Genomic DNA, 72,089 nt, shown 5'->3' with positions numbered 1-72,089 from the left:
TTTGGCATTTTTCACACTTCTTGACTTAGGCTTCTGCGTCCTTTTGCATGTAGGGCCACCAATACCCCTGGGTAATGGCCCTATGGGCTAGTGATCTGCCCCCGGTGTGGCTTCCACAGATTCCTTCATGTATTTCATATAAAAAATCTTCAACTTGTGATGGGTGTACACACCTTAAAAGGGATCCAGTGAAAGATCTTCTATAGAGATGTCCTTCTGCTGTTAGACTGAATCTTGCCGACTTTAATCTGATCTTGTGTGCATCCTTGTGGTCGTCTGACAGCTTTCCTTCTTTCAGGAATGCAATAATTGCATCCATCCAGCTTGATCCCATGTCCACACACATTGCTTCATACTCTATGGTCAGTGGTTCGATGCTCGGGCCCGACAAGTATTCGATCATTATCGTCCTTGCTTTTCTAGGTTGTATTGCACTGGCTAGATTGGCTAATGCATCGGCGTGACTGTTGTCATCTCGGCTAACCTGATATAGTCGACAATTCTGAAACAAAGCTACTAACCTGTTGACTTCCTTTGCGTAGGCTGACATCCTTTCATCTTGGGCTGCAAATTCACCCGTTGTCTGGTTGACTATGAGCTGAGAGTCACAGAAGACTATCACTTCATCTGCTTCTGCTGCTACCGCCAGCTTTAGTCCTGCAATTAATACTTCATACTCTGCTTCATTGTTTGTGATAAGTCACAACAATCTGCAAAACCTGCAACAGATACAGAGCAAGCTACAACAGTTCCATCTATAGCATAAGTCACACATGTGTAATATCCAGCTGTATAGGTTGCTATTTTGTTATAGGTTGTTAGTTTGTTATAGATTAACTGTCTAGTGTTAACTATGGTTTAGTAGTTAGATTCAAGGTTAGGTAGTTATGGTTAAGAGTCATTGAAGTGTATAAATATAACTTCTTCCTGTAACAATTGTATCGATTCAATACAAAGTATATTCATTCTCTTTATGGTATCAAAGCACTAGGCTCTTACGAGCAAGAAAGCTTCAAAGCTTCAGCTATGGCTTCTTCAAACATCACACCTGCACCACCTGCAACAACATCTGCAATTACTTCATCAGCCTTACCTTCGAATCTCACATTATTGATTTCTAATCTGAGCTCTTTTGTTTCTACCAAGCTTGATTCATCCAATTACATAATTTAGAAGAATCAGTTGCAGAACATCTTGAAAGCCACAAAACTTTTTGGCTATGTAGATGGATCAGAGGTATGTCCTCCTGCAATGATTCTAGATTCTAATAATCTTGCAATTCCTAATCCGAATCATGAACTATGAACCATTATTGATGCTCATCTGTTAAGTTGCATTACTGCAACTTTGTCTTCATCCATTTTCACTACTGTTATTCAATGTCAAACCAGTCATGAAGTTTGGACTATTCTTGCCAAACGATTTACTTCACTGTCCAGATCTCACATACATTAGTTGAAGATCAAGTTGAGTAAGATTTTTAAGAAAGGGACAACAATGGAAGAATACCTGAATCAATTCAAGGTATTATCTGATCAGCTTGCTCTTGCATCATCTCCTATTGATGATGAAGATTTAGTTCTGTTGATTTTAAATGGATTGCCTGAGGAATATAATGCTACAAAAACTGCTATCCGCACAAGATCAGATCATATTTCTCTAGATCCGTTGTGTTCTTTACTCTGTTCAGAGTCTATTCATGTGGAGTCCTCGCTTAAGCATGCACATGCCTCAGATCTTCCAAGCTCCATTGCTTATACGACACACAGAGGAAATTATTCTAATCAAGGCAGTACTAAAGGCTATTATAGAGGCAGAGGTTGTTCTTACAGAGGCAGAGATGGAGGTAGGTCTAGAGGACAGATGAAAGGCTCACAGTCTTCAAGAGGCATATTCAACTATGCTTACAGTCCTCAAGCTGGCAGATCCAGTTATAGCTACCCTTACACTCATCAAGCTGCTGCTGCCAATACTAATTCTTTAAATACAATCTGTCAAATCTGTGGAAAGACTAATCACACTGCTCTAGACTGCTGGTACAGGTTAAACACAGCTTTTCAGTAGTCTGCTTCTACAGAGCCTCAGTCCAAAGCCTATGTTGCATCATCCTCAAATCAGTCACAGCCTGAGCACTGGTTTCTTGACTCCGGAGCCACTAGTCACATGACACCTGATCTAAGTCAGCTCTCTTTCCCTCAGCCATATTATGGTCAAGATCAAGTTGCAGTTGGTGATGGTTCTACATATATCATTGCTCACACTGGAACAGGTCTTCTTCCTACTCCTTCTTTTCCTTTTCATCTTACCAAGCTACTTCATGTGCCTACACTTTCATCCAATTTGCTCTCTGTTCATCAGTTAGCCAGAGATAATCACTGCACTATCACTTTTGATGAACGCTCTTTTGTTAATCAGGACAAGATTACTCAAAAAATCTTGTATAAAGGAAGCTACACAAATGGCCTTTATTCATTCAGTGCCTCTCCTTCTGGTGCATCCTCTCCTGCTGCATTTACATCTGCTGCATCTATCTCTTCTCAAGCTTGTTTTTCTTGCTCTTCATCACTTGCAGTAACACCTAATTGGCATTTCAGACTTGGTCATCCTTCCTCTAAGAAGCTTCATCATGTTCTTTCTCATAATAATCTAGGTTCTAAGGTTTTGTCTAATAAAGGCTCTAGTTTGTGTGAGCATTGTTGTGTTTCAAAGAGCCATAGGATGCCTTTTCATTTGTCTAATTCCACTGTAAATAAACCTTTAGCTCTTATCCATACAGATGTTTGGGGCCCTTTTGCTTCCTCTGTTTCAGGTTTTAAGTACTATGTGCTTTTCATTGATGACTTTAGCAAATTTACTTGGCTTTTTCCTTTGCATTATAAGAGTGAAGTTTTCACTAAATTTCTTGAATTTAAATCATTTGTTGAGACTCAATTTCAAACTAAACTTCAGATTCTTCGCAGTGATAATGGAGGGGAATATCTTAGTACACCATTTCAAAATTTTCTTAAAAGTAAAGGCATTGATCACCAACAAACTTGTCCACATACACCTTCACAAAATGGTGTAGCTGAAAGGAAACATAGGCACCTCATTGAAACTACTATTACCCTCATGCATCATTCTTCTCTACCTTTGATTTACTGGTTTGATGCTCTTGCAACAGCTGTCTATTTGATTAATAGACATCCTACTCTCAAGCTTAAAAATCTTACTCCCTATGAGGTCTTATTCAAACATAAACCTGATTATATGCTCTTGAGATCCTTTGGCTGTAGATGCTATCCTTGGCTCAAACCATACACCACTAATAAACTTCAACCTAGATCTCTTCCTTGTGCCTTTCTTGGTTATCAACCTTCCATCAAAGGTTATAGGTGTCTTGATCCTATCACAGGAAAAGTCTATATCTCCAAACATGTGGTGTTTGATGAGTCTTTCTTTCCTTTTCAGACTTCTTCCAAACTGTCTTCCTCTGCCACTGCTGCCTTTCTCCAGCAGTTTTTCTGGTCTTCATCTTTCTCTTCATCTCACACTGCACATACTCACACAATTCCAGCAGTTCCAGCAGCTGCAACTACTCCAACAGCTTAACCAATTCCTGCAGTTCCAGCAGCTGCAACTACTCCAGCAGCTCACCCAATTCCAGCAGCTCACACTATTTCCTCTTCTCCTACTGTTACTCACTCAGGAGCTCAACTAGTACCAGTATCTTCCAATTCTGTTCCTCTTCTATCTACTGTCCCTTCTGATCAGATTGCTATTTCCAAAATCTCTATTGATCTTTCCTCTATTTCTTCTAATACTCACCCCATGATTACCAGATCCAAATCAACCTCTTCTCATACGGCTTGTCTTTCTTCTTTCTCTCCTCAGTCTGAACCACAAACTTTTCAGCAAGCATCTTATTCTTCTGTTTGGCAAACTACTATGCTTGAAGAATTTCAAGCATTACAAAAACAAGGTACTTGGTCTTTAGTTGATCTTCCACCTGGCAAACAAGCAATAGGCTGCAAATGGGTTTATAGAATCAAGAAAAATTCAGATGGTTCTATAGCCAGATATAAGGCAAGGTTAGTTGCCAAGGGCTTTCTTCAAACTGAAGGGGTGGACTATCATGAGACTTTTAGTCCTGTGGCTAAACAACCTACTATTAGAATTCTATTATGCCTGGCTTTACATTTTGATTGGCCCATCAAGCAGCTCGACATATCTAATGCATTTCTCCATGGTGTTCTTGAAGAAGAAGTTTATATGGTTCAGCCTCAAGGCTTTGTTCAACCAAATCAATCTCAGCTTGTTTGCAAGTTACACAAGGCTCTCTATGGTTTAAAGCAAGCTCCTAGAGCTTGGTTCTCTACCTTCTCAAATTTTATTCTCACTCATCAGTTTGTTCAAAGCCATTGTGACTCTTCTCTTTTTATTAAGAAAACTTCTACTGCTATTACCATTCTTCTCATCTATGTAGATGACATTCTTCTCACAGGAAGTGATCCTCTCTATATTACCTCTCTCATTACACATATGCATACAACCTTTTCCATGAAGGAGCTTGGCTTTGTTAATTACTTCTTGGGTATATCTGTCATAAAAAATGCTTTTGGTTATGTGCTTTCTCAGCAAAAATATGCCTCAGATTTATTGGCCAAGGCTGGTATGAGTGACTGCAAATCTTACTCTTCTCCTATGGCTACTAAGTCTTCTTCTAGTGCTCTTACTGCAGCAGAAGATTTTCTCTTTTCTTAGCCAGCTTTGTACCGCAGTTTGGTTGGAGTCCTGCAATATCTTACTCTTACTAGACCAGATTTAGCCTTTGTTGTTAATCATCTTTGTCAATTCATGCACTCTCCTCTGACTAGCCATTTTACCTTAGTCAAAAGATTACTAAGGTATCTTAAAGGCACCTTATCTTATGGCCTTCATTCTACTTCTGGCCCTCTTCTTCTCAATGCATATTCAGATTCAGATTGGGCAGGTAATGTCCTTGATCACAGGTCCACCACTGGTTACTGTGTCTATCTTGGCCCTAATCTTATCTCTTGGTCTGCAAAGAAGCAACCAACTGTGTCTAGATCATCTTCGGAGGCTGAATATAGAGCTTTAGCACAAACCTCAACTGAACTTAGTTGGATTGGAATGTTGCGTGCTGACCTTCATATTTCTGTTCTTGTGCCTACCCTATGGTGTGACAACTTAACTGCCATAGCTATGAGTAACAATCCTGTGTTTCATGCTCGTACTAAACACATTGAGGTGGATTATCAATTTGTTCGCGAAAGGATTGCATCCAAAAAGCTTCATATCTGTCATGTTCCCACTTTAGATCAAGTTGCTGATGTTTTTACTAAACCTCTATCCGTTGCTCGGTTTTAATATCTTCAACTCAAACTCAATGTCCTTCCCAGTCCCTTGAGCTTGCAGGGGTATGATAAGTCACAACAATCTGCAAAACCTGCAATAGATACAGAGCAAGCTACAACAGTTCCATCTATAGCATAAGTCACACATGCGTAATATCCAGCTGTATAGGTTGTTATTTTGTTATAGGTTGTTAGTTTGTTATAGATTAACTGTCCAGTGTTAACTATGGTTTAGTAGTTAGATTCAAGGTTAGGTAGTTATGGTTAAGAGTCATTGAAGTGTATAAATATAACTTCTTCCTGTAACAATTGTATCGATTCAATACAAAGTATATTCATTCTCTTTAGTTTGAGGCCTTGAACCCCAATCGAATGAACTGTTCCAATACTTCTCCATCTAGAGATACCAGTACTACTCCTGCCCCCGCTCCTTGCCGGTTTGAGCTCCCATCGACAAACAGTCGAAAGGAGTCGCCGATGTAAATGCTGCAAGGTCTGAGTTTGTCCTTTTTCCTTTGTTCTGTTGTATTTGGCTGGGTCTCTCCTTGCTTGTTTGGACATTGTTCACCTCGGCTCAACAGAGCCCGATGTACGATGGATTCTGGTGTGAACTCGGCCACAAAGTCGGCCAAAACTTGGCCTTTGATTGCTGTTTTGGGGTTTGTACTCCAAGTCATACTGTCCCAAGGTCACTGCCTATCTGGCTATTCTTCCTGTCAGGTCTCCTTATTACAGCAAGGACTTCAAGGGGTGTTCAGCTAACACCACAATTTTATGGGCCTGGAAGTAATGGTCCAGCTTCTTTGAAGCCATTACTAAAGCCAGTGCCAATTTCTCTAAGGGTAGATACCTTGTTTCTGCATCGGCCGGGGTTTTGCTTACATAGTAAATAGCCCTTTGCTCCCCTTTTTCGTCTCGGATTACTACTGCGCTTACTGCGTGTTCTGAAATTGCTAAGTATAGGAACAGCTCCTCCTCAAGTTCTGGATTTGAAAGAACTGGAGCTGTGGTCAAATACTTTTTCAGGTCGGCCAGGGCGACCTCGCATTCTTCTGTCCATAAAAAATCTGTGGCTTTCTTCACTAGGTTGAAGAAAGGTTTGCACTTGTTTGAACTTCTGCTGATAAACCTATTTAGGGCTGCGGCCCTTCCGGTCAACATTTGTACCTGTTTTGCCGACGTTGGCTCTTCAATTCCAGGATGGCCTTGATCTGATCTGGGTTGGCCTCAATGCCCCTTCTAGTTACCAGGTATCCTGAAAACTTACCAGATCCTACTCCAAATGCACACTTCGCTGCATTGAGTTAGAGCCGATATGTTTTAAGGATGTCAAGACTGCTTTCAGGTCGGCTAGATGACCTTTAGGTTCCTTGGTCTTCACGACCATGTCATCGATGTAAACTTCCACCGTTCTGCCAATCAGGTGTTTGAACATCTTGGTTACCAGTCTTTGGTAAGTTGTTCCTGCGTTTTTCAACCCAAAAGGCATCACTCTGTAGCAGTACAGACCTTTTGGGGTGATAAATGCAGTCTTCTCCTCATCTGGGGGATACATGACTATCTGAGGGTATCCCCTGTAGGCATCCAGGAAGCTCATCCTTCCATGCCCCGAAGTGGCGTCTACCAGCTGGTCAATCTTAGGTAGAGGAAAACTGTCTTTGGGACATGCCTTGTTCAAGCTGGTAAAGTCCACGCAGACCCTCAATTTACCATTTTTCTTCTTTACCACCACTGTGTTTGATAGCCATGTCGGATAATTTACCTCTCGAATGGCCCTGGCCTTCAGAAGTCTGTCTACTTCTTCTTTCACTGCTTCAACGTGTATCAACGTCGGTCTTCTTGCTCGTTGGATCACTGGTTTTGCCGACCTATCAACATTCTGTTTATGGCAAGTGACCTCGGGGTCAATGCCAGGCATCTCATAAGGCATCCAAGAAAACACATCAATATTTGCTCTCAAGAAAGCTTCCATTTCTCTTTCTTCTTCTTCGGCTAAACCTGAGCCGAGAAGAAAGAAGCGTTCTTCATCTCCCTCTTGCACGAGGATTTTTTTCAGTGTTTCTTCACTCTTTTTGGCTGGCTCCTTACCGACATCCTCTAGGACCTTCACGTCCTCGTCTTCGATCTCTGCCTTCTCTGGTTCTCTTATGCTACAGGTGGATTTCTGTAATAACCCTCACCACTGATTACCGTTAATCATTGATTACTGATAATTGAACTGATTATAAGTACTGAACTGACTGACTGAAATTGGAAACCGAATTGACTGAGGATATGTTAGTTAATTGCATTCTATCTGTTTGACAGTATGATTATCTGTTCATGCTTGTGTGTTTAAACTGCTAATTGAAGGCCTTATCGGCGGCCGAATCAGAAACCGATTAGTGTTCTATGATCCTTGGAATTAATGTGAATTTATGGTATAATTATCTGAAAATTGATTAGGTATGATTAAATTAGATTAAATATTGATCAATTGCATAGTTTGATTTATCTACCATCTTGCCATTGCTAGTGGGCCTTTATTATAATATGTTAGAGCCTTTGTATGCTTGAAACAAACATCTTGCTCAGCTCATTTCTTGCTTTTGCCGACTAGAGAGAGAGAGTTAAGGGAGAGAGTTAGATTTCACCTCATTTGGCTTGGTTTTGCTTGGAAATTGAAGAAATTGAAGTATAGATTGCTACTTTGAGCTCCTAGACCTTGAACACAAGACTAAGGTAGGACATCCATCTTCTTGTTGTTGTCTTGGAATCCTTTCTTGCACAATTCATGCTTTAATTGTAGAGCTAAGCCATATTTTGGTGCATACATGTTGTTATAGAGTGTATTTCATGCATGCATGTTGGAATTAATGAGTTTGAAGTTGAATTCATGATAAATTGGTGCATGCATGTTCATGTTTATGTTAAGTCCATGATTTCACCATGTTTTGAAAAGAATTGGCTCTTTAGAGCATCAAATTGGAGCTTTGAAATGATTTGAATTCATGCATGTTTGCATGTTCTTCATGTTCTTGAAAATGGTTTGAAATTGGGTTTGAATTAAACACCCTTGGGCTTTGATTTCTCAAATTGAGTTTTAAAACATGTTATTCTAGGTGTTTATAAATGTTTTCCAGAAAATGAGCCTAAGAGGATCGGTTTTGTTGCATTTTAGCTTGAGTTTGAGCTTGGAGGTGCAATCTGGAATTCCCAGATTTCGCACTTCCGCTCGAGCGGGGAACTTGGCGCTCGAGCGGAGAATCCGAGCATCCAGCATCTCTCTGCACTGTTTCACTATCAGCTCGAGCGGAGGATTGGGCGCTCGAGCGGAATCATGTCTCACGCTCGAGCGGGAGTCGAGCGGAGATTTCACCCATCCAGTACTTTTACAGTACGCTCGAGCGGGAAAGTTTACGCTCGAGCGTGTACCTTTGTTGCATGACCGCTCGAGCGGGGAAACCTGCGCTCGAGCGGGACTCTGTTTTCCTGAAAATGTTTTCTAAGTGTATTTTTGCATCCTCATCCCATTCTAGGCATTCTTAGGCCTAGTTTAAGACGTCTTGTTGAGGATATAGATGTAGAACACACCGAGGCATTAGGGATTAAGTTTTTATCTTTCCCAACTGTATAGCTTAGTGTGTTCAATCTGTTAACTGTGTAGGGTTGGCGACTGGAGAGACACGCTCTAGCATACTGTAGCCCAAACTCTGTGAGTAACGATTGTGTAAAGATATGTTCACAAATGATTATCTTCTGAATACTGAACTGAACTGAACTGTTTATTGAACTGATATTACTGAATGAATGTATGTCCTTTATTTCTGAACTGTACTGTGGCATCCTTAGTACCTACGGTTTACTGTTACTGTTACTGTTACAGAGATCTCTGTCGGTTCCGTCGTGGAGCCACTACTGTTTACTGACTGATGGCCATCATTACTGTTCGGTCTTTAAGACCTACTGTTACTGTTATGCTAATGGATGTACCACATATGACTGTTCACTGTACTGAACAACTGAAATACTGATTGAATTGAACTGTTTTCATTACTGTAAGGACATTCGTTCTAAACCCCTTTACGCTTTATGTTATTCACTGGGCTTTAGCTCACTGCTCATATATATATGTAGGTGTTCAGGCACCAGACCGCAGCTAGGAGCGTCAGGCTTACCCCAGTTTTGTCAAGCCAGCCTTTGTGCCTCATCGCGAGGTTCCGAGCCTATCTGCTAAGGCTTAGGGGTGTTTTAAGAATTCCCCCTTCTGTACTGTTTCACTGTTTTGTATAGACTGACTGTTCACTGTACTGCTATCTAGGGTTGAGTCCCTAATCTGAATGAATGTAAATATTGTACATACTGTTCTGTACTGTTTATGTATGAATGTATGAAAAATCTTTTTGGCATGCAGACTGTCACAGCTCATTGGACATTGTTTAATTACTGTATTGGCTTCCGCCAGGCCCTGTACTCTGTTTTACTATATTACTGTTCTGCAGGCCTTCGGTAATCTCAGATTACTGGCCGGTTACGGTGCTAAACCCATAGGGCCGGGTTTGGGTCGTGACAATTTCATTGCTGCCATGGAACAATTCTTTGCCTGAAGCTGATCTCCTCTGACCTCCTCAATCCCATGCTCTGTTGGGAACCGCAATAGTTGATGCAATGTTGAGGAAACAACTCTCATTGCATGTAACCATGGCCTTCCCAAAATGATGTTGTAAGGGGAGGGTGTGTCAATTACGGTGAACTCTGTTGTTATCTTCCTAGTGCCTGCCTGTACTTCCAGGCTGGTTGTTCTCAGTGGCCATGTCAGCGTTCCATTGAACCCGACCATTGGGCTATTGGATTGCTCCATATCGTCTGGGTGAAGGCCAAGCTCCTTATAACATCGGATGTACATGATGTCACAAGAGCTGCCTTGGTCAATCAGGATGCGCTTTACTTGGCATTCCCCAACCTGGAGGGTTACTACCAAGGCATCATTATGCGGATGCTGCACCATCTCAAGGTCGGCTTCAAAAAAGGACACTACTGGTCCTTGGCACTCCTCTGCCCGATGTCTCTTCTCCCCGACTTGGTAGACATGCTGCAGGTGCTTTACCTTCTAGGTCTCCCCTCTAATTTCGTTTTCGCTGACCTTCGAGTGAATTACATTAATTACCCGAGGTCCTCCTGCTTGTGGTTGCTGTGCTGGGGGAGGTGGAGCTGCTGTCGCTTGAGGCAATTTTGCCTGCTCTTCCCTTGTCTTGGCCTCATCGACAAGGTCTCTCAGATGGCCTTGCCTCACCAGGTCTTCAAAGTATGTTTTCAGGGCTCTACAACCCTGAGTCATATGCCCATTTTCATTGTGGTAAGCACAATGCCTCCCAAGGTTTCTTTTTATGAATTCTCCTGGTGCCTTTGCGGGTGTTCTGAAGTAGGATTGATTCCGAATTTGATCCAGGACTTTGTGAATTGGGATTCGAAACACAGTTGTCACTACCTGTGTAGTCCTCAGTCCTATTTCTTGCTTACTGGATCCGTTGTTACCTCGGTTTCGCTTCGGCGAGCCGTTTCCCTTTTCTTGCTTTGCCTCCTTGGTATCCGATGTATCTTCTTCGGCTCTGGCATACTTCTTGATTCTCGCCATAAGCTCTTCCATGCTTTTTGGCAATGTCTTTGCCAAAGATTTTCGTAGTGGACAGTCGTCTTTTAGGCCGTTCTTGAAAGATACGACCGCTACCTCTTGATTACACTCTAGTATTCGGTCGAACACCTTATAGTACCTTTTTGCATAGGCCCTAAGGCCTTCATCCTTACTAATCTTCAAAGCCATCAATGCATCCACCCTCAATGGCTACAGCTTGTTTGTCACGAACCTGGCCACGAACATCTCGGCCAGGCCTTCTCAGGTTTTTACACTTCCCTTTGGTAGTTTGTGGAATCAATCTAATGCAATCTCCCCAAAAGATGAGGGGAACACTTTGCAGAGCAACGGCTCGTTCCCACTATACAACGCCATTGAGTTCAGGTATAACCCAACATGAAAGTTGGGGTCTGACTTACCATCATATATTTGGAACCTTGGCATACTGAATCTCTTTGGCGCCTCAAATTTGTCTAACTCCACTGAGAATGGTGTTCTCAGTTTATCAGGGAAAGTTACCTCGGCATCGGCATTCTGCTACTTCATCTTGAGGTAATCTCTCAAGTCTTCTTTGCTCCGCCCAGGAGCTCGGCTATCTCCTAACTTCAGTCTTTTCGGCATATTACTCTCAGTTTCATGGTGGGTCCTTTTCGATCTTTCTCCGTGAGTTGTGTCGAAGCAGAGTGCCTGTCCCTGAACATGCCGATGTTCTTTGGGGTTTGCCTCTTTGGCGCGATGCGTCCTCCGCGACTCTTCTCTCCTCAATTCTCCTCGCCCGACCTCCCTGGAAGGCCGGTGAGAGTGTTTTTCGCTTTTGGTGTGCTGAGGGGCTATTGGGATTGTCTTTTGCCCTCCTTTCTAGGCATTGGCCGCTGGAATCGGCATGTCCTGCAGTGGATAGGGTGGCTGCATGACATTGTTTTGCATCATGAAATTGACGACCGATTGTAGGTCTGCCAATTTGTTTGCCATCTCTTTTACCTCTTCGTCCCTCCGCAGCCATCTGTCCTTCCATACCTGCAGGTCATCCTCATTGTAGTACCCACTTCGATCTGGCTTCTTTGGTACGTCGCCATCCTGGCCGACATCTTTCTTGCTGTGATTCTGGTCACGAGTTTCTGTGTTGCGGTTGTCTCCTTCGACATCAAGATCGATAGGTCTGCCACTCCCAGCAGGAGTGTCGTCCCCAATCTTTTCCTTCTGTCCCTCACTGGCCATCTACTCTCCTTTCCTTTCCACAGACGGCACCAAATTGTGTGAGTGATTTTCCGATCACACTACCAACTTAGTTATTCAATTGGAGAGTACTGGCAGAATAGATGACACCTGGCTGACCTGTAACAGAAAGAAAAGATTCTAGCAGTGGTTCGTCCACCCGGGGTACTCCGACGATCAAGTCAGTATATCTCTCAAAGATAATCAATAGTACTAAACTCATTGTTCAGAATATAAATTGTGTACCTTAGACCCATCGGGGGTGTCTCTCTTTTATAGTTACCTCAATCCTAGTCCCCATAGAAGCCTAGCTTCAATGGACTCTTGCTCAGTGCTTATCCTAGACTCTCCAACAGATAAAGATAAACTCCTTAAGAGTGTTATCCTTATCCATGCTAAAAGTCTTTTCTCATTCTAGGACTCTTGTGCCTTATCCGCTTATCTCGGATTCTGATATCTTCGGAGATAACCTCGGCCTTGCTGAGATAATCTCGGCGTCATGACCAGGACACATGGCACTTCAGCTGATATGTCGGCGTCACCTTGGCCATGTGTTGGTACTCAGAAAATATATTCCCAGAGAAGATGTAGCACAATTTTTGAGATTTAGAGTATTTGTAATTTGTATAACGGGTAGAATCAATAATAATGTCATAACATGTAGTGATACACTAATTGATATACTAAATAATACATGTAATACCACTGTAATATAAGATCTCATAAACGTTCGGGATTCTAACCAAAACTGACTCTTCATAGTTTGTTGAGAATGGCCATGATGAGATAAGACAATCTGTTGAATTGAAGAATCCTTTAGAATGGGTTGTTTCTTACGTATATAAATCAAGCTATTTCTTCAACAGAGAATATGTTTGAACAATTTCGATTGTATGAAAACATTTTTTTATTTTCTATTCAACTTTGAAAAATTAAAATTAGTAGAGATTAGAATTTGAACGGAAGTTATATTAATCTTGAAATTTTTTTAAAACATAATAGTTATGGTAAATTCAACGATACACACCCCTTCAAATAGTGTGTACTATAAACACCTATATTTTTGTGGTGTGTGTTACGTATTTTTATAGTATATGTCACATAATTTTTTTGTAGAGTTATAATAATTTGTGGTTCAGAAATGAAATTATACATTTTATAATATTATAATTTTTTTATTCAAACATTTTGGAACAAAAAAATGTGTAATATTAACACAAAAAATGGGTAACACTACTACAAAATGTGTAACTTCAAATCTAAACTACAAATTATCATAACTCCAGTAAAAAAAAATATTTTCTATAAAAATATATAATATATGTCACAAAAATATATAACGAAGGTGCATATGATACACACATTTTTTAAGGGTGTGTACCATATTATTAAAGAATATTGATGACTTAAACCTAAAATATGAACAATTTAAATTATTGAAACAGAACTCAAAAACCAATCCACTGAGCCGGATTAGACTATCCAGACTGACGAGTATATTTATGTTAGGTATGTTTAAAAATAAAAAAAAATTGCTCAAAATATTAAAAAAATTCAATAAAAACAAAAAAAACACGAAAAATAAAAAAGTAAAATTTTCTAAAAAGTGTTTTTGAAAAGTCGTAACCAAGCATAATGAATAGTCTCTCTTCAAATGAAGTTGCAAACAATACTAATTAAATCTTTTCAAATTGTTTACCACATTGTTGGAGGGAAAAAATTGGAGGATAGAACATTGCCCGTAAGATACATAGTCTAATTGATGTATAAATCGTCTACTTGGGAAGTTAAGGTTGGGGTTTTTTTTTGGGTTAAAATAGTCACAAAAAAAATAAAATAGACTTTTTAGCTCAATAAAACAAATTATCACATTCAATACATAATCATTACATTCTTTCTATCACAAAAAGTCAAAAAAGTCAAAAAGTCCTTCCCAAACGAGACTTTTAGTCCCAGACTAAAAAGTTAAAAAGTCAATCTACTTCCCAAATGAACCCTAAATTTTAAATATATATATATATATATATATATAACACTATATTCTTTTCTGAATGCGCATTGTCTGTTAAAAAAAATAAATTATTGACAATACTTGTAAGTAGCTTCTATAAAATAAAAATTAAATCAAAACTAAAATTGATAAATTAATTGAATATAAGATTTTTTTGGGTGTATAGAATATAAAATTGATTATATCATACGAAAAATTAAGTAGATTAATCATATTATTAATTAATTTTTTTTTTGAAAACTTAATTAATAAATTTTCATCTTTAAAAGTGGTAAAAAGTAAATTTAAATAAAAACATATACAATACGAAGAATTAAGAAATAATTAATTAACATTACTTTAAAATTATAAAAAAAAAAATGAATGATTCAAATCTCTGCTAAAGCAGTCAAAATGAACTTGTGAACAAAGTGTAGAAAATGAGTTACAGTTAATTTTTATGAGTAACTATTTTATCCTGAAAAATTAACAGAATTTAAAAAAAAAAAAAAAAAAATCAGTTGGCAAGAGAGAGAACATTTATCACGTTTTATTTATGTCTTGCTACTGCACGTTACAGTTAATGCTCATGCATCATTACGTTTTATGTCTTGTACCCAGAAAACGAAATGCTCATGCCATCATCCTCCTGGTGGGAATAAATTTGGGGTATACTGTACCGATCCATGGTAAAGTAAGTGGTGGGAAAAAATTAGGATATGCCGTACCGACCTAGATTCCCTTCAATCCATGGTACGTCACAGTAAGGCTTCAGTAATTTTAGACATATTTGATTGGATGGATTAAAATATAAGATTAAAATTATTAATTTGTGGATTTAATTATTCTATATTTATTTTAATATTTTGATTTAGGATTATTAATTCAATGGATAATTAATCTAACAAATTTGTGCAATGGATAATTTATCCTATTAATTCAATTGGATAGTGAATATCACACTAATTTAATAGGATTAATAATACCTCACTATTAGTCTTGTGAATCAAACATGACCTTAGAGTTTTGTAATTAATTGAGATGTGTATAAATTGATCTAAATATCTAATTATATATATATATATATATATATATTATGATTTCATTGAATTCAATAAATAATATGATAGGGATAATACATGTCATGTTTTAAAAACCTATTTGTTTGTAATAATGGAATGGAGACTCCAATTTATGGTTGTAAAAGATTCACATTAATTAATTTTAATTTTAAATAAAAAACAGTTAAAGGAAATCTTTTTAGTAATTTTACATTTTTGAAAATTTTAATTTTTCATTAAATGCTAGAAGTTATTAAATGAAATGGAAATTTTGATTCTATTGCATCTGTGAAACAATCAAGGGCAGTCATACACAATGGAAATCAACAGATACAGTAATAAAGAGATGTGATACAGTGATGGCAGATGGAAATGTTAGAGGAATGGACATAGCTAGCTTGATGTGGATTAGTATAGTAAATACAAATATAAATCTCCTGAGTTTGACTCATCAAATGGCTGTTTAAAAAGTCAAGTGGAAAAGAAATATTCATTTAGCCGATCTCATTTGATGGGATTTATGGTTTGGCTTGGTTTGGTTTGATTTGGTTGGTTTGCATTTGTAAAACAATCAAAAGCAGTCAACCCCAAGGGGTTGGCCTGGTGGATGCAATATGGGGCTTAGGAATGTGCTCCCTCTAAATCTCTAGTTCAACTCTCATTAGGAGCAATTTGCTCCTCAAAGTCACGCCCGTGAGTTTTGCCTAAGATTTGTCTGATCCCATAAATGAGACGCTTTGCGTGAATCTCAAAATTAGTTGAGATGTGCGTAAATTCACCTGAACACCCGGTTATTAAAAAAAAAAAGAAAAGCAATCAAACTAAACAAACCAAAAATCTACTACAGTAACTTATTTTCATGAAGCATGATGGTATCACCAATTAATGTGAAATTTTATATTGCCGTAATAATTGAAATAGTCGGAGACAAACTGTCCACTTGATTTTGACTAGTTGTTAATAGGAGTGTAAAAATGAGCCACGCCTTGAAGCCCGTTTGCGGCCCGGGATGGGCCTGACCCGTTTAGGCCCATTTAGACCTGGGCCTGAGCCTATGAGCCATTATTTTGCAGTCCGACCCGGCCTGTTTAAGGCTTGCTCGAGGCCCAGCGTCTTTTTTAAAGAAAAATAATAAAATTTTGATAGAAAAAATTAAAAAAAATAAAAAAAAAGGTCAACCCCAGCTCACCGGCCCACCTAAGGCCCGAATATCCTTGGGTTTAGTGTTGAGACTGGCCTATTTTTTTGGCCTATGGGGCAACCCGACCCGACCCGAATTTTGACTGGAGCCTGCGATGCTCGACATGGGTCGGACCAGGCCAGGTTGAGCCAAATTTGCACCCCTAGTTGTTAATACCATTACCATGGGATGTTGTCACCGTTTCTACTAGTTGTTTCTGATAAAAGAGCTAAGAATGCTCTATTCCAAAATATCATTTGACTATTTGCAATAATTTACTTATAATTATTTAGCCATGTCTTAAGTTTTTATATAATTCAAAATTTTCACATAATTTAATAATTTTAAATAAATTAAGACAAGATGACAGAAAATTTTAGAATAACAATTCTTTATCCCATGAAATAGACGCCGAAAATGTGACTCTTCTGTATACTATACATAAAAAACTAAAGTTGACAATTATGTTAACAGTGCAAACATCAAACATATATAGATTACATATATTTTGTATTCAGTTGTGTAACCAATTTATGATTTCCTAAACATATTCTAAATTTTAATGTTATGGGTTTTTGATTTCCTAAACATATTCTAAAGTTTAATATTCTAAGAAGCACTCATGTAACCGATTTTTGATGTTATGGATTAGTGGATGTTAAAGCTGTGGTTAATATAAAATAATCAAGAGTTCTATGTCTGAAGTGTGGTTGGAATTTGGGGTTCTTGCGTGTTGTTTTTTAGTTAAGTGCTTCTAAATTATTTGTTTTTGTTTTGTATTGTTTTGGTTAAAAAAAATAAAAAAATAAAATAAAATAAAATTGTGAGACTGAGGAATTGGTTGTATGAGTGCGAGTAATAGTAGCAAGAGTATTTTGAACTATTTAAACCTCTCTCGATGCATTATATTTTCTTATACCTTTAATTTTATGTTTTTAATAAAAAAAATATATATATATATATATATATTCTAAAGTTTAAGAAGAAAAACAAAGAAAAATCCAAGTCAATAAGGGTCAACTTAAGCTACATTTGGATTTCATTTGTTATGCATGTGTTCCTCATTTGGTTGCAGTGGCGGAGCTACGATTTTGGCTCAGAAGGGGTACTTTTGAATTAAAATATTAACAAAAATCATAATTTAACTTAATTTTTATTTGATGATAGGACTAAAAATTAGTGCGACGCAAAAGTTATATTTAAATATAAGGTCAAGTTAACTAATCATTATCTTTATTGTTATTAATTTATTTTATATATGACGATTATTACGGTTTAAAAAATAATTACATATACTCTCATAAAATACGAAAACAAAATTCTATTAAGATGCACACACTAGATATAGTGAGGATAGATAAAGAAATGAGAAAAAGATGAATAAATAATATACATAAGCTATTATATATTACTTATTTTTTTCACCGTTTTAAATAATTGAATTACATGGCAATATATTATTAGTTGTCATTAATTGTGTAATAATTATGTGTTCTATAAGAGGTGATATAAAATGGTCACAAAATATCAGTGATAAATTAAACATTTTTTTAAAGTGATATTACTTGGATTAATTTAAATTTTTTAATAAAACATTTACTTTAAATGATTTAAAGTAAATTTTATAATTTAATTTTTTTTAATAAAACATTTATAATATAGCATAATTAAACATTTAAAGTGATAGATTAAACATTTTTTTTAATAAAAAAAAGTAAAGAAATTTGTGATATAAAAATTTCAAGATATTACTTGGATTAAATTGAAATATATTTTTTTATTAGATTCAAAAAAGTAATTTTTCAAAAGTTGAGGGGGCACGTGACCCCTCTGGGCCTCACGTGCCTCCGCCCCTGTTTGGTTGTCTATTTAAGGAACAAGCTAGTGCCCATGCTAGCAAGTATGTTGGCATTTCCGAACACACTTTAATCAAAACACACAAACCCACAAGCCTCTTAATTTACATAGTAAAATCTTTGTCACAATATGGCCCTAAAATCACCCTTAGGTTACTCAAAAAGGGCATACGTGACATTTTTAGCAGGGAATGGTGATTTTGTGAAAGGTGTGATTACATTGGCTAAGTGTTTGAGGAAGGTGACGAGTGCTTACCCTCTTGTGGTGGTAATCTTGCCGGACGTGCCGGAGGACCACCGTAAGATCTTGAGGTGTCAAGGTTGCGTGGTGAGAGAGATGGAGGCAGTGCATGAGCGAGATTGAGTTTGAAAGCCCATACTATGAGCTCTGGTACTCCAAGCTTTCTATATGGAAGGCAAGATAAACCCATGAACGGCCGTACTATGGTACGGCTACTATTATTGACCTGTTGATTAATAGAAATTCTTGACACTTGTCTCTTTTAAAAATTATTTTTAATGATATATTTGATAAATGTTAAATTTTGATTTGTTAAATATTTTATCATACAGGGTGTAACTTTAATGTCATATTATTAGGGGTCATTTAAAGATGATAAATTAAGGGATGTAGCATTATTGTGTTTGTTAAATAAAGAACTTTTTTTTAAAAAAAAATTTCTTAGATATGAAGTAAAGAACTAAGGAGAATTCTACAATACACACTCTTTACTATATGTATCATTAGTTATGTCATTTTCATTTTTAGTTATGACTAATTTTTTTCTGTAGTAATGACATTATTTTGAAATCTTTAGTTATATCTCATGTGATGTTTGGTTATGACCTTTTTTTTTTTTTTTTTTTCCTCTTTTTTTCTCTTTTTTATTTTAAGTTATGATTTAAAAAGTATAAAATTATACTATTTTCTTCTTTAATTGTAAGGTGCATATAGTACACACGTCTTTCCCAAGAACTAATTTCGGTGTCATATATTTGTCATACTCATGTTTCGATTAGGAAAATGATATGCAAGGCTACTTTCGAGACTCACTCTTTAGACCCAATGATATGTAAGAAAGATGATTGGCTAATAACTAGTAGGGGTGTGCAAAAATCTGAATTACCCACGAACCTGTCTGGACCCGCCCAACCCACTAGTGCTATGGACAGTTTCGACCACTTTAACGGTCGACTAAGATTCTGTTTTGAAAATTTCATCTATTTTCGATCGGTGATCGGGTTTAAATAAATAAATAATTTATTATACCGACCCACCGAATTATATACAAATATATAATATACTTTCATTATTATTATGTTAGAGCATTGATAAAGGTATTACCTTTATCTTAACTCAGCCCCACTACTCAAAATAGGAAAATGTTTGGGACCCCCATAAAAAAGGACCCCTATGATCCCCACTGATGTATTAGTCATTGATGTGTTTGAATTTTTTTTTGAAATTTGTGTCTGACAGTGACATGAATGGTTCAGATCATTTTAGGGGTTATGGGGGTTGTGTTTTGTGGGGTCTCTATCATTACTGTTCAAAATATAAACTTCTCCCAAGTGCTAAGACATTGATGTCTCACCAATCTCTTTGTCTCCCTCTTTCCTCAATTCTCTCACCCGCTCTCTCCACTTCTCCATTACCCTTCCTCTCAAAAGACTGTAAAACGTTAATGTAACAACCCACATTCATGTCCTAGTCATGTTTGCATGCATTTATATGTTTTGCCATGTTAAGTTACTGTAACAACCTGTATTCATGTCTTAGTCATGTTCATGAGCATTTGTATGATTATGACTCGTTAAGCTTGCATTTGTATGTTTATGACTTGTTTTGCCTAAGAAAGGTCCATGCCTTGTTTTGTGTTTATGTGATTTGCCTAAGTGCTGTGTACATGCTTTGTCCCTTCCCTGTTATGCCAAGCCTAGGTCATGTTAAGCCTAGATCATTCTAAGCCGAGGTCATCTTCAGTCAAGAATTATCTTGGAACCCCTTTGTTTGACCTCCACCTTCGCCCTGACATATTGGCCGAGATGTCACTATCTAGGCCGAGGTGTTCATCGCCAAGGCCGAGATGTGTACTATCTAGGCCGAGATGTTACCTTTGCACCTAAGTGATCTTGTTCTGGAGTAGTATGACCTAGACCGAGGTGTGGCACATCTAGGCTAAGGTGTGGCACAGCTTAGTCAAGTGTTGTCCTTTCTAGCCGAGGTCATTGTCACCTTAGTTGCCGAAACTTTGTCCTTAGCCGATGTCATCACTTGCCAGAGTGCCTTACCGGGTAGCTTGTTAGATACACTTTGTCATAATCTTGTCTTGTCAATCTATCACCTTTTTGAGGAGAACCAACCAGCCGTTGCCATGTGTCCGAGCTGAGGGTTAAGTCAGCCGGCAGAGGGAGAAAGCTATCATTTGCTATATCTTTGTTTTGAAGAGGAGAGAGAAACTCTAGGTGAGGAAGAGAAGTTCTTGAGGGAGAGTAGATTTCCAAGCTTGATCCCTAGAGATCGAACCGTTAGATTCGCGTTCTAAGGTTAGATTCTTGATCTGCCCTTGTTGTTCTTTATGTTTATGTTATTGCATTGCATGATTGAATATGATTTGTAAGCCTTGCATTGCTTTGAAGTTCGGTTTTAGAAAGAGAAAATAGCATTCATGTGTTCTTCAAGAAAAGTCATGTTTTGATTCGAAAGCTCATGCCTAGATTCATGTTTTTGTGTTTGTTTTCATATGATTTTCAAGTATGGGTACCCAGGTCCATGTTTTCGAACTCATAGCATGAAATCCCAGATTTTTGTAATAAAGAAGTTATGATTTTAGCATTCATGTTCTTCATGATCTTCATGTTCATGTTCTTCATGTTCTTCACGGGTGAAAACCCAGATCTCCAGACCTCACTTCCCGAGGTGTAGTCGCCGAGATCACTCTTACCTAGACCTCACACTTAGGCCAAGCATCGTATCTCACCTTGGCTTAACTTGCATGATCACTTACACCTTTAGTTTGTCTTGTGCGCACCTCGGTATGCAGCCGCACGCCGAAGCCTAGGTAACCACACCTCGGCCAGGAGGTGTGGGACCTCGGCAAAGACCTGGTTGGTACCCAGCATGTCTTCCTAACATGTAAAACAGTGTTTTGACTTCCAGCACGTTTTCCCGAGATCATTTGCATGCATGTAAGACTTGTTTTGAGAAGTGCATTCAGTAGACTTTGCTATGTGTTTGTAGGACTTGGACCTTTGCCTTGACCCCGACGTCCCAAGAACTATGTGAGTGGTATTTTTAATAAAGCTATGTTATAAGGTTTTGATAAAGCTTTGCCTTGCTTTGATAAAAATATTTGTTAAGCATGAATGATATCCCTATTTTATGTATCAAGTATAAGCTTTATTTTGGATGACATTCTTGGAACCGTCCTTTCGTGTTAGGGGACGTTAAGCCTAAGTAACGCCATCCTTTCGTGTTAGGGGACGTTAAGTCTAAGTAGCACCGTCCTTTCATGTTAGGGGACGTTAAGCCTAGGTAACATAGTCCGTACGTGCCAGGGGACTTTAAGCATTTATGGCACAAGTCCTTTCGTGCTAGGGGACTTTAAGCCTATGTAGCATAGTCCTTCCGTGCTAAGGGACTTTAAGCCTAGGTAGCACCGTCCTTTCGTGCTAGGGGACGTTAAGCCTAAGTAGCACCCTTGTTAAGATATCGGCCACCGACGGACTATGAACGGGTGTGCTTGATGCCGAGGTTATGCTTTTGTTTTGTCCGGAATGTCATCACCCTATGTTTTAAGATTGACGTATGTTAAGTAAGTAAGTTTTGAAAGACCAAAGTTCGATTGATGTTTTATTTCAAGCCAAGCTAAGCTATGTTATGTATGATTTTGACAAAGATATACTATGTAGTGTTTGAAAAGACCTCGGGTATCATTCATTTAACTCCTTTATTACTTATATCATTCACTGAGTATCCAAGCTCACCCACCCTATGTATATATGTAGGTAACAAGCAAGAAGTCGGCTACGCCGAGATGTGTGTTTTGTATGCATGTTATGTCGGCAGTGAGGATGTCGGCAATCTTGAAGATTATGTTTCTTGACTTGTATTTCATGTATTTTGTTCACGTCGGCTTGAGAAGCCTTTTATCAAGATGTAATATGTATTTTTGTACTTCATTTTATTTGTATTCAAGTTTTAAAACTGTGTAAAGATGTATGCCATTCCATTTGACTTATGCACTGCTCTTATGGACCACTTATATTGTAAATTATTGCTTTCGCACATGTTAGCCCCATATAGTTATACTCTGATTGTGTGTGAATTTTGGAAGTTGGCCTTCGGTAATCTCGGATTACTGGCCATCACGGCACCAAACTACTAGGGGCGGTTTGGGGTCGTGACAGTTGAAATCTTCTCTACCTATATCTCTCTCTCTCTTTTTCTCTCTCACACCGATTGATCCTATCCCTCACTTCTCTAACGAAAACTCTCTCTCTCTCTCTCTCTCTCTCTCTCTCTCGATTTACCTTATTGAACACTAAAATCCTAATCTTCAGCTTATAAATCTACCGAATCTAAAACTTTTCTAGCAAAAGAGCGTCGATTGAAGAGATGCACAGTGAGTAAGGACGATAGTGACATTGTGCCCTGGTAGAAAGGTAAGTTTCTCCTTTATATTTTCAATTTTGTCCACTGTTTTCTATCATATCTAGTGTGTATATAAGAAAGGTAGATTTGTATTGTATATGTGTGATTTTGTTTGTATATTGGTTTGGTATTAATTTTGTAGGCAAGATGAATAGAAGCCATAAAACTGAAATGGTGAATGAAAGTCACTGACCGAAAACCGCCCGCCAAACCGGACACCCGATGTGCACGGTTTTGATCATTACCTCGGGCAAAATCGGATGAACATTTCTCTACCCAAAGCAAGCCGGTTCGAGTGATGGTTCTATGATAAAACCGAGACGACTCAACCCTTGCACACCCCTAATAACTAGAGAAAATATGAGAGAGAAAATTGACTTAGATATTCTAATTGATTGTCACGTTATTGAGTTTAAAAATTAGGCCTAACTTTCGCACTTGAATAACAATGCTCATTGGATTAATGTGGCACAAATAGCAGTGATACATCTATATAATTTTTTTCTTGAATGAGCTAATAAAATAGAATGCATGTAAGTAGAGTTTTGAGAAAGTATTGAAGTGTAAGTCAACTTTTTAAATTTTACTTGCCATGTCATTCAGGGGTTTGGAGGAGAAATTGTGTTAATGAATCGTTTTTTGTGGCATAAAATATACCAGACCTCTATTTGTTATATTTTTTAATTGAAAATAATTTCTATAAAAAGAAAAAAACATTTACAGGTAAGTCCCATTTTGTGATTGTTTATAAAGGAGTATGATAATGTGACACTTATTTTGATTTTCAAATTTAAGACATCAATTTTAAAATTGAAAAAATTCTTTGCAAAATTGAAAAAACTAAAAAATTTATGTTCAAAATTGAAAATTTTCTATCTATGAAGGAGTATGATGATGGAACATTTTTGTGCAAAACTAATTTTTTTTTTTTTTCAGTTTTAACTGAAAAATTGATAATTTTTTTTTTGGTTTTAATATTGAAAAAAAAATGATAATGCTCTCAGTTTCAAAAGTGAAAAAAATTGAGAAATTTCTCAATTTTATTGGATAATTTCACAAACTGAGAAATTGTCAAATTTTGAACAATTAAAAATAATATTTTAATTTTTTCAAATTTTATATTCAATATTAATCTTGTTTGATAGATCTCATTGAGTAGATTCTTGAAATATAAATTTTATTTTAATAAAATAGGTATAATGAAAGTTATGAAATTTTTAAGTTAGGAAACAACAAAATAAAATAATGAGTTGGGAAAAGTTATCTAGCCCTCTTGGGGTATAGTCACGTGTTGCCCAAAAGAACTGTGATTGGTGGACAGGATGAGACCCATAATTTTGTATTGGAATATAGGGCATAATGTTTAGTAATTGGTGGATGAATTATCATGTGGTACACTTGAAATACTTAATAAATTTTTTTTTTAACACTTGATGAATTGACACTTTTCAATTCTTTCTATGTTTTTATAAGGGCAAAACAGTCATATAAATAAAAATCTTTTGCAAATGGGACCTTAAATAATGAAGTTGGATTTCACGGAATACCAACCTTACAAATTATGACTTTTGAATAATTAATCTCAAAAAGAATAATTAAAAGTTATATAAAACTTTTTCCTTGGACTGGTTTGACAAATGCTTTTTGGAAATATTTTTGTTGATATTTTTTTTAATGGCATTTTGTTTTTTTTTTTTTAAATTTTGTCGAACTTTTTTCTAAGTTTTAGGTCTGAGACGGTGAGTAGACCTTAGAAATTTAAATTTTTCTTAAATCAATAAAGACCAAAAAAATTGGTTTTTCTTACCTTTTTTTTTTTTTTTTTGTATTTAGTTACATTTTTTTTTTATTATTTAAGTTTTTTTTTTTTTTTCAATAATGGTGGTGATGAAAGTGGTTGTGGACGGGTGGTGATGACGGAGTGATAACGGAAGGATATTTGTCGTGGTGTACTGATGGTCACTACAACTTATAAAGATTTTTAAGAATTAAATTATTTTTTTCCTATTGTCTATTCATTTAAAGAGAGAATGGAAGCAGTCCATTTTCTCATAAGAAAAATAAAAGAAGAGTATGTGGACGTTACTGTACAAAAATTTGAAAAATACAATGTAACATTAAATGATTATCTGAATTTTACTCTAAAAATGAAATAGATAGTGTTGATTTAAAGTTTGTGAAATATGACTCATATTTACAATAATGGTAATTCATAAATATATTTTTCTGAATAACTTTTGAAGTATTTTTTTTAAATTCCTAATATTGTTATAAATTTTTTGTATAGAATCATGTGATATTATTATATGTCATTTCATTTTAATTCAAAACAAGTGACTAAACATTTTTCTATTACCGTTTGTGTAGAACCGGCAGCAACGGCTAGTTAACTGATAAAACACAAACATATTTGCTTTATTTATTTATTATTATTTATTGTTTATTTAAAGATAGCAATATTTGCGCATTTTTTTAACATAACTCCCTCACACGGGCCATTAAAGGGAGAATAGCAAAAAAAAGAGAGTATAAGATCATTGCAAAGTAATAAATGTATAAATGATTTATGCATTGAATTGTGCAAATAAAATTTGTACCGCTATCATTTTACAGTTATATCTCTTACTCATCACTTTTTTTTGAAAAATTTTCCCATTAAATATGTCAGTTTAAGAGAATTGTGTTTGATTGATCAGATTACATAAAAATTGACCTTTCTTGATTCAAAACATAGTAATTGAACAAAAGTAATAATTAAAAAAAAATTACTACACAAAATTTGACACAATCATCTCATATAAGTGAGTTATGTAACGGAGTTATATCTGATTCTATGATCAAATTCAATTCACATAAAAATAAATAAATAAATTGAATTAAAAAAGGTTCAATTATAGATTTTGGTGGTTTAATGTGCAGTTAGAAGAGTACAACAAGATGATCTATCTGTTAGATAATGTCTCAATGGGACCACATAATTAAATGTGGTGTTACCATTTATAAGAAGCCTACAATTTAAGTGATTCAATTTAGTTAATAGACTTAAGGGTATATGTGTTATGGACCTAATGTGTAGATACTAGTTGTATAATTTCTATTTCTATGAGGGGCAGAAATAGAAATTAAAACATGTTGGTTAAAGTTGGTTTTCATTCCTTTTGAACTTCCACAACCTTTCAGTTTTGAAAACCAATAAATAGAAATTAAAACCAATAATGGTTAAAGTTGGTTTTTATTCCTTTTGAACTTCCACAACCTTTCAGTTTTGAAAACCAATTACAACCTTTAAAAGGTTATGGTCCCTATTCCTTCCCAGGTGGAAATAAGAACACTGCCATTTTCTTCCTAAATCCTCTCAAGGAGAAACATAAGGCACCAAAGGGGAAAGGATTAGAAGGCAATAACATAATCAATAACAAAAAGGTCATTGATAATCACGCTTCCGTTTAACCGTTCATCAATGGATTCAGGTATGTCATTTTGTTTTGATTTCTTGATAATACACATGGTAAATGATCCAAAGTGTAAGGTTTATGTTCTGAAATTTATGTTTACAATTGGTATCAGAGCTAGCATATCATGTGTCTTATCAGAATTGATATGCTTTATTCATTCTATTTAGTTTCCTGAAATCAGATTCTGAATTTTCTTATGGATGTAAATTCTGTTTTTTTCCTGTTTTGTTCTGTGAAAATGGCAATCTGTTTTCTGGAATTGTAAAATGATTCGGTGGGCAGTTTTTTTTCTCTCAAATGGATGAACATCATGTATTTATATATATATAGATATATCTTGCGATTTGATCGGTTTAATTTTGAACATCATAAAAAAAAAAAAAAAAACTATTTGTTTTTGGACTCGTCAATTCTATTTATATATGTATATATGTAATTGGAATTGCTGCAGATTATATAACATATACGGGGTCACAAATTTAGAAATCTTTAAATTTAATGTAATTTCATACAACGTCCACAGAAATTTAATTTTCTAACATTCTCAATATATGTCAATTCAAACAAGATGTCACAAAAGTGATCTCTCTTGTCTAGATTGTTTTATATGGAATGTTTTGAAGTTCATGTCTGTGTATCTCATGCGGGTATTTATCGGTCCAAAGACATGATTAAGACTTGGCAGAATTACACACACATTTTGTGGTGATAAACATGTGTCAATTGTCAAGAAAACCTAATGTGAATAATAAATCCATCAAAAGATAGATTTGTTATTTGACATAACTTATTGTCAATGTTTGATCATTACAACAAGAATACCACTTACAGTTAATATCACTACCCAAAGGCTTGGTATTAATGTTGTGCTAGGTATCTTGAGATGTTGTCATTAAATTAATTTATTTAGAGATTATCTGTTTGGTAACTTATTCAAGATGAGGTAATTGTTCCTGAGGAACAAACTCTACAACCTCAACCTCAAGAATCTGTGCCATTAAGGCGATCCACCAGAGAAAGGAGATTTGCATTTTCAGATGATTATATTGTATATCTCCAGGAACATGAGGTAGAAAATGGAATGTCGAAAGATGATCCAATCAACTTTCGTCAAGCCATGGAAAGTTCTAACTCTCATAAGTGGATAGAAGCCATGAATGAAGAATATAAGCACTGCAAGACCACTTAAGTTATATTGTGACAATAAGTCTGCAGTTTTATATTCCAATAACAACAGGAGCTCGACAAAATCAAAGCATATTGATATCAAGTTCCTAGTTGTAAAAGAAAGAATGCAGAGTGGACAAATTTCTATAGAGCACATTGGGACAAACTCCATGATTGCGGATCCACTTACGAAGGGACTACCACCCAAGGTCTTTCATGAACATACTACTCAGATGGGTGTTGTTCTATTTGAGAACATTCTGGTTTAGTGGGAGTTTGTATTTATATTACTGCTTTATGTCAGCCTTGAGTTTTATCTATGTAATTAGATTAATTTCTGCAGAAATGAAATATTCAGTTTATTACGCTCTGTTACGTATTGTGAAGTATTGATCTCAATAAAGTTAAGTAGGACTAGTTGGAAATAGGCATGTATGGATCACATCACATGTAATTTCCATGCTACACATCCATGATTGATCTATGTCATTTAGCTATATTAGTATACGTGACCATTGGTGGGTCGAGTTACGATTGATGTAACGAAGACCGCTTTGATCCTATATTAATATAGTTAATGGACAAGATTGTTTGGATACCCTCAAGTTATGATAACAAATTTCTGAGCTCACTAAAGTTAAGCACATTTTTCAGGATACATATGTGGTCCAGTGGGAGATTGTTAGATAATGTCTCAATGGGACCACATAATTAAATGTGGTGTTGTCATTTATAAGAAGCCTACAATTTAAGTGATTCAATTTAGTTAATAGGCTTAAGGGTATATGTGTTATGGACCTAATGTGTAGATACTAGTTGTATAATTTCTATTTCTATGAGGGGCAGAAATAGAAATTAAAACATATTGGTTAAAGTTGGTTTTCATTCCTTTTGAACTTCCACAACCTTTCAGTTTTGAAAACCAATAAATAGAAATTAAAACCAATAATGGTTAAAGTTGGTTTTCATTCCTTTTGAACTTCCATAACCTTTCAGTTTTGAAAACCAATTACAACCTTTAAAAGGTTATGGTCCCTATTCCTTCCCAGGTGGAAATAAGAACACTGCCATTTTCTTCCTAAATCCTCTCAAGCATAAACATAAGGCACCAAAGGGGAAAGGATTAGAAGGCAATAACATAATCAATAACAAAAAGTTTATTGATAATCACGCTTCCGTTTAACCGTTCATCAATGGATTCAGGTATGCCATTTTGTTTTGATTTCTTGATAATACACATGGTAAATGATCCAAAGTGTAAGGTTTATGTTCTGAAATTTATGTTTACACTATCTGGATGCAGACGTCCTAGTCATAGACAACATCGACCATCTCTTTGACTTGCCCGATGGTTACTTCTATGCTGTCTCGGACTGCTTCTGTGAGCGGAGCCATTCATCCCAGTACTTGATTGGGTACTGCCAACAATGCCTAGATAAGGTGACATGGCCACCTGAGATGGGTTCACCTCCACCTTTGAACTTCAATGCCGGAATGTTTATGTTCGAGCCTTGTCATGTAACTTATCAGAACGAACTTAGGGCTCTACACATACTCCTCCTGGACCCGTCGCAGACCAGGTGAGTTATCCACATGTATATCACTATTATTTTAATCGGGAAATACTCCGGTGTGTAATGCACTGAATGCAATTTTAATATAAAATTATGTAAATTTTTATGAATTTATATAAGTAATCTTATAAAAATATATAAGTTGACCACAAATTCGCGAAAGTTCATAAGAACTTAAATGATTTTGTGAATTTACGTAAATTTATATTCGACTTATACATTTTTGTGAGATTATTCATATAAGTTTGTAAAAATTTACGTAATTTTATATCTAAGGTATATACTACATGTATTACACATGAGAAAATTTTCCACTTCAATAAGATGGTTTCTTGTTGTCTTTTTTAATAGTTTTTTTGAATAATTTTTTTTATAAAATTACAATACTTTTCACTTCTGTAAGAGTAGAAGACCATAAGAATATTTATAAAAAACTAAAAATAAAATAGAAAAGTTCACTAAAAAGAAGTGGAAAAAAAAGAATTCTTTGCTTTTCTTTTTGTCTTTAGTTTTTTTTTTTTTTTTTGAAAAATATACTTTCTAAATATTTATTAGATCGAAATGTAAAATCTCGTATTTTTTAAATATTAATATTTTAATGAAGGATATTGGTGATTTATTATAATAATTTAATAGTGAGATTTTTAGAGAAAAATATAATTTAATTTATTTCTTGTATTTTATTTTTCCTCTTTTATATCTACTTCATTATTATTCATTTCTTTTTGAAAATAAATTTGATCTCATTATTCATCTTTTTCCAACCTTTCACTTCCTCTTCCGGTGGGATTGACAAACTGAAAAATTAAAATATAAAAAAATTAATAAATAAATAATACTAGAAGCTTCAAAAAATTTATTTAAATTCTTATCAATTATCTCACATAAATATAGCATTCATATCATATAAGTCTTACACTCATATATAAGACATTTAATAAAAATTTTAAAATCTCTAAATTTTTTATGAAAAAAATTGTAGCCGACAGCACGTGGCCGTTAAAACTCAGCATATGGCCGGTGAAACCAGCCAACCCAATTCACTTTTGGCCCCATTTATTTTCAGAAGTAGAATAGAGGGGATTCATAGTGAGGGAATTGATAGTGAGGGGATTAAGTAAAATTGTGCTTGTTTTGATGATAGTTGTTGGTGTAGGAATTGTTAAATTATTTTTATATAAAATAATAAAACAAATAAAAAAATATAAAAAATTAAACATTAATATTTAAGAAAAAATTCCCAATATATAAAAAATAAAAAAATAAAAAATTTCTAATCCCCTCACTATTTTTCTAATACCATCTCTATCTGCTCCATCTCAATCCCCCTTCCAACCTCTATCTATATCACCTCCTTCATCCTAATCCTCTCCCAAACTTTATAAACAAACACAACACTAAATAATCTCATATCTATCCTAATCCCCTTCCATCTAGTTAATCGGCCTTTTGGTTTTTCAAAACACCATCATTTCATCATTTCCTTATTATCATTGTGACTGCTTTCCATTCTATCTAGGGATGTGTTAGAATGATGGTTAAAATTTGATTTTTAATTTTTAATTAATTTTTTTTGATTTTTTAAAAAAGTAATTAAAAAAATTAGTAAAAAGTTACATTTAGTTTTTTTTTTATTATTGATATTTATTTATGATGTTATATTATAATAAAACAACTAAATTATCCGCACTCAATTTAGAAAATTTACATTTTCACACATGAATAACCCTAAATAATATGAAAGGTATAATTATAATTTCATAGATAATTTTTTTAGGCCTTTCCAAATGACTTTTATAATAAAAAAACCAATCTAACTTTTTTTTGAACAAGATGCAATACACAACTTTTAACTAAAGTTCCCAATAGGCAAGTTGTTTAATTTATCCTTTCCTATTTCCTATAATTGAGCCTACTCCTCACTTTCTTCCATCAATTGTTTCTGCCTCTTCTCATCCCCCTCTCTGGGTTTCCTCTCTCCGTTTTATCTTTGTGTTTCTCTCGCAAATTGCTCCCTCTTCTTTTGTTAATATATTATTTGATGTTCCGAATTATTTGGGGCGTTACAAGAAAAACCTTAAGAATAAATACTTTTGACACAAATTAAAATAATAAAATTTAGTAAAGACATATGTTCAACCAAAAAATAATAATTTACAATTCAACTTATTTAACTAAAATTATTTACAAAACCATGGGGTACGCAAGAGATGCAACCCAAATGATTCTCACATTTTAGTAATTCTTTTCCCACCTCCCACTAAATAGTAATTTCCCACTAAAAGAAAGAGGTAATTTTTTTCGCCTATACCAAATAGAGATACGTCGTCACAATAAAAATAAATTTAAACCATATATACATTCATTTGTTTGTAAACTTTTTATTATTATATTATTATTGTTATTGTTGTTATATCAATTTAATTGTTATTGATTTAGACAGTGGGTTTCATTATTTTTTTGTTTATTTTTTGGAGAGAAATGAACAAAGTGTCCACCAATAAATGAGATAACTAGGTTGCAAATTATTTGTTCAACCACATTATTCTATGTATAATTCATATTCTACTTGTATAGATAGTGTGTGGGTGATTTTCTAACCACACTGCCCGCCTAGTAATCAGCCGGAGAGCACCGGCAGAATAGATGGCTTCAGCAAACCTGTAACAGAAAGAAAAGACTCCGGCGGTGGCTCTTCCACCCGGGGGCACTCCGACGATCAAGTCAGTATATCTCTCAAAGATAATCAAGTGCTAAACTCACAAGCTTGAGTATAAAACTGCGTACCTTAGACCTACGGGGGTGCCTCTCTTTTATAGTTTACTCAATCCAAGTCCCACTAGAAGTCTGACTTCTATGGACTCCAATTCAATGTCAACTTTGGACTCTTCAAGAGATAAAGATAAACTCTCTAAGAGCTTTATCCTTATCTTAGCAAAGTCTTCTCTTTTATCTAGGTCTCTTGCCCCTTATCCATTTATCCGCCTATCTTGGATTTCTATATCTTTGGAGATCACCTCGGCCTCGCCAAAGATAACCTCGGCATAACTACAAGACACGTGGCACCTCGGCTGACACGTCGGCGTCACCATGCCACGTGTTGGTATTCAGAAAATACATCCCCACAACTACCCCCTAGGTTCTATTACCTCGGCATTCTGAGGTGATGGAACCTATATCTGTATTTTCTTCCAGTACCTCGGCGTGAGAACTCTTCAGCCGAGATCATTCATTTTAGGCCGACATGCCTTCATCAGAGAACAAGAACTCAAACAAATTCCCTCATGCGCATGAGCTGTCATGCATTTCTTCTCAACCGTTCCCCCTACGTGTTCTATCGTCATTGGCCCGTGTCTGTGACGCGCTTGTAAAGCCGTCTTTCACCTGTCTGCGCCGTCTGACGCATACGTTCCTCCAGGCGCAATAAATGCCCTGTTTTGCCGCCGTTTCAAGTTTTTTACAAAACTTTACTTTCTGTCTTCGTTTCTTTACTTTTGCTCTTGATTCTCTGGCTTTCTCTCTCTCTCCCAAATCCGCCATTGCTCTAGCTTCAAGCTCTGCAACCATCTTCATTCTTCCATTTCAGCGAGGGTTTCGCCGTTCCATCGTGTCTACAGCCGTTGCCTTACTTCGGCGACTTTTATCCCGGCTTCATTTGTTCTGGTAAGCCCCTGTTCCTCTCATTCCCAATTTCTTCTATATACTTTCGTTTACTTACTGCCATTATTGCTCTGTTCAAACCTTTGATTTGCTGAACTATTTGTCTGGATGCGTCTATTCCATGATTTCACTCATACTTTGAACATTTGCATTGTTTCAATACTTTTCTTGCCACTGTTCTTGACCTTTTACTTCTGTATTTGTCATGTTCTTGATAGCCCATCCTTGTTCTTGTTTCTGAAATTTCGCCTTTGTGTTTTTTTTTGTTTTGTGTCTTTGCCAGATCTCTGCTTTCTTTCCATCTTTGCCTTCATAGATTTAGGTTTGGGCTTTGTCTATAGAACCTTCAATTTTTAGGAAAAACTGAAACAATCCTTGCCAGCATATACCTAGGGTTTCGCCGAGGTCCCGATAACCTCTTAAGAACACCTTTCTTTCTGAAACCAAGCCCTCTGTCTTTAGGCCGACGTTATGGGTATGTGGAGACATAGGGTAGATACCCCGATCAAACTCGAGTACTTTAGGCGGGAGTTCTCTATTCCTGCCGATGTCCATCTAAGGCTAGCTGAAGATAATGACTCTATCATGCCCACAGATGATTCAATGCCCTTTCCTATAGTAGCTTTTACCGAGTGCGGACTCCGGCTCCCACTTAACATTCTCTTTCGCGAAATTCTTCACTTTTACAAGTTGAACCCTATGCAACTTGCCATAAACTGTTATCGAGTGATCAATGGCATCATAGCTTTAGCTAGGCAAGAGAACGCTAGGATTACCCTGGCCGACATTCAGTACTGTTATACCATGTGCCCCCTTAGCCTGAAGGAAAAAGGCTTCGTTTATTATCTTAAGCCGAGGTCGACAGAATACAAAATTGTAGCTGACCTCCCAGACTCCAACAAGGGGGCTGGAGATGACTACGTTATTGCATCGGGAAATTGAGAGTGTGGCCCAGACGAGGACGCCCATCTCTACCCTCTTCCCCAAACTATTAAAGAGGGCAAGGGTAAGAGCCCAATGTCAATACTTTAGTTGTTTCTATTCAAGTCTTCAATATTTTATCTATTTCTAATGTTTATCTCTTCTTGCAGACGTTCGTAAGTTACCAAAAGACTTTCGCCAATCCTACGTTCCCAGCAGAGACTTAAAGAAGCTCCTAGATCTGCCAATCCAAAAGCGCAAGGCCCCATTGGTATTGAATTTTATTCCGACGTATAAGTCGACTTTGCCCGACGTTCCTAAACGAAAGAAGAAAAGCCTTTCTCCTCCTACTGCCACAACTCAAATCGCCTCTTCATCACGAGCAGACCAAGGATCCATTTCTGACCCAGCTGATCTGCCATCTACTTCAACCCCATACTTAATCCCAATACTAGAAAGAAAACGTCGGCGACGTCTTGTCAAGACTGTTGAGATGGGTCGCCCGAAGCCTGTCGTTGTTGATCTCTTAGCAGACCTACCTGCCGATGTTGATGCTGTTCCAGCTCAATCCATGCCCCCACCAAAAGCCAAAAAGAATAAAAAAAGGCTCAGCCCAAGGCCAAAGCTACTGAGGTTGAGGCTGAGGATGCTCTGCCCATCTCATAATTGGCTGAGAGTAAAAAGAGTGCTTCTGCTTCTGCCAAGAGGTCTGCTGAGGCCCAGCCGTCAGAGTCCACTCAATCGAAGAAACCGAGGTCATCGTCTGCGACGACCTCGGGTTCCAAAGTACCAAGAGTCCCCTGGGTGCTTGAAATCACCCTGGAGGATAAGCCTGTTCTAGCTTCTGACAGTGCCGAAGACATAAACGTCGGCGTGGCACTCAGTACTGCTGTTCTCCTTCCTGGTGATCTTGAGCGAAATGCCAAGATGAGCGAGTATGAGAACTACGCCCTCATGCTCCAACGCTCTGTACAAGTAAGTTCCCCCATTTGGTAATTTGTCTTTTTGTCCCTTTTTTCTATACTTGCAAGGTTTGTGTAATAACTTTTCCCTTGGGTTCTTTCAGGCCATTCAACATGCCCATTCTCTCTCCATGTAAGCTTTTGAAACAAGGGAGAAGTTGGCCGATATGAGGCGGGAGGTTTCTGCCTTGAAAAAGGAAAACAAAACTGTTCTGACAAAGATGAAGAAGCTGGAAGATCAGGCCGAGGCTGCCACTAAGGCCCAACAGATGGCCGAAAAAAAAGCGGAGTCTGCTGAGGCTATCAGAAAAGTTACCGAGGCCGAGAAAAAAAAGGCCGAGGTAAAAAAGGCCCAAGCCGAAAAAGAGCTTCAGAAGGCTCTGGCCACCAAAAAAGCCGAGATCAAGGAAGCTGATGAGAAGGCTTACGCCCAGGGCATGGCCGACGTCACTGAGGAATATAAACTTCAAGTCAGGCAGGCATATAACAGGGGCTTCTCTCTTGGTTGGATGGCCCTTGCCAAGAAGCTTAACATTCCTGACGATTCGCCACTGCGCAAAGCCGACGCTATTCCTCTTCCATTTCCTCCACCTCCAAACCAAGCTGAAGATGAATCTGAGTCTGAATCTGAGGATGAGGATAAGGATGATGATGAAGCTTTGGTAAGGAAGCCCAAGGATAAGTCTCCTCCTCAGGATGATCAAGTCCTAGACTTGACTCATGAGGAGGAGGAGGAGGTTATCAAGGAGACCATTCCTGAGCAAGCGTCATCTGATGTTCCTCCAGTCGGCAAGAGCGTTGATGAGACCCTTGCTGAGATCGACGCCGAGATTGCTGCAGATAAAGAAGCCGAGGTATCTCTTCAGGAGACTTCTCAGGTTCAGATCCAGCCAGTTGTTGATGCTGAAAAGTCTTAGCTTTCATGTCTTTTCTTTTGCACCTTTGTACTTTGTTTTATTTTCTGGACAATGTAAGCTTCCTTTCATGGCCGATGTGCCTTTCTGTTGTACACAACTGCAAGTTTTTCTATGGATGTTTTAATCTTTTAATTTCTCTTGATTTGCTTCTGCATAGTTCTATACTTGGAATATTTTGTATGCCTTTCATACTTTGTGCAATCTTCTCGGGGTTACATATCTCGGGTGTAATAACTACAAGCTTTACTTCGGCAAGATACTGACCTGCAATCTTTTCATAAATTTTAACAAGTATAAAACATATACTTATTCGATGTTTAACTTTTGCAAACTTTTTCTCAAGTTTCAACAAGTATTTAAACAGTGATCTTGATCTAACTTACTTGTAAATTTCTACAAATTTCAACAAGTGTTAATCATATATTGTAAATTTTTCTCAAGTTATAACAATGATCTACTTCTAAATTGCTACAAATTTCAACAAGTGTTTAAACAATATACTTAGCTTTTACCTCAACCTGTAAATTGCTGTAAATTTCAACAGATGATCACATGTCGGCTTAACATTATCTTGTAAATTGCTACAAATTCTAACAAGTGAAGATAAGGAATCAACTTAATTCCAACTTGTAAATTGCTACAAATTTCAACAAGTGAATTAAGGAATAATCTCGGCTTAACTTCGACTTGTAAATTGCTACAAATTTCAACAAGTGAAGATAAGGAATCAACTTAATTCCAACTTATAAATTGCTACAAATTTCAACAAGTGAATTAAGGAATAATCTTGGCTTAACTTCGACTTGTAAATTGCTACAAATTTCAACAAGTGAATTAAGGAATAATCTGTCTTCTCTCTGCCCCCAATGTGAACCTGAGTTCTACTTGGGTTCTCATTATTCATGTCTCCAAAAACACCAATATGTAACTTTAAATATATGTGTTTTAAGAAAAGGGAAAAGATTTTATTGATGACATCGGCCAAAAATACTGCACATCTAATGATAGAAGAATTTCAAATTACAAGTGTTCCAAGGTCTTGGCAGTGCTTTGCCCTCGTTATCTTCTAGCCGATAAACTCCATTGCCTAATACCGAAGTAATTCTGTAGGGTCCTTCCCAGTTTGGGCCAAGCTTGCCTTCTCTAGGATCCTTCTTGTTGCCGACGACTTTTCTTAGGACTAGGTCGCTGACTTGAAAATCTCTTGGATTGACCTTCTTGTTGTAAGCTCTAGCAAGCTGTTGCTGGTATATTGCGAGCTGAATTGCGGCTTTCTCTCTTCGTTCTTCCAAAAGATCCAAATCTCGGGCTAAGAGTATGTCGTTGGTGCCATTCTCTACTCCTTGGGTCCTGATCCCTAGGATGCCGATCTCCAATGGGATAACAGCTTCTGTGCCATAAGCCATGGCAAAAGGGGATTCCCCTGTTGATCTTCTCAGCGTAGTCCGATATGCCCAAAGAACGTTGGGCAACTCGTCTACCCACTTTCCTTTTGCTGCCTGCAGCCTCTTCTTTATTCCATCCAAAATTACTTTGTTGGATGCTTCTGCTTGCCCATTACTTTGGGAAAAACTTGGTGTTGAAAAGTAATTCTTGATCTTGAATTTCGCACAAAAGTTCTTGATGAGTTTGCTGTCAAACTGTGTTCCGTTGTCGGTAACTAGTGCTCTTGGAATCCCAAATCTGGTGATGATGTTTCTCCATATAAAGTTCTTGACGTTCACATCTTGGATTTTGGCAAGAGGTTCTGCCTCTATCCATTTTGTAAAGTAATCTGTTGCCACCAGCAAGTACTTTTTCTGCCCAGTTGCCTGGGGAAGTTTCCCAACCAGATCTATGCCCCATTGGGCAAACGGCCAAAGGCTGGACACTGGGTTTAGGTCAGCAACTGGCTGATGTATCAAAGGTGCAAACTTTTAGCATTGTTCACACTTCTTTACGTAGGCTTCAGCATCCTTCTGCATGTAGGGCCACCAATACCCCTGGGTAATGGCCCTATGGGCTAATGATCTGCCCCCAGCATGGCTTCTACAAATTCCTTCATAAATTTCATACAGGAAATCTTCAACCTGTAAAGGGTGTATGCACCTTAAAAGTGGTCCAGTGAAGGACCTTCTGTAGAGGTGTCCATCTTCTGTCAGACAGAATCTTGCCGATTTCAATCTGACTTTGTGTGCCTTCTTACGATCTTCTGGCAGCTTTCCTTCTTTCAGGAATGCAACAATTGCATCCATCCAGCTTGGCCCCATGTCCACACACATTGCTTGCTGCTCTGTGTTTTCTAGTTCTATGATCGGGCCCGACATATAGTCGATCATAATTGTCCTTGTTTTTCCAGTCTGCATTGAACTTGTCAGGTTAGCCAACGCGTCGGCGTGGGTGTTGTCATCTCGGCTAACTTGGAGTAGTCGGCAGTTCTGAAGTAGGGCTGCCAATCTGATGATCTCTTTTGCATATGCCAACATCCTTTCGTCCCTGGCTGCAAATTCACCTGTTGACTGGTTAACAATAAGTTGTGAATCGCAAAAAACTATTACCTCATCTGCTTCTGCTGCTGCTGCCAGTTTTAGCCCTGCAATTAATGCTTCGTATTCCACTTCATTGTTTGAGGCTTTGAACCCCAAACGGATGGACTGTTCTATTATTTCTCCATCTGGAGATATCAGCAGTACTCCTGCCCCCGCTCCTTGTCGGTTCGAACTTCCATCGACGAATAGTCTGAATGAGTCACCGATGTAGATGCTGCAGGGTCTGAGCTTTTCCTTCATTTGCTCTTTTGCCTTTGGCTGGGATTCTCCTTGCTTGCTGGGACAATGCTTATCCTGGCTCAACGGAGCCGGATGTTCGATGGTTTCGGGGGTGAATTCTGCCACGAAGTCGGCCAAAACTTGGCCTTTAACTGCTGTTCTCGGCTTGAACTCCAGGTCATACTGACCTAGGGCTACGGCCCATCTTGCTATCCTCCCTGTTAAGTCTCCTTGCTGCAACAAGGACTTCAGTGGATGCTCTGTTAAGACCACAATCTTGTGCGCCTGAAAGTAATGGTTCAACTTTTTTGAAGCCATTACTAAGGCTAGCATTAATTTCTCCAGTGGTAGATAGTTTGTTTCTGCATCGGCTAAGGTTTTACTTACATAATAAACAGCCTTTTGCTCCCCCTTTTCTTCTCGGATTAGTACTGCACTGACTGCGTGTTCTGAAACTGCCAAGTACAAAAGCAGTTCTTCCCCTGGTTCTGGATTGGAAAGAACCGGAGTTGTGGTCAAGTACTTCTTTAGGTCGGTTAAAGCGGCTTCGCATTCTTCTGTCTACAGAAAGTCTGTGGCTTTTTTCACCCAGTTGAAGAAGGGTCTGCATTTATCTGAGCTTCTGCTGATGAATCTGTTTAGGGCTGCGGCCCTTCCAGTAAGCATCTGAACCTGTTTTGCTGACGTTGGGCTCTTCAGCTCTAGGATGGCCTTGATTTGGTCTGGGCTGGCTTCAATGCCCTTTCTTGTTACCAGATACCCTAAAAACTTACCTGATCCAACTCCAAACGCGCACTTTGATGCGTTGAGTCGGAGCCGGTATGTTTTAAGTATATCAAAGACTTCTTTTAGGTCAGCAAGATGACCATTAGATTCCTTGGTCTTCACGACCATGTCATCGATGTAGACTTCTACCGTTTTCCCAATCAGGTGCTTGAATATCTTTGTTACTAACCTTTGGTAAGTTGCTCCTGCGTTTTTCAACCCAAAAGGCATTACCTTGTAACAGTACAAGCCTTTAGGGGTGATGAACGAGGTCTTCTCCTCGTCTGGAGGGTACATGGCAATCTGGTGGTACCCCCTGTATGCATCCAAAAAACTCATTCTTTCATGCCTTGAAGTTGCATCCACTAGCTGGTCAATCTTGGGCAGAGGAAAGTTGTCTTTGGGGCAGGCTTTGTTGACGTTGGTGAAGTCTACACAGACCCTCCATTTGCCGTTCTTCTTCTTCACTATTACTGTGTTGGACAGCCATGTCGGGTAGTGAACTTCTCGGATGGCCCTGGCCTCTAGAAGTCTGTCTACTTCTTCTTCTACTGCTTCGACGTGCATCAACGTCGGTCTTCTGGCTCGTTGAATCACAGGTTTTGCCGACCTGTCGACATTCAGTCTGTGGCAAGTGACCTCGGGGTCAATGCCAGGCATTTCATAAGGTGTCCAGGTGAACACCTCAATGTTGGCTCTCAAAAAATCTTCCAGTTCTCTTTCCTCTTCTTTGGCTAAGCCTGAACCGAGAAGAAAGAAGCGTTCTTCGTCGCCCTCCTGGACAAGGATTTTCTTTAGTGTCTCTTCACTCTTTTCGGTTGGCTCCTTGCCGACATCATCTAGGAGCTCCATGTCCTCGTCTTCAATTTCTGCCTCTTTTGGCTCTCAAATGCTGCAAGTAGACTTTGTTGCTACCATGGAGCAACTTTTTGCCTGCAGTTGATCTCCTCTAACTTTCTCAATCCCATGCTCTGTGGGGAACCATAGTAGTTGATGCAATGTTGAGGGAACTGCCCCCATTGCATGTAACCATGGTCTTCCCAAGATGATGTTATATGGCGAGGGTGTGTCAATCACCATAAATTCTGTCTTGATCTTCTTAGTTCCAGCTTGTACTTCCACGCTTGCTGCGCCCAGTGGCCATGTCGGTGTTCCATTGAAGCCGACCATAGGGTTGCTGGATTGTTCCAGGTCGTCAGGATGAAGGCCTAGCTCCTTGTAACATCTGACGTACATGATGTCACAAGAGCTGCCTTGATCTATTAGGATACGTTTTACTTGGCACTCCCCAACCTGGAGGGATACTACCAAGGCATCATTATGCAGATGCTGAACCATCTCTAGGTCGGCTTCAGTGAAGGTTATCATCGGTCCCTGGTATTCTTCAGGCCGAGGTCTTTTGTGTCCGACCTGGTTTACGTGCTGTAGGTGTTTTACTTTTTGGGTTTCTCCCCGAATGTCACTTTCGTTCATCTTTGAGTGAATTACATTAACCACCCGTGGTCCTCCTGTCTGTGGTTGTTGTGCTGGGGGAGGCGGAGCTGCTGGTGCTTGAAGTAATCTTGCCTGTTCTTCTCTTGTCCTGGCCTCATCAATAAGGTCCCTCAGATGGCCTTGCGTTACCAAGTCTTCTAAGTGTGCTTTAGGGCTTTGCAACCCTGAGTTGGGTGCCCTTCTTCATTGTGGTAAGCACAGCGCTTACCAACGTTTCTTCCCATAAATTCCCCTGGTGCTCTCGCTGGTGTCCTGAAATAGGGCTGGTTTCGTATTTGATCCAGGACTTTATGGATAGGGATTCGGAACACCGTCGTCACTGCCTGTTTACCCTTCAATTCCGTTTCTTGTTTGGTTGGCCCGTTGTTACCCCGGCCTCGCTTCGATGAGCCGTTTCCTTTCTCCTGCTTTATCTCTTTGTTTCCCGATGTATCTTCCTCGGCTCTGGCGTACTTCTCGATTCTTACCATGAGTTCTTCCATGCTTTTTGGCAATGTTTTTGCCAAAGACTTCCGTAGTGGGCAGTCATCTTTCAGGCCGTTCTTGAAAGACATAACCGCTACTTCTTGGTTGCATTCGGGTATTCGATTGAACACCTCGTAGTACCTCTTCGCGTAGGCCCTAAGGCCTTCTTCCTTGGTGATTCTTAAAGCCATCAGGGCGTCGACCCTCAAGGGCTGTAGTTTGTTCGTCACAAACCTGGCCACAAACATCTCGGCCAGGCCTTCGCATGTCTTTACGCTTCCCTTCGGTAGTTTATGGAACCAATTGGATGCAATCTCCCCGAAGGATGAGGGGAATACTTTGCAGAGCAACGGCTCGTTCCCACTATATAATGCCATTGAATTCAGGTATAGTCCAACATGAAAGTTAGGATTTGACTTACCATCATAAATTTGGAATCTCGGCATACTGAATCTCTTTGGTGCTTCAAATTTGTCTAGTTCCACCGAGAATGGTGTTCTCGGCTTAACTGGGGAAGTCACCTCGGCTTCAACATTCTGCTGCCTCCTTTTGAGGTAATCCCTCAAGTCTTCTTTACTCCTACCTGGAGCTCGGCTATCTCTGGACTTCAATCTTTTTGGCACACTACTTTCGGCCTCTTGGTGGGCCCGTTTGGATCTTTCTCCATGGGTTGTGTCAAAGCAGAGTGCTTGCCCTTGAACATGCCGATGTTCTTTGGGCCCTGGATCCTTCATGTGATGTGTCATTTGGGACTCTTCTTGCCTCGGCTCCTCTCGCCCGACTTCCCTGGAAGGTCGGTGAGAGTGCCTTCCACTCCTGGTGTGTTGAGGGGCTTCGGGGATTGCTTTCCTTCCTCCCTTCTAGGCATTGGTTGCGGGCATCGGTGTGTCCTGCAGCGGGTATGGTGGCTGCATGACATTATTTTGCATCATGAAGTTGATGACCGACTGTAGGTCCGCCATTTTGTTTGCCAAGTCTTTTACTTCCTCATCCCTCCGTAGGCACCTATCCCTCCATACCTGAAGGTTATCTTCGTTATAGTACTTGCCTTGGTCTGTCTTTTTCGAAGTGTTGCCTTCCTGGCCGACGTCTTTCTCTCCGTGGCCCTGGCCATGAGTTTTTATGTTGTGGTTGTCTCCTTCAAAGTCAAGATTAATTGGTCTGCCACTTCCAGCAGGAGTGTCGCCCCCAATGTTTTCCCTCTGTCCGTCACTGGCCATCTATTCTTCTAAGTTCCCACAGACGGCGCCAAATTGTGTGGGTGATTTTCTGACCACACTGCCCGCCTAGTAATCAGCTGGAGAGCACCGGCAGAATAGATGGCTTCAGCAAACCTGTAACAGAAAGAAAAAGCTCCGGCGGTGGCTCTTCTACCCGGGGGCACTCCGACGATCAAGTCAGTATATCTCTCAAAGATAATCAAGTGCTAAACTCACAAGCTTGAGTATAAAACTGCGTACCTTAGACCCACGGGGGTGCCTCTCTTTTATAGTTTACTCAATCCAAGTCCCACTAGAAGTCTGACTTCTATAGACTCCAATTCAATGTCAACTTTGGACTCTTCAAGAGATAAAGATAAACTCCCTAAGAGCTTTATCCTTATCTTAGCAAAGTCTTCTCTTTTATCTAGGACTCTTGCCTCTTATCTATTTACGGATTCCGATATCTTCGGAGATCACCTCGGCCTCGCCAAAGATAACCTCGGCATAACTACAAGACACGTGGCACCATGGCTGATACGTCGGCGCCACCATGCCACGTGTTGGTATTCAAAAAATACATCCCCACAGATAGCAATACATCCCACAAGAGATGTATGCAAGAGTATGAAGAGATGAGGTGTGAAGAAAAGTGACTCTCAATACCAATAACGTGGTATCAGCAATACACAATAAACCCTGGAGGGTCAATCCCCACTTTCTAACTGGCACATATACATTGAAAGGTAAATGGTGAGAAATTATTGTATAGTGATATCATGATATCACCATCGCATTGAGGTTTTTTTTTTATCATAGTTTAAACTCTAGTGTTGCAAGTGAAAAAATTATTTTTAATATTCTTGGAGTATATATAGATAGTGCTCCAAATGAGTAATTATTGAGATCGACCACTTTTGTGCAAAAATTTTAAAAGACAAAATGTTAAATATCAATTTATTAATGAAAGTGGAGCATTGCTCTAGGAGCATTCATCAATCTCATATTAAAAACGATGTATAATTTAAGAATTTTTTAATGGGTGTTTGGGAAACTTTTTTGGCAGAGACAATGAAATTCATGATCATCCATGGAAGTCCATAGCTCGAATCAGACCTTTCATGGATTCTGGAAGTGATGACCAATTGGAGAGCATGGATGATGGGGAGTGTGTACCGAATTAGAAAGCAGATGTTGACCAGAACGAACTCGTTTTAGAGATTGCCCAGATTCAGTTTATGGAGTTGCATAGTCTTCAGATTGAGGTTGAGATTGAAAGGTATGAGGAGATTATGATCTGTGATTAAAAGCTCTGTTCAAAATTTTTGGATCAGATTTTAAACACCTTTCGATGGAGACAATCTCTTTCAATACATGTACATCTACTAGTGATAATATTGTCAATTGCATTTTGTTTTATATCATATCAAACAATTTTCTTATCGCAAATTATATTATCGTTTGTTTATGTGTGTCAATTAATTGAAAGTAATTCTAATTGCATCAATTTCACGTTGTCTTTAGTAATTTTATTATTATTTTTTTTAAAAAAATTTCGTTGATTTTCTTCTTTTTAGTAAACTTTTTTTTTTAATTAAAAATTCAAAAACCTTTTCAATTTTAAGTACTAGTGAAGCAGACAGACTTAAAAGAACAAATAATAATTAGAAAAAAAAAAAGTCTACTAATAAAAAAAATAAGTTGACTTTCTCTTTTTCTTTTTTTCTTTTTTTCTTTTTAGTCTTCTTAACTATTTTTGATTTTTTTTTAAAACTTTTTTGATCATTTTAAAAATAGATGGCCTTGAAAAATAAAATATCTTCAATTTTTTCAATTCAAAATCACACAATTTTCCCAGCTCACATTCAAGAAATTTTAAAAATAAAATGAAATAAAAAATAATAATTTCACAAACTAAAATCAAACCCTAATGTTTGAGTTCCTCAATCAAAATCTTCATTTTTCAATGAAAATCCCCAGAAAAGCAAGGGTTGACACTAAAATAATCCTCACGAGTGATAAGTGTTCCAGAACAAAGGGTCAACACTAGAAAAGCAAGGGTCAACACAAAATGATTAAGTGTTCCAGATGCAAGGGTTAACACCAACAGCAGCAAGGGTCAACACCAAAAAGTAGTATACACTTCAACCGCAAGGGTCGATATCAAATGAGGTAAGGGTCGACACCAAGAACACTTGTAAATCAACTCAGGAAAGAAAAGACAGAGCAAAGGGTCGACACCTAATCTGCAGGGGTCGACACCTTTATGTCTGGGTTGCAAAAAACCTAGCCGCCATCTTCTAACTCAAAGAGGGTTTCTGTGACATCATCATCAGACAAATTCTATTCTAATCAAAAGGGACTTTGGGACATCAGCCTCTGACTCAGTGGATGAAACATTCTCCACCCACACCACTCCCAAATCAGAGAAAACAAAAAGCTTTAGGACAAAATCATCTCCTCCACTAAAGGTTTGAATCTCAAGTATGAACACCACATCTTTTGAGAAAGCTCCACCTCCCACAATTAGAAGACAGCCTGTACCACCCAAGCTCCACTTGCAACAGCTGAAAACTTTCTTCTTGCCCAGCTCCAACGCTAGAAGACCCATGTGGGTGTGTTTGTACTTCAAGAGAGAAGTCGGATGGAAACTATAAAGCTGGATCTTTTCGAGAACTGAATGGTGAGAAACTCACTGCAATATACTAAGTATAAAGAGCATTATTTTCAACCTCTGAGATTCCATTTTTTGTTCTCCCATTTTCAGATCTCAGTTAGTCCAAAATTTACTTGTGAGCTTACACTTTCATAATCCATTTTTTGAGAGATAATAATTGTCAAAGAGGACAGTTGAACCTCTTCTTCTAGTTTCTTAGTTTCTGAGTGAAACACTTGTAAAGTGAGGCATTTTGTTGAGTGAGATCCTCAACAGATTGAAGTAAGTCCTTTTGTAAAAAACCATAAGTTGGGAAAAGCTTAGTGGTGCATCGATTCATAGTAAAGAAATTCTCAAGGAGGACTCTTGAGGAGTGGACGTAGGCCGGTGAGCCGAACCACTATAAATCATTGTGTTAAGTTCTTCTTTCCATTTCCTTTTACTTTCTGTTAATCTATTGATTATCTGTTGCATTTAATTACTTAAGATCTTTCAACCTTATTTTTGGACCAAATTTTTTAATAACCCAATTCACCCTCCCTCTTGGGTTGCTTTCCTGTTTAACAATTAGTATCAGAGCCCTTTCTCTAGTAGTGTGACTTAACCGTCTTAGAGTAATCTATTGCAAACCCCAGTTCTTCTCTTCTTGAAGGTCAAGCCTCAAACAGACCACCCTTCTTCAATGGAACAAATTTCAATTATTGGAAAACCCGCATGATTATGCATATCCAATCTATTGACTATGAAGTTTGGAAAATCATGTGTGAGGGTCCTAAAGTACCCACAAAAACCATAGATGGTCTGCTAGTATCCAAACTTGAGAGTGAGTGGACTAGTGCTGACTATAAAGATATTCAATTAAATGCCAAAACTGTTAATATGTTGTATTGTGCACTTGATGCTACCGAGTTTAACAGAATATGCACTTGTACCACTACAAAAGAAATTTGGGATAAACTTGTTGTAACTCATGAGGGAACCACTCAAGTTAAGGAATCTAGAGTGAGCTTACTTGTTCGTAACTATGAGCTCTTCAAGATGAAACCAGATGAAAACATATCCCCAATGTTCACTCGTTTTACAGATATTATAAATAGTCTTAAATCTCTTGGGAAGACTTACACTAATGCAGAAATTGTCAGAAAAGTCCTTCGATCATTGTCAAAAAGTTGGGAGAACAAAGTTATTGCAGTGATAGAAGCAAGAGACTTATCAACGTTGTGTCTTGATAAGGTAATGAGATCTCTCCTAACCCATGAGATCATTATGCAAGAAGGAAAAGAAGAAGAAGAAAGTGATAGCTTTCAAGTCCACCACAAAATCTCAAGAGGAAGAAGAAGATGAAGAAATGGCTTTCATTACCAAAAGATTCAAAAGATTTGTAAAGAAAAAACAAGGTGTAAAGAAGTTTTTCAGAAAAGATTTCAACAAAGATCTTCAAAAAGGAGAAAGTCATAAAAAATCCGAAGTGATCTGCTATGAATGTAACAAGCCAGGACACTACAACTCAGAATGTCCAGAGCTCATAAAACAATTCAATAAGGATAAGAAGAAAGCCATGATTGCAGGCATGGGGAGAAGACAGTGATGACAACGACTTAGAGACGGATATTTGTAAAAATGAAGTCGCAAATCTATGCTTAATGGCACTTGAAGATGAGGTAAATCATGACTCATTTCCCTTTGATGAATTGCATGATGAATTAAAAAAATTTTGTTTCAAAAGTAGTTGTCAAAAGAAAATGATTTCAAGTTTCTCTCAAGAAAAGGAATTCTTAACTTCTAAAATCAATACTTTAGAAAATAAAGTCTTGACAATGGAAAAGGAGAAAGAATTCTCAAAGGAAAAAAGAATTTTTACAAAAGGAAATGAAATTTTGAAAAGTGAGAAAATTGTCTTAAATGAAAACCTAGAAGATTTTAAAAATGTTTTTTCAAAATTTACTCAAGGGAGAGATATCTTAGACAAAATTCTCAAAAGTCAAACTCAAACCGTTGGAAGAATAGGGATTGGCTATAAACCATTTTCAAAAGCAACAACTTCCCAAAAATCCTTTGTATATGCATCATCTAACCATTCTCATCTCACATGTCATTACTATGGAAGAAAATGCCACATCTCTTCTTTATGTCCTGCTAAGAGAAACTCATTCAATAGAATGAAAAAGAAGTGGGTTCCCAAAAATACTTTAACTTCTAACTCTCATGGACCCAAGAAAAGATGGGTACCAAAAGGCCAACAAAAATCTGATTCTTGCAAGTATGCTTTAGGTCAAAATTCAGCAACAACCGATGGTACCTCGACAGTGCTTGCTCAAGGCACATGACCGGCGATAGAGAAATGTTCTCAACTCTTAAATCCAAAGGAGGTCATGTAACCTTTGAAGACAATAGTAAAGGAAAGATCATAGGTGAATGTAGTATTGGTAAAACTTTCTCACCCATTATCGAGAATGTATTGCTTGTTGAAGGATTAAAGCATAACTTGCTTAGTATTAGTCAAATTTGTGATAAAGGCAATCATGTTTCTTTTGATAAATCCTACTGCACTACTAAAAATTTTACTGATAACACAGCACTTTTTGTTGGACATAGGGATGAGAACGTGTATATATTTGATTTGCATAGTTTATCTCCTAATCATGATGTTAATTGCTTATTTGTTTTAAATGAATCTGGATGGTTGTAGCACAGGAGGCTAGGACATGCTCATATGGATTTGCTTTCAAAACTTTCAAAACTTGACTTGGTTGTTGGCTTACCAAAATTTGTTTTTGAAAATGATAGACTTTGCGATGCTTGTCAACAAGGAAAACAAATACGAGTCTCTTTCAGATCCAAAAATATCATTTCCACATCTAGACCACTTCAAATATTGCATATTGACTTATTTGGACCATCTAGAACCTTAAGTCTTGGAGGAAAATCTTATTGTCTTGTTTGTGTGGATGATTATACTAGATTTACTTGGGTGATTTTCTTGGCACACAAAAGTGATACTTACTCTGCATTTTCAGCTCTTTGTAAACGTATTCAAAATATGGTTAGTCTTAATATTTGTACCATTAGAAGTGATCATGGTAAAGAATTTGATAATGATGACTTTATTCTATTTTGTAATGATTTTGGCATTTATCATAATTTTTCTACTTCTCGAACTCCTCAACAAAATGGTGTGGTAGAAAGGAAAAATAGAGTTCTTGACGAAATGGCTCGTACTATGATCTGTGAAAATAATTTGCCTAGATATTTTTGGACGGAAGCCGTCAATACTGCTTGCTATGTTATTAATCGTGCCATGATTAGACCCATACTGAAGAAAACACCATATGAACTATGGAAAGGTAAAAAACCCAACATTGATCATTTTCGTGTATTTGGTTGTAAATGCTTAATAATAAAGAGAATCTTGGGAAATTTGACGCGAAATCTGATGAAGCTGTATTTCTTGGATATGCAAATTCTAGTAAAGCATATCGCGTTTTTAATAAAAGAACTTTATTCGTTGAAGAATCCATATATGTTGTTTTTGATGAATCTAACTCATTGGTTTCCAAGAATATTGCTGTTGATGATGCTACAGATTTCAATCTAGAAATTGAAGGCATTTATTTATCAGAAAGTGATGAACTTCATTCTTCAAAACCCAATACTGAAATATCTATGGAAGATCTTCAAAAAGAATATGCCCATCCCACGAACGAAAATGATCTATCTAAAGAATGGAAGTATGCTCATGAACATCCCAAAGATCTCACTATAGGAGACACCACACAAGGAGTAAGAACTCGTTCTTCTATTCATAATATCTGTGGTAATTTAGCTTTTGTTTCTCAAATTGAACCAAAAACTTTTTCTAAGGCTAAACTCGATGAAAATTAGATTTTTGCTATGTAAGAAGAGTTAAATCAGTTTGCAAGAAATGAAGTTTGGTTTTTGTCACGTCGCCCTAAAGAACATTCCATTATTGGAACTAAATGGGTCTTCCGAAACAAAATGGATGAATTCGGTGTTGTTATTTGAAACAAAGCTAGACTTATAGCCCAAGGTTATAACCAAGAAGAGGGCATTGATTTTGACAAAACATTCGCACCCGTTGCACGCCTTGAAGTCATACGTATGTTGCTTGCATTTGGTTGTTTCAGAAATTTTAAACTTTACCAAATGGATGTGAAAAGTGCTTTTTTAAATGTATATATTTAAGAGGAAGTATATGTTGAGCAACCTCTCGATTTTGAAAACCACAAACACTTAGACCATGTTTATAAACTTTCAAAAGCTTTGTATGGTTTAAAACAAGCTCCTAGAGCTTGGTATAAACGCTTGAGCAATTTTCTTATTGAAAAAGGTTTTTCTTGTGGAAAAATTGATACCACTCTTTTCATAAAAATAAAAAATGATGATACCCTCATTGTTCAAATTTATGTTGATGATATCATATTCGGAGCTACTAATGAATTCTTGTGTAAAGAATTTGCTAAGGATATGTAGGGCGAATTTGAAATGAGTTTGATGGGAGAGTTGACATACTTTCTCGGATTACAAATAAATCAAACCCAAGATGGTATTCATCTATCTCAAGCAAAATATATCAAAGATCTTCTCAAAAGATTTGAAATGGATTTGTCTAAACCTACAGTAACTCCTATGAGCACATCAATTAAAATCGACAAAGATGTGCAAGGTAAACCAGTAGACGAAAAGAAATAGCGAGGTATGATTGGTTCTCCACTCTATCTAACAGCTAGTAGACCCGATATCATGTTTAGTGTGTGTATATGTGCTCATTTTCAATCAGCTCCAAAAGAATCACACGTCACTGCAGTAAAACACATATTTAGATATCTTATTGGCACTCTATTTTTGGGTCTTTGGTACCCTAAAACAAATGTTTTTGATCTTTACGGTTACTTAGACGCCGATTTTGCGGGATGTAGACTTAACCGAAAAAGCACTAGTGGTACTTGTCAATTTCTTGGAAATTCACTCACTTCGTGATTTTGTAAGAAACAAAATTCAGTGGCTTTATCTACAGCTGAAGCAGAATATATTGCTGCTGCTAGTTGTTGTGCTCAAATACTTTGGATGAAACAACAACTTCTTGATTTTGGATTTCACTTTGATCACATTCCCATTAAATGTGATAACACTAGTGCCATTAATCTTTCAAAAAATCCCATACAACACTCACGCACTAAACACATTGAAATAAGGCAACACTTTCTACGAGATCTTGTACTTAAAGGTGACATTGAACTCGAACTTGTACCTACAAGTCAATAACTAGCCGATATCTTTACTAAGCCTCTCAATAAAGAACAATTTTACCTTATATGAACTGAGCTTGGCATGTTAAATATTCCTATATGATGGTTCTTATGTATTATTATACTTGCTTGTGAAATTTGTTGTGATTTACACTAGTTTTTTTCTTTTTAGAACCCTAAGGGTCAACCCCCTACTCTATAAGGTCGACACCCTGTGAATCAGCCATGTGCTTTTCATTACCAAGGGTCGACACCCGTCTTCTTTGGTGTCGACACCACTTGGTTTTTGGTTCACTGCCTTTTTAGGGTCAACACCTCTTTTCGAAGGTGTCGACACCTGATGTTTTTGAGGGCACTGCTTTTAGTGTCGACCCCCCGTTCTTAAGGGTCGACACCTGTCCGTTGTCTAAGGGCTTGCCGCGTGATCCTTTCATATTCGAAGGGTCGACCCCTCTCTTTACGAGGGTCGACACCCTCTCAAATATATATATACTCCTCGACCCTTCCCATCTTTTTTACGACACCATTAACTCCGTAACCCTAACCCCCTTTTCTTATTTCGGCGATCCACATTCCGATCCTCTTCCCTCCTCCTAGCGACCGCTCCTTTTTCTCATCATGGAGTCTCAAGATCCTCATCCAGTTCAAACAAGAAAGTGTCCTCGTTTCTCCACCTCCTCAACCGCTGCTGCTACCTCTTCCTCTGTCCAACGCTTTAAGAACAATTAAGCTCGATCCTCCTTCAACAAGGATTTCAACCGACGAAAGGTAATTTCTGGCAGAACCATTGATCTTGCATTCTTTGACAAGCATTCCATTCCTATAAAAACTTGGTTTGACAACCAAAAATGGTCATCCTTGCTAAAACTTGACTGTGTCATTTACCCCACACTGATCAAGGAATTTTTTGCTAATCTCTCTTATGATACCCAATCTGCTCCTCATACCCTCGATATATTGTTTTGTCAAGGATAAGTCCTTTACTTTAAATCCCACTATCTTAAACTCTATTTAAAAAATTTCCAATGACGGAGAAAGGGTCACACCAACTGTTGCTACTCTTCACTTACCCAATTACTCTTATCTTATCGGTTTTCGGTTCCTCACAAATAACCCCGAGTTACATGATCATGTCACTGTCTCTGGGAAAGACCTTTCCCTCGAACTGAGACTACTCCATTATATCATCACACATAACATCACTCCCCGTTCTGGTCGTTTTGATGCCATCACTTACGGTCATACGTTTCTCATTTGGGCCCTAGCCATTGGTTACCTCATTGATTTTGGTTTTTTGGTTATGCACTGTATTATTCATGCTCACAAACAAACTAATTAGGCCCTTCCCTTCAGAATGATTTTCATAAAACTCTTCAAGCATTTCAACATTGACCTCAAGGGGGAAGAAAAAGTCCCTCGAGACCCTTCTCGGTATGGGGCTGAAACTCTGCGTAATATGGGATACTCTCTTATCAACCGAATCTGGACCAAAACAAAGAAACCTAGTTTTTCTTCCCCTAGTTTCTCTACCCCTGGTTCCTCCCTTCCCAGTTCCTCCACTCGTCACTTCTTCTCTCCAGATCTCTCTTCTCCACCATCTTCTTCTGATCTTTCCTCTCTATCTCTTAAAATCGACCATCTTGATTCCTTGGTTCAGGGTCCCCTCTTTGATGGGATTGCTTCAATCAACTCTAGGCTCAACAATCTAAACCTAGGGTCTACTTCACTCCTTACCTCTAACATCCCATACTGTTCTCACACTATCCCTGCCTCCTCATCCTCTGTCATAGAAGAAAAGATCGATGAGTTGAGCGCCTTGGTTCTACAACTTGTCACTCAGCAGATTGCCACGTAGAAAGACATTGACCACATGAAGCTGCAACAAGAACAAGACATTGTCACTGCTAAAGAAAGTGTTGAGAGTATGGTAATTGTTATCTACGGGATCAAAGCCTCCAACGAAGAATTAAGGTAAATTTTTCAGCAGCGCGGGGACGACGATTTAGGTGAGCAAATCCGCAAATTCATGCTGTGGTATGCCCAAGGATGGCAAGAAGCTGCCCCACATTGGCCTCGCACTCCTCCTCCCTTTCGCTGAAGCTGAGCCCCTCTTTTTGTTAATGACAAAGGATGAGAAGAGTCTCAAATGTTAAATGTTTTGGTGTTAAATGTTAAATATTTTTGGTGTCATTCAGAATATTGTTGGAGTTATTTTTTTTTTTAGAAACCACCTTACTTCATCCTTTTAGTTGTTGGTTTGCTATATATATATATATATATATGTTGCATAGTTTGTATCTCTCTCAAGGGCAGCAATTAGATGAAATAGATGTATGTGCATGTCTTGTTTACAAACTTCTTTTGATAACACCAATTGGAAAGATAATGTTTGGTGTTGTTTTGGACATTATACAATCTTTGAGCTATATGAATCTTGAAAACATGAAACATGTCGATAAGTAAGTAATGATTTGTTATGGATGTCTTTTATACACATGCTCGTGGAAGCTTATGGAACTTGTTTTTAAAGAGCTTGTGATTTCATTCAATGCTTGTGATTTCATTCAATAAAAATAAACAAAAATTAATTTTACAATTGAATGGTTCAGTGCACACTAACAGGGGGAGTTTGTTTTATATCAAGTTATCTTATTACCTATATATATACATTTCTCACTTTCTTTGCTTTGGTCATGAAGCCCTGTTTATAGGAGGAGTTTTCGAATCTTTTCAAAACCTTTATTTTCAAACACTCCTTACATACCTTCCTTTTGAAACATATAGTTTGAAAACTTTAAATATTTGTCATCATCAAAAATAGGGAGATTGTTAGTCCCAAGGTTATTCAAACTTGAATTTCTATTGATTTTGATTAGTGACGAATATTCTATTATTCTGATTATTAGAAGTTTTCAAATTAATATCTGTGCTTCATGATTCTAAATGTTTTGTGACTCTAGGGTATTATGTTTCAATAACTTTTGGGATATCAAAAATATGAGCATTAGATCTTGGTTGCAAAACTCTTTCTTTGTCTAACACAGGTCTACGGGTTAACACCAGAAGAGCAAGGGTCGACACTAGAATAATCCTCAAGAGTGATAAGTCTTCCAGAACAAAGGGTTGACACCAGAAAAGCAAGGGTTGACACCAGAGACAAGCTGGAAAAATGACTAAGTGTTCCAGATGCAAAGGTCGACACCAATAGCAGCAAGGGTCGACACCAAAAAGCAATATACATTTCAGCCACAAGGGTCGACACCAACAGCAGCAAGGGCCGACACCAAAAAGTAGTATACAATTCAGCCGCAAGGGTCGACACCAAATGAGATAAGGGTCGACACCAGGAACACCTGTAAATCAACTCAGGAAAGAAAAGACAGAGAAAAGGGTCGACACCCAATCTGCAGGGGTCGACACCTTTATGTCTGGGTTGCAAAAAACCTAGCCGTCATCTTCTAACTCAAAGAGGGTCTCTGTGACATCATCATCAGACAAATTCTATTCTAATCAAAAGGGACTGTGGGACATCAACCTCTGACTCAGTGGAGGAAACATTCTCCACCCACACCACTCCCAAAATCATAGAAAGCAAAAAGCTTTAGGACAAAATCATCTCCTCCACTAAAGGTTTGAATCTCAAGTATGAACACCACATCTTTTGAGAAAGCTCCACCTCCCACAATCAGAAGACAGCCTGTACCACCCAAGCTCCACTTGCAACAGCTGGAAACTTTCTCCTTTGCCCAGCTCCAACGGCTAGAAGACCCACGTGGGTGTGTTTGTACTTCAAGAGAGAAGTCAGATGGAAACTATAAAGTTGGATCTTTTCCAGATCTGAATGGTGAGAAACTCACTGCAATATACTAAGTATACAGAGCATTATTTTCAACCTCTGAGATTCCATTTTTTTTTCTCCCATTTTCAGATCTAAGTTAGTCCAAAATTTATTTGTAAGCTTACACTTTCATAATCCATCTTCTGAGAGATAGTAATTGTCAAAGAGGACAGTTGAACCTCTTCTTCTAGTTTCTTAGTTTTTGAGTGAAACACTTGTAAAGTGAGGCATTTTGTTAAGTGATATCCTCACCAGATTGAAGTAAGTCCTTTTGTAAAAAACCACAAGTTGGGAAAAGCTTAGAAATGCATCGATTCATGTTGAAGAAATTCTTAAGGAGCACTCTTGAGGAGTGAACGTAGGCCGGTGAGCCGAACCACTATAAATCATTGTGTTAAGTTCTTCTTTCCATTTCCTTTTACTTTATGTTAATCTATTGATTATCTGCTACATTTAATTACTTAAGATCTTTGAACCTTATTTTTGGACCAAATTTTTTAATAACCCAATTCACCCCCTCTTGGGTTGCTTTCCTATTTAACAGAGGGGAACCTATCCTCAGTTGACTTTGCTCTTTCTAATTGGTTAAGTGGGAGACCAGGTCGGCTCCATCCATCACCTTTTATACGTCCTCAGTGATTGGAAACACCATACAAACATGATGTAGTGCTCTAGTAATACTGAATAATTTTTTCATTTTTCCCTCGTGCTCTAGTAGGTATAGTATGAAAGAATAAATGAGAAAGGAAGAAAAAAAAAATATAAAATGAAGTGCAATGAGTGTAAATAGATAATAAAATCTATTTAATTTTTGTCTTTTGTCCTTAAAGGTAATTTCATATATGGATAAAATTGGAAAAAAAAAATCTCAAATGGAGAATGTAAGGAGGTAATGTGTAGGAAATTCTATTTCCACACACCTAATTATCTCAATCCACATCATTTCTCAGGACACACACTTTGTAATTTAATTATTAATTAGTTTTCTCAATTCGCACACTAAATATATCAATTATATCCTTCACTCATACCATTGTACACACACCTCCTCAAACCTCCTTCCACACACTTGTCATGTATAGGATCATATTCTGGAATTGCGGATGGCAAGATTGACTATGTGCTGGTGACTACCTTTCTTATACCGATGCTGTACGCCTAGAGCTTTCTGTTTTGTCCAAATGGCCAAGGATTAAGTAATCTCTTCATTGAAGCTGTTAGGATGAATCAATACTTTTGATGTTTTTACAAATAATTGGGAATGGGAGTTTCTGTTTTCTACTCAAGTAATCCATGTTCAAACTACTAGACAATGTGCAGAGCAAGAAGCAAAAATTGACTGAAATTTTGTTTTTTTTTTCTTTGCTTGTGTTATCGTGAATTTTTGAGATCCTAAGTGGATCATATTTAGATCCAAATTTCCCATCAAGTTGCTTCTAATGGTCACTATGTTTTGGTGGTTAAGTACATATCTTGCCATTTCTCCTTGAATATGGATGCATAGCATTTTGGATTTGGAAATATTAAGTGTGCATCACTTTGTGCCACAATTATGGAAGTTGTAGACATCTTGGTGAACATTGTGTCTCGGCTTTTGTGTAATGATAGGTTGATGAATGTCTATAGGAAAAGGTAGGAGGGGTTTGAACCTCAAAATGGTTTGAATAATAGCTTGATCGCAAAGGGCTTGCGCAAGATATGGAGCTAGTAGCCTAGAATATGATTGCTTGGTGTAGCTCGAGTGTATAACAAGTAAAGTGACAACAATTAAAAAAACTGGGGTTTAATTTTTTTAACTCAAAATGTGTATATTGAGATTTTTTTGTTCTTAAAAGATGTTGTACAGCAAATTTTTCTATATAATATTATGGGTGTTGTTGGATGTCTATTATGGTCATTTTTACTTAGGATATAATTGTCATCAAATTAATATTTTATTAAATGTGTGTCCTAAGCTAATCAGGTGTGTAGAAATAGAATTTCCCGTAATATGTTGTGTAAGTAGAATTTCCTTTTTCCCTCTTTGTATAATGGGTTTAATTTATCCGGCTAATTACTCAATTATCCTTGAAATCATTGAAATTTGTGGTTTCTCAAAAGCATTTTCGAGCTTCACTTGCAAGCAGGAGCGGAGGCATGTGAGATATGAGGGGTCACGTGCCCCTTTCAACTTTTGCAAAATTATACTTCAACTTCTAACAAAAAAATATATTTCAATTCAATTCTTTTAAATAATTTTTTGAAAATTTTATATCACTATTTTCTTTACCTCTTTTTTTCCCCCAGAAAAATCTATTTAATTTGTCATTTTAAATGTTTAATTATGCTAAATTTTATTTTATAAATTTTATATTAGAGAAATATTATATGTCATAAATTTTTTGTCATTGTTTTATACCACCTCTTATATGAACTCATAATTGATTCATTTGTTTACAAATAATTATTACACAATTAATGATAACTAATAAAATATTGTCAAGTAATTCAGTTATTCATCATGGTGAAAAAAAACAAGTGATATATAGAAATCACTGTATATTATTTATTCACCATTCTTTTCTGTGTGCATCTTGATAAAAAATTTGTTCTCATACTTCATGAGGGCATGTGATTATTTTTTAAATCGTGATAATCATCATACATAAAATTAAATTAATAACAATAAAGATAATGATCAGTTAACTTGAGCTTATATTTAAATAAATTTTTTGCATCACACTAATTTTTAGTCCTATTATCAAATAAAAAATTAAAAATTAGATTAAGTTGGATTACAAATTTTGTTAAGATTTTAATTCAATGGTATCTCTTCTAAGCCAAAATCATGGCTACACCACTACTTGCAAGCATTAATGAGTGATTTGCATGAATTTTGGGATGAGTGTCTAGCCTTAATTCAAATCCCCGCAGAAAGGGGCACAATTACTCAAGCCCATTTGTATAAGACCAAGCTTGGCAAGACGAAGGTTCCCACTTCGAAATGGGCTCCTTCCCCTACTCCGAAGTAGGCCGAGCTAAGGGTTGACCCTAGCCCATTCCCCACTCCGAAGTGGGCAAGGCCATGGGCCTAACCCAAGCTCCTTTTCTCATTCTGGTAGGGCTGAGACAGAGGCCCAACCTTGGCCCTTTCCCCATTCCGAAGTGGGTAAGTCCATGACTTAGACTCCATAGCCCCCACTCACTCTGAAGTGAATCAAGCTGAGTTAAGCTCAAACAAAATAATCAACACCATATGAGTGAAGGAAGCATGGTGCCCACGAATAACAGAATCGCTCAACAAAGTCTCTGCTCTCCTCCAATGAGGAGCGACCTAGCATAACGACTGAGTGCCAAGTGGCAGAGAGAGGAACTTGATGAGCAAGTCTCCCTATAAAGGTAACCTCACTCTTCTTTGCAAGGGATCGATCTCTTTACACTCTATATACACTCGTCCTCTTTACCTTCTCTCCACCAGACTTTGGTACTGACTCGACCGTCGAAGGGATTTCTGACCAAACCCCGATCGGGTGGCCTAACCATCTGTTCCTTGGGTAGGCTGTCACCCACTGGTGAACCAGGGTTCATCCACAAAATTCTTTCTCTCTCTATTGTAGAAACCAGTCCACACACCCCCTGTTGTTTATAAAACTGATTATAGAAAGTAATAAAAGAAAATTGAATTTGGAAGTACCATTATCTTTGAGAGATGAATGGGTTACCTTTGTTTTTTTTCATAAACTTTAAAAGAAAAGTATTCTATAATTTTCAATCCTTGAAAAATAGGGATGTTTACGAATTAGAGAAGTCTGGTTTCAGAGTTGACTTGGAATCAAACCGGTTCTATGGCATTGTAGTCATGTAATTAATTAGAACGAAACTATAGACATTAGTAAGGGTGTCCGCGGTTCGGTTTGGGACGGTTTGCGGTTCGGTTTGGCCCGCCCGCATGTATGCGGTTTGGGAAAAAGTCAACCCGCAACCGCCTGCAATGCAGTTTGCGGTTTGTGCGATTAGGGTTCGCGGATGTGCGAGCGGTTGCGGGGGTTTTGCGGATTGGACTTTTTTTCCAAAAATTTATTTTTAAACCTTTTTTTTCTCCCATTTTGTCAATCTTTATTTTGGACCTTTTTTCTCATATTTTCTAAAATGCTCCAACATTAATAATTAATGAATTAAAACTTGTAAAAAACTTATAAAATAAAAAACACAACAAATTCAATTCGTAACCTAAACAAATCATTCAAAATCTACATTCTATCATTAACTTGCATTCATCCTAAATTCATCATTCATAACCCAAATAAAAAAATCCTACATTAAAATTCAACATTCATCATTCCTAACCCCCAAAAAAAAAAGAAAAAAAAAAATTCTTCATTAACTTACATTCATCCAAAATGCCAAAAAAAAAAAAAAAAAAAAAAATCATTAACTTACATTCATCCAAAACCAAAACACAATTAAAAAAAAAAATTGTTGTCAAACTTCATTCAATACAACCCATGAAATAAAATTAAACCATTTCTAAGATATCAAACTTCATTTTCATGAACCACATCCAATTCTGAGAGGGAGAATTATGAGCCGGTTATGGGCCGAGTTAGAGGCCGAGCAAATTGGAGGCCCAATGGTGCGTTGGGCCGCGATAACTTTGGATTTGCCCAGAGTTGGGGCTGCTCAGAGATGGACCGAGCCACTTGGATCTGCGCAGGTGATAACCGCGCAACTTGCATTGCTCGGTCAAAGGCACGCACCGTTAGCCCGGTCGAGAAGCTTGTGCCGGAAGCCCAGCTGGAGGGCCTTTGGTTGACCGGTACGACCAGTCTGAAGGTCGGCTGCGCCGGAATGCTGCCGAGCATGGCTGGAAAGGACCTCAGTTCTTGGAGCAATTGGGCATGGAACACAGCATGGCCGTCGACAGCTGAGAAGATTCAGCCCGGCTGCCGAGCTCCCAGTAGAGTAGGCTGGCAGTCGGGTTAGGTGATGTTCAGCAAGATTTGTGCTGACAGATGGGATAGCAGAACCACGTGTCGAGAGATCACTGGGAGTAGATTTGGGGCACAGAAAGTATATAAGCAAGTTTGTGCCCCCCATGCTGAAAAGACAGACATTTGGTGAGACATACACTAAACACTCAACACTCTCCCTTCTCTCTATTTATCCTCAAGTGTGTGCTAACTTGATCGTCGGAGGGATTTTCCGGCCACACACCGCCGGGTAGCTCACCGCTGTTGTGCACGCAGGTGATCGGATAGAAACGGAGCTCGGAAGCAAAGAGTGCGGGCTCGCCTAAATATTTGCTCCCCGTACAATTGGCGCCGTCTGTGGGAACTTTGAAAGACAAAACCTTGTCTTCCAGGCTCATCTGATCGCCATCCATGGCGAACAACGACGAGATTTCGTTGTCTGCCATCGACGGAGTTACCCCGGAGTCAGGCAGACGGAGAGAAGAACATCCCGCCATTCCTCCTATGGCGGACCTGGTAACTTTTCCAGGAGAACATTCAAGAGACACGCGGGATAAGTGCGGAAGAAGTTTTGGACATTCACAGAGTCCAGACGGTCACCGGCGGCGGAGAGAATCGCACACCAGGCGACTAGAACACAAGCTAAGGGACCAAGACGCCGTCATCCGGAGAATGGCGGCGGAGATGGAGGACCTTAAACGACATGTCAAAAGGAAGGGTGTAGCTGGAGTGGGAGACCACAGTGAGCGCACCCAACCCCGCCGTTCATGCAGTCAGAGGTAGCGGCGTACTCCGTCTATCTCAATCACCAGAAGTTACAAGATTGGAGATTCTGACGCGCACGTAGAGAAATCCAGCGCGCAAGACAGCACTTATCAACCCTCACATCCGGCGACGACGTCGAGGTATTCTTATTCTGCTCGTTCAGAGGATTTACAGGTAGTCTTGAAGGAACGGGCTCGCCGGCGGGAGGCTCAGAGAGTGTCGGCATTCTAGCGGCTATCCTATGGGGTTCACGCCAGTGAAGAGGTCGAAATGCCTCCACCTCGCCTAGCTGCGCCTCTCCTTTTAGACACAAACTTGGCAAGGCTAAGGGCCACCCCTTTCTCCGTGGAGATAGAAACAACACCGCTTCCCGCGGGCTTCCACCAGCCTAAGTTCACGCCCTACGACGGAAAAACCGATCCCTATATGTATGTAAGCCACTTCCAATAGGTCATGGCCGGACATAGGCGGAATGACGCTTTTATGTGCCTTATCTTCCCGTCAAGTTTGGGCGAGCTGGGCTTGAAATAGTTTGAGACGCTGCCAGAGGGGAACATAGAAAGGTGGCAGCAGTTGGTCGAAGCCTTTGTGACGCGCTTCAAAACCAACACCAAAACGCCAAAGGAAGTTGACCACCTTCTCAATGTCAAAATGGAGCCGAGCGACACACTGAAGGCATACAATTCCAGATATTGGGAAACCTTCAACGAGATCTTGGATTGCCCGGTCAACCTGGCAATCACCCAATACAAGCGCGGTCTCCCGGTCGGACATAGGCTGAGGGACTCGCTTACAATGAACCAGCGGCCATCCATAGGGAAACTAATGTAGCGCATCAATGAGCACATCCGAGTAGAGGACTCGCTTATCGTTCTTAAGTAATTTTTTGAGGAAGAACTTGTTTCCCCTACACTTCTGAATGTGATACTCTTTTTGTCAATATAATAGAAGTGAATTACTTTTGCTTAAGAACTTCTTTGATTCAGCCGAGATGATTTACTCTGGCCAAATGAGTTGATGATTTGCTCAACTCTGAAGTTTCAGCCGAGATGATGTACTCCGGCCAAATGAGTTGATGATTTGCTCAACTCTGAAGTTTCAGTCGAGATGATGTACTCCGGCGAAATAAGTTGATAATTTGCTCAACTCTGAAGTTTCAGCCGAGATGATTTACTCCGGCCAAATGAGTTGATAATTTGCTCAACTCTGAAGTTTCAGCCGAGATGATGTACTCCGGCGAAATAAGTTGATGATTTGCTCAACTCTGAAGTTTCAGCCGAGATGATTTACTTCGGCCAAATGAGTTGATGATTTGCTCAACTCTGAAGTTTCAGCCGAGATGATGTACTCCGACGGAATAAGTTGATGATTTGCTCAACTCTAAAGTTTCAGCCGAGATGATGTACTCCGACCAAATGAGTTGATGATTTGCTCAACTCTGAGGTTTCAGCCGAGATGATTTACTCCGGCCAAATGAGTTGATAATTTGCTTAACTCTGAAGTTTCAGCCGAGATGGTTTACTCCGGCAAAAGGAGTTGATGTTTTGCTCAACTCAAGGCTCTAGCCGAGATACTTTATCCCGGCGGGAAGCTCAGAGGATGGCGGTGTGAACAACCGTGGAAGAGATCTAGGGAGTTTGGTTTTGGAAGACGTCAGTCAAAAGGCCGAGGAAAATAGGCAATTGACAATTATTTGGGTGGAAAGACCAAAGTTCCTTGCCGAGCTGATCTTGCTTGCCAAGAAAGAAGTCGCGGAGCTGACCTTGCTCGCCTTCTTTGGAGTTTCTTGCCGAGCTGATCTTGCTCGCCAAGAAGGAAGTCGCGGAGCGGACCTTGCTCACCATCTTTGGAGTTCCTTGCCGAGTTGATCTTGCTCGCCATGAAGGAAGTCACGGAGCGGACCTTGATCGCCTTCCTTGGTGTTCCTTGCCGAGCTGATCTTGCTCGCCAAGAAGGAAGTCGTGGAGCGGACCTTGCTCGCCTTCCTTGGAGTTCCTTGCCGAGCTGATCTTGCTCGCCAAGAAGGAAGTCGCGAAGCGGACCTTGCTCGCCTTCTTTGGAGTTCCTTGCCGAGCTGATCTTGCTCACCAAGAAGGAAGTCACGGAGCAGACCTTGCTCGCTTTCCTTGGAGTTCCTTGCTGAGCTGATCTTGCTCGCCAAGAAGGAAGTCGCGGAGCGGATCTTGCTCGCCTTCTTTGGAGTTCCTTGTCGAGCTGATCTTGCTCGCCAAGAAGGAAGTCGCGGAGCGGAACTTGCTCGCCTTCCTTGGAGTTCCTTGTCGAGCTGATCTTGCTCGCCAAGAAGGAAGTCGCGGAGCGGACCTTGCTCGCCTTCTTTGGAGTTCCTTGCCGAGTTGATCTAGCTCGCTATGAAGGAAGTCGCGGAGCGGACCTTGCTCGCCTTCTTTGGAGTTCCTTGCCGAGTTGATCTAGCTCGCCAAGAAGGAAATCGCAGAGCGGACCTTGCTCGCCTTCCTTGGAGTTCCTTGCCGAGTTGATCTTGCTCGCCAAGAAGGAAGTCGCGAAGCGGACTTTGCTCGCCTTCTTTGGAGTTCCTTGCCGAGCTGATCTTGCTCGCCAAGAAAGAAGTCACGGAGCGGACCTTGCTCGCCTTCCTTGGAGTTCCTTGTCGAGCTGATCTTGCTCGCCAAGAAGGAAGTCGCGAAGCGGACCTTGCTCGCCTTCTTTGGAGTTCCTTGCCGAGCTGATCTTGCTCGCCAAGAAGGAAGTCGCGGAGCGGACCTTGTTCGCCTTCCTTGGAGTTCCTTGTCAAGCTGATCTTGCTCGCCAAGATGGAAGTCGCGGAGCGGACCTTGCTCGCTTTCTTTGGAGTTCCTTGCCGAGCTGATCTTGCTCGCCAAGAAGGAAGTCGCGGAGCGGACCTTGCTCGTCTTCCTTGGAGTTCCTTACCGAGCTGATCTTGCTCGCCAAGAAGGAAGTCGTGGAGCGGACCTTGCTCGCCTTCTTTGGAGTTCCTTGCCGAGCTGATCTTGCTCGCCAAGAAGGAAGTCGCGGAGCGGACCTTGCTCACCTTCCTTGGAGTTCCTTGCTGAGCTGATGTTGCTCGCCAAGAAGGAAGTCGCGGAGCGGACCTTGCTCGCCTTCCTTGGATTTCCTTGCCGAGCTGATTTTGCTCGCCGAGAAGGAAGTCGCAGAGTGGACCTTGCTCGCCTTCTTTGTAGTTCCTTGCCGAGCTGATGTTGCTTGCCAAGAAGGAAGTCGCGGAACGGACCTTGCTCGCCTTCTTTGTAGTTCCTTGCCGAGCTGATTTTGCCCTCCAGGAAGGCAAGTTGAGGCTTCAGCCAAACAAGCCAAGAAACCAAGCAAGAGGAATAGCGCAGTTGATGTCTTGCAAACCAAGGACCGAGGAAGAGTTTACCCCGGTCAGATCATGTAATCCCAGTCACGCTTGCGCGGACGGAATTAAGGAGCAATTGAGAGGGAGAATTATGAGCCGAGTATGGGCCGAGTTAGAGGCCGAGCAAATTGGAGGCCCAATGGTGCATTGGGCCACGATAACTTTGGATTTTCCCGGAGTTGGGGCTGCTGAGAGATGGACCGAGCCACTTGGATCTGCGCAGGTGATAACCGCGCAACTCGCGTTGCTCGGTCAAAGGCGCGCACCGTTAGCTCGGTCGAGAAGCTTGTGCCGGAAGCCCAGCTGGAGGGCCTTTGGTTGACCGGTACGACCAGTCTGAAGGTCGGCTTCGCCGGAATGCTGCCGAGCATGGCTGGAAAGGATCTCAGTTCTTGGAGCAATTGGGCATGGAACACAGCATGGCCGTCGACAGCCGAGAAGATTCAGTCCGGCTACCGAGCTCCCAGTAGAGTGGGCTGGCAGTCGGGTTAGGTAATGTTCAGCAAGATTTGTGCTGACAGATGGGATAGCAGAACCACGTGTCGAGAGATCACTGGGAGTAGATTTGGGGCACAAAAGGTATATAAGCAAGTCTGTGTCCCCCATGCTGAAAAGACGGACATTTGGTGAGACATACACTAAACACTCAACACTCTCCCTTCTCTCTATTTATCCTCAGGTGTGTGCTAACTTGATCGTCGGAGGGGTTTTCCAGCCACACACCGCCGGGTAGCTCACCGCTGTTGTGCACGCAGGTGATCGGATAGAAACGGAGCTCGGAAGTAAGGAGTGCGGGCTCGCCTGCATATTTGCTTCCCGTACAAATTCAACTTTCACAAATTTCAATTCCAATTCCAATTCTAATTCCATGCATTTGGTTGATGAACCCTACACAAAAACAAATTGAAAAAATATAAACTTTAATATTCAATTATAGTAAGAAATGAAAAGATAAACAAATGTCTATATATTGCATCTCAATATAGGTTGAAATTGAAGATGAGCTTGACTCCAAAGTACCTAATTAGAAGTCAACAAGAGAAGATTAATAAAACTTACATTAGAAAATGAATAATACAAATAAAAATAAAGATAAATAAATTTCCATTTACCCGAGTCATATTGCTCAAATTCTTCCACATCAGCTATCGCCTTTTGAAGAGAAATTAGAAGGTTGCTTCGAAGCCAATTTTGAGTACATACAAGAGCTTCAACCATAGAAGGCGAGAGTGAACTACGAAATGGGTCAAGAATACGCCCTCCCGTACTAAAAGCCAACTCCAATGCAATGGTAGAAATAGGCATGGCCAACACATCCCTTACAAGTTGTGATAACACCCTATATTTGGTTGCATTCACCTTCCAATAATCCAAAATCTCAAATGTTTGATTCTTTGGAAAATGTTCAACCTCGGATAAATATTGTTCCAATTCCGACTTAGATCCACTAGTGCATCGCCCCTCCAAATAGGAATTAAATTGGGAGTCAACAAAAGAATAGCGATCATTATCATCATCATCTTCCACCATATTCACAACTTCACTCACACTTGGAAGTTTCTCATTTGAAGGATAAAGTGTGACATAATGGCTATACAAACGACTCAAGCAACTCTTAACCATGTCTACTGTCTCTTCCACCTTCCTATTATCTCCAAGAAATAAATTGGAAAAACAAAACTCCAAGTATGTCATTTTTTTGGTAGGATCAAGAACCACCGCAACATACAACAACAAATTGATTTTACTTCCATCCCCCCAATACTTCCTAAACTTTAGCTTCATAGTCCTTGCCATTGTGCTCAAAGTATCATCCTCCTCCAAAATTAATTGGTTAATTTTGCTTTCAATAACAAACATCTCTTTGTAAAAAGCATTGGAAGTAACAAAGAGAGACCCCGAAAATTTTTTAGTTGCAACATAAAATAATTTTAGAAACCTTAAAAAAATTTCTACACTTTTTCCAATCCAACTCATTCGGACTTCTTCTTATGCCACCATCAATATCCTTGAAATAAGGTTCAAAGTTGGAATCCACAAACTTCAATCGGTTAAAAGCCTTCTCATACTTTTCGGCGGCCTCTAACATCAAATAGGTAGAGTTCCACCTAGTTGGTACATCTAGGCATACACGAGCTTTTTAATCAAGTTTGAGTGTGGCCGCACACTTCTTAAAAACATCATGCCTATGAGGAGAAGACCTCACATATCTCACCGCAAGTCTGATGTTGGCAATAGAATCATCCATTTCTTTCAACCCATCACTCACAATGAGATTAAGAATATGTGCACAACAACGCATATGAATAAACTCATGTTGCAAAATAGTCCCCTTCCAATCTTTGGCTATCGTTTTCAAATATTGAATGGTAAGATTATTAGAACTAGCATTATCAACTGTTAAGGTGAATATGCTATCAATGTTCCACTTAATCAAACACGACTCAATTTTTCGACCCAATGTTTCTCCTTTGTGATCCTCAACTTGTTGAAAATTTATGATTCTTTTTTGAAGTTTCCAGTTATCATCAATGAAATGAGCAGTCAAACACATGTAACACAAATTCTGAATAGATGTCCAAGTGTCCGTAGTAAAGCAAATTCTACGACCCTTCATGGCCTTCTTTAACTTATCCCTTTCATTCTTGAATATATTGAGCACTTCTCTAGATATGGTTTGACGAGACGGAATTGGTGTGAATTTGGGTTGCATAACATTACAAAATCTTCTAAACCCAACACCCTCCACAAATCTAAATGGCAACTCATCAATGACCACCATCTCTGCAAGAGCCCTTTTACAAGTATCAAAATTAAAAATTGTTGCTACAACCTCAACACTCTCTTCATTTTGTTTCAGTTTAAGATTTAGTGTTTGTTGACCATCTGTATCCCTATTTGGATATTCTTTACAATTGGGTATATGACTCCTCAAATTACTAGACCCATGAGTTCTAGAGTCAGCCATATACTCTTTCTTACAATATTTACATATGACTCTACGCTTCCCATCGGTCCCTACAACCTTGTCAAAATGATCCTAAACAGTGGATGGTGCTCTCCCCCCTCCACTCTCACTCTTTCTCTTTGGGGGTCTAGGAGGCTTAGGTTCAAGTTCAGGTTCGAGTTCGACTAAGAGAGGATTCATTTGAGAATTAGAGGATTCCGGAGGTACAAGATTAATTGCGAGAGATTGAATACTATCCTCCATTTAAACTAGATTACAAAAATACAGTCACAGAATCAATTTTACAGACACATATTCAATTTTAATAACAGATTAGATTGAATTCCAAAATTATACAGACAGATTCAGATTAATAAAATTAAGATCAACTTACAGATTCAACATACAAAATTAAACATACATATTCAGATTTCAGATTCAGATTCAAATTCAAATTAAACATACAAAATTAATAAAATTAACATACAGATTCAGATTTCAGATTTAATAAAATTAAGATCAACATACAGATTTCAGATTCAGATTTCAGAGGCCAAAACAACTAAGATCAAACAAAACAAATTCAGATTTCATATTCAGATTCAGATTTCAGAATTAATAAAATTAACATACAGATTTCAGATTTCACAACTAAGATCAACACATTACAGATTCAACACAACTAAGATCAAACAAAAGAAGCACAAAGGTGAGATTAGAAAAAAAAAATCAGAATCAGAGAGACATTACGGATCAACACAACTAAGATGAGACTGATTCGGGAGAGAGACATCACAGAATGAGACATTACAGACATCACAGAATGAGGGAGACATTACACACACAGATTCGATCGGTGCTGTGCAGAGATGAGAGATCAGGGAGAGAGAGAGAGAAAGAGAGAGAGAGAGAGAGAGAGGCTTACCTGTGAGTCGATCGGGGCGAGAGAGGGAGAGACAGAGATGAGACTGATCTGATGAGATGAGAGAGTGAGGGAGACAGATTAGATTAGAGAGATATCTGAAATATATATATATATATAGAAAACAAAAAAAATCAACCATCGGGCCGAGAGAGAGAGACAGAGACAGAGCTTGAGAGAAAGAGTTTACCTGTGAGTAGATCGGCGGTGCGATGAGATGAACAACGAGAGAGTGAGAGAGTGATCGGTGCAGAGATGAACCAGAGGGTGAGAGAGAGAGAGAGGTGACTGAGTAAGAGAGTGAGGGAGACGATTAGATTAGGGTTTTTTGTTTTGTTTGGTATAGATGAGGTAAGTAAGTGAGATGATGATGGATGGTTAGATTTGAAAGAAAAAAAAAAAATTTAATTAATTTAATGCAGGCGGGTTGGGCGGGTGCGGTTCAAACCCGCAACCCGCCCGTAACCCGAAATTTATATAAAATCCAAACCGCACCTTACCCTAATGTGTTTGCGAAACCGCCCACACGCGTGTGGTTCAGATCGGGTAGGCGCGGTTTGGGCAGGTCGGATAACCCTATGCCCAGCCTTAGAAATTAGTTTGATTATGTTTGGTTCTACGATTCAGGCTTATTCAAATTCAAAAAAATAATAATTATCACCTAATTAACACAATGTCAATTAATTGCAGCAGACTAGGACATGATCTTGATTTTAACACATTGCAGCAGAAAGTATAAATATTGTGCATATAAAAAACATAAATATTACATCCCTTGAGAGAGTGACGATGAATGAGTTTTTATAGTTGACTTATCTAAATGTATGATTTTAAAGTTGAGGGATAAAGAGACATTCGGGCATAGTTGAGAGGTATAGTGAAATTATCTTGGTGCAAAAAAATTCATGCTTGTACTTTTTTTTTTTTTTGTTGGTTAAATATGTTTTACCCCTTGTGGTTTGGAGTTAGAGTACTTTATCCCCAATAGTTCAAATATAATAAAAAAGCCCTATGCAGTTTGGAGTAAAGTGCAACATTTAGATTTTTTATTCAAACTAATGGAAGATGTATCACACACTATTTTTAGAATGAGTTTGGCTTTTTGAAAAAATAAAGTTAAATTAATACAACAAAAAGATAAGTTTACCCCCATTTTCTCTATGCCTAAATTTGGATTAATATGTCAATTATAATATAATATAATTAACAATTGATTTAAAATATAAAATATAATTAAGGATTGATTTAAAACATAATTAAATAAAAATAAAAATAAATAATAATTAAAAATTAATCTAAAATATTATTAAATTAACATTTTAGGAATTACAATAAATAATTGAGAATTTAGGATGAATTATGATCTTAAATAAAATTAGAATAAAAATTTAAGAATTGCAATAAATAATTAAATATTTAGGATTAATTGTGATCTAAAATATAATTAAACTAAATTTATAACAATTTAAGAATTGAAATAAATAATTAAAAATTTATAATTAATTGTGATTTAATTGAATTAATATTAGACAATATAAATTATGTGTATAAGAAAAGAAATAGAAAGAAAATAATAAAAAATATATACAATTTAGAGATATTACTGTCATTTCACATCTATAGTTAACGATATTAATAATTGCATTTGGTCCACACCACATGAAGACTTTCCAACTATATTTAAACTATAGAAGATTATGTGTTCTGAAATCAAATCATAAAGGAAAAAAATGAATTTGTCCTTTTTTTAACTTATGGAACCTTCTTAAGATAGGGTGACATTAGACCATTCCTAAAGTAAACTGCATTGGACCTTTTAAAATAAATATTCAATTTTTATAGTCACTTACATCCCACACACGTGTATTGATTAAGATTAGAGGAAAATCTTGAAAAAATTGGACCTAAATTATTAATCCCAAAATTAATCCCTTTAATAATAAGCTATTGCAATTTACCACAAATGAATGTTGTAGCAATATATGTACAATGTAAACTAATGAGTTAAACCTCTTTCATGCCTATTTTTTTAAAAGAAATTTTCACAAAACATTTCGCTTATTAATATCTATGGGGGAGTGAAGGTCACCCCTCGTCAATTTGTCAAATCTTGTCATCATAGTTTATAAGAATAACATACATTTATGATCTTTAAAGTATACATTTATGTCAAATTGATCTTATAAATTTTAATTTTTCCAATTTCAATTTTAAAATTTTCTATTGAGTCAATTTGATCCTCAAACATCCAAGTAATTTTGAATGCGTTACTCCCAATATTATTTCATAAGATATTGAGACCATCCTTCTGGACGCATTGTAGAGCTTTTCCAATTTCTACAATTTTAATGGCTTGATTTGAATATTTGAGTTTGACAAGTCAAAATTATTCTAGATGGTGATAGTAATCAAAGCAAAACCAAAATGATATATTGATTAATTAGATGAGAAAGGAAAATAAAAAACTTACCTAGAAATAAAACATATCAAGTTTCACATAAGAGAAACAAGAGGGGGTGCCCAACTTGTGGCCCCTATCTCTTCTCTCTTCTTGTGGAATTTTTAGTATTTTATTTATAAGCATGTAACGTAACTCAAAATCGAAATTTAAACTATAGACCACCAAAATGGAGTACCTTAATTACCCTTTGAAACAATTTGCACATTGTTGCTTGAAATCCTTCTTTCAAGTAGCATGTCTTCAACTAAATGCAGTTCCTTAATCGCGTCAACAATGGTTATTCGTTCCCGTGAGAGCACACAACTCCAATCTTGAGCATCAAAGTTAAGCACTCATGGGATTTTTCCCTTCCCATTTGTGTCCTAGAATTTATGCTAGTTGTTTCCTCCTCTTCTATAGTTGATACAAGTTTCTGATCAACAATCTCCATCGCTCTTTCTGGCAGAGCTATCTTAGCTAATTTGTAAAGGTTTAGGCCATCTTTAAACATGCCACCAGTAGGTCTTTTACCTGTGAACAATTCTAACAAAAGGATTCCGTAGCTATATACATCACCACTAGTGGACACCACACTTCCCATACCATATTCTGCAATACAAGGATAAAAGTTTTAGATTCACTCTTTTACCCTGTTTATTTTGATAAAACGGGAAAAAAAAATGTTCAATGGACCTTCAAACTAATGTAGTAGTGGTTCTGGTTCTAGTAGTGGTAGTATTGGTGTGGTAGTGGTGTTGGCGAGACAACGACAATGGGGCTAGAATGGCTGTAATGATGGTGGTGGTGGTGGTGGTGGTAGTGGTAAGGGGTGAAGGTGGCAGTTATAGTGTAGTGATGTTGATAAGAATTAAGTTCATAAAACGGTTTTCAACCTTTCAATAATGGAGAACATTATCCTTCTAAATAAGTTTGCTTTCTGTTAATTACAAACAAAGAAAAAATTTATTCACTTTCATTTTTCATTGCATTAAAATGTCAAAAATTACAAAAAAAATGTTTTTGCAAAAACTAACAAATCAATAAGTTATACTAACAAATGCATAGATATACATATTTTGTGGAATTGGAACACCAAAGTGGTGGTTTTAGAGGGATTAGTACTCCACCTCAGTTTACCAGTTACACAATAGATTTCTCTTAGTCATATGGTGGATTACTTGGTGCTGCATATCCAGTGGTTCCTTTTATACCAACAAAGCTAGTTTGGCTATTAGAAACTTCATCGTTGTGAAGTTGTAAGAGCCTTGCTAAACCAAAATCACTGACATGGGCAGTTATGTCATTGTCGAGAAGAATGTTGCTTGGCTTTATATCACAATGTATGACTGGAATGTGGCAATGGTTGTGAAGATAATCCAAAGCAGAAGCCACATCAATTGCTATAGCGACTCCGATTTTGATCCAACCCTTGCTGTAATCTAGAATACGGGTTTCTTGGTTTTGTACTGTTGAACATGTCTTGCTTACCTTCTTTTCCCTTAAACTTGGCTTTGGGATTGTTGTGGTTGTGTTTGGAACAAGTTGGTTGCCTAATTTCCAAACTCTTATTGTCCAGATTTTTGGTTTTCCGCTCGAGTGGCACTTTTTGCACTTGAGCGGGCTTTGCGAACTCTCAGTACTTTTGCAAGTCTGCAAAAGTATTGGGAGAGTGTTTTCTACGCTCGAGCGGCGTTTCCTATGCTCGAGCGGGTGAGCGATCGAGCGGGTGAGCGATCGAGCGGCCTTATTTGCGCTCGAGCGTTGGTCTGTTGCCCGCAAAACTATTGAATGTGTGTTTTCTACGCTTGAGCATCACTTTTTGCGCTCGAGCGGTAAGCGTCCTTTTGTTTGTGTCTTGGAGCTCGAACGGCACTTCTTGAGCTCGAGTGGAACAACTTATTGTGTCTGACGCTCGAGCATCACTTCTTGCACTCGAGCGGACTGTGCGTATATCAGATCACAAAAATGACTTTTTACATCACTTTTTCAAATCTATTTCTCTCTAAAACATAAAGTTGAGACCCTCTCTCTCTAAAACCTACCTTCTTTCTACTTCTTCATCTAAATCTAGTGATTTCTCCGCCCTTGGACCTTTGTTAAAAAGGTAGAGCACATCAATGTGACTTCCTTTTCGTATTCCTTTTGGATACGACTAGCCCTACAGTTCGAACTCCAGTGATTTTGAATCTAATTTCACAAAGTACAATGTGAAATAGTAAAAACACAAAAGAGTCTAAATTTGGAAATTCTTTTGGAAAATCGATGTTTGAACCAAATGCCAAAAATTGACTACTTTGCTAGATTTCAGAGTCGCCACCTAAATATTTTTGAGAAATTTAGGAAACCCGAGACTCATACCAAAGGCCATTAGTCTGTCATCACCAAAGTGTATCGGCTTTAAAACTTAGGTACGAAAGGGGAAGGTCATAAATTGAGCATCCCACTCGCCTGATCAAATATCAGCCTCTACTAATCATGATGTGATTCTTATTTACATTATATGCTCTTGTTCTGGTTATTGGACTAACATTACTATGTGACGCACATAAGTATAGACTAATTCGCAAAAGTTGAAACACTTTGATTTCATGTTTATTTGAAAATGGTTTTTGATACTCGTCACTTGGAAAAAGTGAGCTCATACATTAATCCACTTCTCCCAATTTTGGCAATTAGCCTTCATCCACAAGTATTCAA

The 72,089-nt window shown here is 38.2% G+C and overlaps 1 protein-coding gene and 2 pseudogenes across 1 annotated transcript; 2 read left to right on the top strand and 1 right to left on the bottom strand.

Moving 5' to 3' along the window:
- Positions 1 to 18,400: 18,400 nt before the first annotated feature.
- On the top strand, positions 18,401 to 33,928 carry LOC145814503 (galactinol synthase 1-like; annotated as a pseudogene).
- An 11,002-nt stretch (positions 33,929 to 44,930) lies between these two features.
- Positions 44,931 to 46,494, top strand: LOC145814502 (uncharacterized). The gene is made up of 3 exons (XM_082911332.1): positions 44,931 to 44,959; positions 45,542 to 46,139; positions 46,183 to 46,494. The coding sequence occupies exons 1-3, from the start codon at positions 44,931 to 44,933 to the stop codon at positions 46,492 to 46,494; spliced, it is 939 nt and encodes a 312-aa protein (XP_082767458.1).
- A 23,196-nt stretch (positions 46,495 to 69,690) lies between these two features.
- The window catches only part of LOC114305823 (putative LRR receptor-like serine/threonine-protein kinase At3g47570 pseudogene), a 15,307-nt pseudogene continuing 12,908 nt past the window's right edge, over positions 69,691 to 72,089 (bottom strand).

Source organism: Camellia sinensis, unplaced genomic scaffold (assembly GCF_055761805.1).
Source record: "Camellia sinensis isolate YWXY unplaced genomic scaffold, ASM5576180v1 Unanchor11, whole genome shotgun sequence".
Classification (NCBI taxonomy): Eukaryota; Viridiplantae; Streptophyta; class Magnoliopsida; order Ericales; family Theaceae; genus Camellia; species Camellia sinensis.
Note: the sequence above shows the minus strand (reverse complement) of the source record. Positions and strands in the feature narration are given on the sequence as shown.

Bases quoted from the DNA above. Each gene is read 5' to 3' on its own strand.
- LOC145814502 (XM_082911332.1), top strand. From the start codon at position 44,931: ATGGTGAGAAACTCACTGCAATATACTAA. The intron at 44,960-45,541 runs GTATAAAGAGCA...TGCAAACCCCAG, and splicing joins AACTCACTGCAATATACTAA to TTCTTCTCTTCTTGAAGGTC. The intron at 46,140-46,182 runs GTAATGAGATCT...TTATGCAAGAAG, and splicing joins CAACGTTGTGTCTTGATAAG to GAAAAGAAGAAGAAGAAAGT.